Raw genomic sequence first — 72,089 nt, 5'->3', positions numbered from 1 at the left:
GGTAAAATGAGAATAGGATACTTGGCTACCTTTTGTTTGAGTTCCTCAAAACTCTTATTTGCTGCACTATTCCATTCAAACTTCGTTTTACCTCCTCCTTTGATGGTGTCTAAAATTGGTGTACAAATGTTGCTGAAGTTCCTTATGAACTTCATGTAGAATGTGGCCAAGCCATGGAAACTTCGAACTTCTCCAACTTCCCTTGGTGTTGGCCAATTAATGATGGCCTCCACTTTAGATGGATCCATTTTCAAATCTCCCTTGGATATCACAAATCCAAGATACACCAACTCTTGTTTCAAAAAGTCATGCTTCTCCAAATTTATCTTCAACTTTTGTTCCTATAGCCTTTGTAAAACCATCTTCAAATGTTACAAATACTCTTCCTTATTCTTGCTATACACCAAAATGTCATCAAGGTAGACAACAACAAACTTCCCAATGAAGTCCTACAAAACTTCATTCATTAGTCGCATAAATGTACTAGGAGCATTAGATAAACCAAATGGCATAACTAGCCATTCATACAACCCTTCATTAGTTTTAAAGGCCATCTTCCATTCATCCCCCTCTCGTATCCTTATTTGATGATACACGCTTTTGAGATTTATTTTAGAAAAATATGAAGCTCCCCAAAACAATCCAACAAATCTTCTATTCTAGGAATAATAAATCTATACCTTATAGTTATCCTATTAATGGCCCTAGAATCAGTGCACAACCGCCACCTACCATCCTTCTTTGGAGCAAGAACCGAGGGTACGGCACATGGGCTAAGAATTTTCCTTATCAAATCCTTGTCAAGCAACTCTTCTATTTGCCTAGCAATCTTTTCATTCTGCTTCGGTGTCATCTTATATGCTGCCTTGTTGGGTAGCACTGCTCTAGGAATAAGATCAATTTGGTGACTTATGTCTCTTATTGGTGGCAGAGACTCAGGCATTACCTCAGCAATGATGTCCTTGTACTAGTTCAACAACTCTTCAACTTCTTTTGGGCTTGTTGTTCTACATTCCTTCTTCCTATCTTCCTTAGACTTCAACACCAATGTAAAGCCTATTCCATCTTCTTCAAGAGTATTAATGAACTCTTTCTCACCCACCATCAACACACTTGGTCCAACTTGACCAACCCCTCTCTCTTCTCCTTCAGAATTCAATTTGTATGTTACTCCATCCTTTTGGAAGCTATAAGAATTTTTCTCACCATCATAGTGTGCCTTTTTGTCGAATTGCCAAGGTCTTCCCAGCAAGAGGTGGCAAGCATCCATGGGCAAGATATCACACAATATTTTATCCTTATATCCCCCTATACTGAACTCTACCCAAGCTTACTCATTCACAACTTCTTATTGCCTTTTGTTCAACCAATTGACCTTGTATGGAGAAGAATGTGGAAGTCTCTCTAACTTCAATTTGTTTACAGCCTCAAGTGAGATGATATTATCTATGGAACTTGAATCAATTATCACCTTGCACAATTTGCCTTTCACCTTGCATTGAACTCGAAAAAGAGCCCTCCTTTGAGTGTTATCTTCTTTCACCGGTTCCTTAAGAAGTGTCCTCCTTAACATGAGACTTTCTCCCTAAGCCTCTGTCATCAACTGAACTTCTGGTGAGTTCATACTCACATTATTTTCCTGCACATAAGTGACTCTCCTTTCACCATTTTGAGCCCTTTGTGGGCACTTATATTTTGGGTGTCCCATCTGACCACAATTGTAGCACTTCATTCCCGAGAACCTAGATCCTCTGCCTAATCCACCTGACCTTCCTCCATTAGATCCCCTTCCACCGTAGCCTCCTCTGCTACTTGAGTCACTCGCTTGCTCCTTGGGGTTAGACTCTCCTTGGGACCTCTGGCCTTGTCCTCTATTGTTGAAGTTTCCTCTACTTCTGTCATTCCTTCCACTTCTCCCTCTTTGTTGCTGATCACCCTTCCTCTTCAGCTTCTCTTCAAGAGCAAGTTGAAAACACTTCCCCAATGTATATAGGGTCAAGAGGTTGATCTCCTCCTGTATGCTCATTCTTAGACGATTTAAATACATGGCCACTCTTTCTAGTTCCTCCTCTTGTTTCTTTGCCCTAAGAGTTAACCTATGGAACTCCTGTATATAGGCATTTACATCCATCTCTCGCTACTTTAGGCTTTGCAACTTTTTGAACAACTGCACCTCATGATCTGCAAGCAAAAATTGTGCCTTGATTTTTGCCTTCATTACTTCCCACAAAGAAATTAGACTTTTATTATTTTGTATCCTTTCTCCTTGAATATAATTCCACCATGAGAGAGCAAATCCTCTCAGTTTTCCTTTTGCAATCCTTACCCTATCATTATTTGAAACTTCATTCAACTCGAAGTGATTAGTGATTGCTTCAATCCATTCAATCACTTCCTCACTATTGAGACTACCTCCATATGTAGGTAGCCTGTCAACAACATCTCCTCTCATTGACTTTAAAGCATCAACGAATGCCTTTTGATCTGTAAGCAACTCTGTTGGTGGATCCTGGTGCTGTTCTCCTTCTTCATCTCCACTGGCATCTTCTTCCATCTCATTCTCCTTATCCTTGTCACTGGACCCCTTCTTGAACTCCTTCAACTTCTCTTCTAGAAGTTCCTCCATCATCTTTTTGATGGCATCTGGAGTCATATTTTTCAAAGGCATGGTGTGAGCCTCAGTGTCAGCCTATGATTCTTCTGCAGACATGCACTTCACAACAAGACCTTGTCTCGCTTTGATACCAATATGATGAAGAGATAATAAGAATAAATTCTATAATAGCTTCCCTATGAGATGGAGAGAAGAAACTAAAGAAGACTACAGGAAAAACAACAAATACGAACAACACCTTACAGGTTACATCTATTCATTCACGGTAAGCACGTAGGGATGTTGCCTTACCAAACACATGTTTCTTCAAATTGTAGCCCATTCTTGCAAATGACCATGGAGAAAGTATTGTACATTCCTCCTACCTACTCTCCACCACACTTAGGCCACTTCACATGGTGTTCATGCAAGCAAGAGGCATTTCTGCCCAAATTAACTCCCAGATATTCTTGTGTGAGTCTGGCTTCCTGCAGCAATAACTTCTACACAAAAAGTAAATTTGCAGTGGGAACAAAATATAAACTAAAGTAATAGGAAACCACCACAATGTTATTTATTTCATCTATTTAGGGTAGAGTATAAATAATTTCACAATATCTCGGCCTTCTTCCCACAAAAAAGAAAAAATCCTCTCTATAGCTATCAATTTTAGAGAGAATAAACAATGATAAACAATTAAAAATTAAAAATTGTTTTTGGCAACCACCCGTAAAGAATTTATTTAATCCTTTACTAAAGTGATAACAAACATTAAAATATGTCCTAAAATGACAAAACATTAAAACATGCCCTAAAATAACAAAATATTAAAATATCCCCATATACAATATAGAAACATCATTCTTGTGCACCTGTAGCTGCTCTTGCAGCACTTTCCCACTGCCAAAACTTTAAGATTGAGAATCAGCACGCTCGACAAATACCCTAGTGATGCTAAAGGGCTACTTCATGGCTATATTCTTTTCTAAGCAAGAAAAGAACCATGCCTTCTAAAGAGAACCTAGTTCATGGGAAAAATCAAGATTCTTAATGAAAGTTATTATCCCCAAACTTTCTTATCGAGAATTTCCCCATTATGGTTCAATTTTGGTTTAGTTTTCTCTTCCTTCTCAATGAATACTAGCAGGGATCTTTGCTCTAAAAGATTAGAGGAACAGGTGGGAATACATCACAACCTCAAATTTCACGGAACATGAACCATGCCTTCTAAAGAGAACCTAGTTCATGGGAAAAATCAAGATTCTTAATGAAAGTTATTATCCCCAAACTTTCTTATCGAGAATTTCCCCATTATGGTTCAATTTTGGTTTAGTTTTCTCTTCCTTCTCAATGAATACTAGCAGGGATCTTTGCTATAAAAGATTAGAGGAACAGGTGGGAATACATCACAACCTCAAATTTCACGGAACATGTAGACTTCAATTAAGCAAGGGTTTGTGTTAGCAAAGCCTTTACTTGACAGTCTTGCTTTCTTTCAAGGAATAGAATGGAAGCAACTCAAGGACTATGAGAACATTACCTTCCGGTGCCTAATTTATCATGAACATGGCCATCTTTATAGGGTTTGTCCTTGTGACGCTTGGATTTGACAATCTAATTAATGACAAAGGGTTTCCTTTGCTGTTGTGTTCTTTTGAAGTTTTTGTTTTTAGTCATCGTGTGTGGTTTCATTTATGTAAGTTTGGCCCTGAATAATATTCTGCATTTTGAAGTTTTTGTCAACAGTCTTTGTGTGGTTTCATTTGCATAAGTTCGACTCTGAACTTCTGAATAATCTTCATCGGTATGGTGAAGATCATTAGGTTTAGCATCGGTGACACCCATCGCCAAGGGACAAAAGCATAGGTATGTCTTGTGTAGTGATAGATTGTATTCTTCTAGTATCTTTCGGAGCGGATTAAGGCTACAGAGAGTCATGTTAGCACTCAAGGTTTTGGAGTCAGTCTCAGGTTTTGGTTCAGCATTCAGATAAGGGTTTGTTTAGGCATTCACCATTAGCGTCAATGGCTTAGTTTTAGAGGCATACAAGAGCGACAGAGGCTGTGTGTTTTCTTCATTAAGCATTTACTTCCATCAACGCATTGACTGTTCAAGGATTTTAATTTTTGAGTGCATGAGATGAACACGTCTCCAATCTATGGTCTGCTTGGATCTGGATGGGATCTTTAGTCAAATGATACACTCGATTTGTAGGTAGGTGGAGTTAGATTCCACTCTTGCATCTCTGCACCAATCAGATTGTCGGATCTAATGAATAGGTATACTCCAGAAACATAAGTAGTATGGCCATCTTTGTAGAAGGAGGAAGACGCAGGACTTGGAGATTGCATATGGGAAGGATCAATCAATTTTGAAATTATGAAAGTGCCTTAAATTTAATATGTTTTGTTCTTGGGAGGTCATCCCACATGAACCCTTCTGTATGTAGTGCGGTCACGTGGTCTAGCAGGGAGGGAGTTGTACCAAGTACAGAGGAATTTCTGAGCTAAAGACGGTCAACAGAAAACTGTCGCATACTACATCTTCTGACAAAGGAAGCTTTGGCCTTATCTCTGATGTGATCTCCTAATCTCCAATGTGACATCTTCTATAATGCAATAAAAACCTTCCACATCTAATTTGTGGTTCGCTCCGGCATCTCTGAATGCCAAATATGTTTACTCAATGGTTAGATTATGCTCATCTGGTTCTCGAACCATGGCACTCCGTCACGAAAATCGTCAACCTTAGGATTCATTATATAATCTTACAATTGAAGGCATTCATAGTCCACGTACAAATAGGCCACCAAAGACTATAAAAGATGGTTTTTTTTTGGATGGAGGGTCCAAATTTGTGAGGCAGCCCAGCGAGGCACGAGGCCTGCAAGCTACCAACCAGCAAAGGCCAGTGCTTGAAGATTTAAGAATCCGATACGGGCCCATATGTGCCTGAAACCTCTTCGGCTTAGAGCCAAGGACTAAGGACGTTGTCAAAATCACCTAGGGCACGATCCCGGCCTCATCCCTTATGGTGTCGGAGCCTTGCACTTAGCAAGACTTGATCCTTGGTGGGCTCTTTGTGAGCAATTCATCTTCACTAGTAAATAGACATGTAAATTCTTAAAATTTTGATTTCTTTGTTTGGATGCACCAAAGCGAAATTGGAATAGGAAATAAAATAGGAATACGGATTCCAATTTTAGTCAAAAAATGAGCTTTTTTCCACCTAAATAGGTGGAATTGGAATACATATTCCTATTCCAGTTTTATTTATTTTAGAAAACATAAATTCTTGGGTCTGTGAATTCCCATCAAATTTTGGCTGAACCGCACAAGAATAGGAATATGCACCCCCATTTTCTATTCCAAAATAACTATTCCCAAATAACTATCCCTATTCCTATATTTTTATTCCCATGACCAAATGGTACTTATGTCTTTCCCTTCTTTTCCTCATTTTTTCCTATTTCTTTTTTCCTTCTATTCCTTTTCCCTCTTCTCTTCTTTGTTCTTCTTCTTCTCTTAATCTTTTTCATCTGTCTTATTTGTTTCTCCTCCTTGTTCTTCAACTTCTTCTTGTCCTATATTCGAAATATAATTTAGAATCCTTTTTCTTCTCTACCTTTCCTTTTTTCTTCTCCTTAAAACTTTTTTTCTCCTCCATCATAATCTTATTCTTTGATTACAAAGTTAATTAACATTATTCTTTCAAATTTAATTGCAACTATTTTTATTAGTTAATCTCAAATTACTTTAAACCTAAGTTTTCAATAATCAATCTAAATCAATTGATACAAAATTATAAATATTTCATTTATAAACTCAATTATTGATTTAAAATTATAATCATTTCATTTATTAACTCAACTTAATCAAATTATTTTTCCTATATTTAAAAAATTCAAAACATAAATGATAACGTAAACTAAATAGGAAAATAAACCCAATGAAACACACAAAGTATAAATATAAGGCAAGCTTAAATATTTACTCTTTCGGAGAGTAGCAAGGAACCTAGCCTATTCAGGACGAAATCACTCGCAAATAGAGAAACTAACAAATATCAATCTCCTTTAAAAGATCTGACTCATTTAGTAATTAAAAAAATATCTGCCTCAAATTTCGCTGAGAACATTACAATGATATTAGACCAAAGCACTTCAATGTTTTGTATGCAAAGTACTACGAAACATTTTCATTGTTATAACAGGGAAATTAAACGTTATAATACTGATATTGGGAAAATGAATTTTCTCTCCACTCACCTAAATTGTTTTTGAAAATAAAACATTCTCATTCATATTGTAGTCTTAGAGTTAACAATATTGCCTAATAAGAATTAAAGAATTGGTCCCCTCTCTATTCCTACAACATTAAAATTGAGATTTATAGACATTGAATTATTCAAATACCACTTATGTTTGATGTTGGGGTGTGCTGCAAGGGAAGAAATTGCTTTATCTTGTATATTTAAAATTAATACGACATTTCAGTTTAATTTGTAGTTTAGGATAAGTTTAATAATTCATTTTTAAAAAAATTCAAAAGATATATTTAAATAATTTAAAAATAACAAGTGGTATGTGGTGAGTGTAGTATTGTGATAATAGTATTTTTTTGTGTAGTTGGTAAATCAATAATGTACACTAATTTATGTCTTTGTTTAAAGATACTATCATTCACATTTTGAAAATTCAGATAGCAAAATTTTGTTTGATCGTCAATTTTAATAGATAAGCGAATAACTTCAAATGAACTATAAATCAAATTATAGCACTCTAACATGACATCAAAAAACTGTTGAATTAGTAAGAAAATTGAAGTTCCATTATAGAGTAAGTGTGAGAGAGGGGTAGGGGATAGATAGAGATGAGTGTGTGTGTGTGTGTGTGTGTGTGTGTGAGAGAGAGAGAGAGAGAGAGAGAGCGAGCAAAGAAGGGGTGTTGCTAGTGTGAGAGCATCTTTTGCAGGATTTGTGACAATTTGATAATTTAATTTGCTTGTGAATTCTATTAGTCTAGTGGTTAAAGTTGGCATTGATAAGTCAGTCTTTTGGTGCAACAACCAAACTTGTAACAAGTTGTAGTTTGAATCTCTTTCGTAAGGGGGAGAGACATAAGATAAAGAAAAGTAGTATAAATTAGAATAAGTATTTTAATTCTTTTTAAATATAAATAATAAATTTTTGTTATAATAACATATATTGAAATCTTATCTAATACAAAAACTAGTTTAAGTTTATGTTTTGTATTATTATTATTATATAATGTAATTATTACACTTTAAAAAGATACATATTTAAAACAAATTAATAAAAGATTATCTAATAATATTTAAAATTAATTCTATATTTAATCTGTAATTCAAACTTATTATTAATAACAAATATATAAATTTAATTTTATTGTAATGGTGCAATGGCTTTTGAGCAATGCTATGGAAGGAAGTTTTTCTAGCATAAGGGCGAGCAACTATAGCGGTTCCTTCGTGCATCAATGTCCCTTCAACAACGGAACATAACAATTCACAAATTGGTCTCAAAATCATTTGTAGGTAGGCTCTCAAAGAGCTTAATTGTTTGGCCACAGAGCATGGATGCCTCCCCAACACCCCCTAACACAAAACATTGAGCAAGGTTTTCATGTACAACCTCCAAGGAACCAATGGGGCTATGTAAACATGCACATACACAAAACTTTCAACTTCAAACTAGTTGAACAAAAGTTTTGGAGACCAAAGCCTGTGTATGGCAGGACACCAATGTGAACAAGCTCCATGGATTGACATTGCTTAATTTCAAACCTAAGGGAAAGGCATTATTCCTGAAATGGAGTGGCCCATGGCTAGCTCTAAAGAAGATTAGGGATTGGGTAGCCTCACAATGAGGGAAATGTTGAATCATTAAAACCCTTCCAAATGATTTTTATTTGATCATTTGTGAGAACAACCTTGATAAGTTGGAGAATGGGCCTTACATGATGAATGACAAAGACTTATGCATCAAAGACTAGTCTCTCAACTTTAATCCAAGATTGACTACATGAATGTTGTCCCACTTTGGGTAAGACTGTAATCTACCTCATGAATATTGGAACAAAGACACTCTCAAAGTTATTGGCAATATGTTTGCGACCTTTATCTAGATGGAGCATGCTATAGAATTTTTTATTTTTTTTTCATGTATGCAAGAATTTTTATACTATGGTTGGTTGCTCACCCTCTCCTAGATAGGTGGAGAAGGTACTCTAGTCATGCAAGCACTATAAAGGTGACATCAAACCTCTTGAAGAATGCCCTCTAACCTTTTAAGGAAAAGGAAAAGGAAAAGGCTTACAAAATGAGTATTTGTAAAATCTTATCCTTGTAGAAAAGGGTCAATCTTGGAAAGAAGACCCATAAACTTTTATGCAAATGTCAGTAAAATATTCATAAACGAGCCCTGAAGAGTTAGCCACATATTGTCTGGATGATTTACATAACTTAAGTTGTTGGACAAACTTTCAATTTTTTGAAAATATGACTGTTGATTTTAGGGTTGGGGTAAAGCACACTAAAGCTAGCAGTTCACCTCAACTGACAATGATAGAATCACCTTTGGTGACAAAGGCTAATGTTGCAGATCTCCCCATCTTTGATTTTCAACATACATGGATGTCAGTGGATTCTTTTTGTTGTTCAAAATCCTTAGATTCTCCATAAAGGTTGCCTTAGATTTTTTTCTAATAAGGTGGAGAGGCTTTCAGACTCTTAGTACAATGACTATGATATGCCAACAAATGATCAAACATTAGATTGGATCCAGATTTTCACCAGGCTTTAAGCCATACACTCTAAGGAGTTTTGACTTTGGTGTAACACATGATTGTGAGGAGAAAAGGGATGAGTTTTTCAAAGACATACCAGTGTCTTCAAAACACAACCTTGCTAAGTCCTTTGTGGAAACTTTGGAGAAGGATGCAAGTGATAGTGAAGACGAAGACTACATCATAGATGAAGATTGGGAGGGCAATGCGACCTTGGTTTTGAGGCTTATTCAAGCATTTTGGGAAGGAGCATCAATCACACATCCTTAAAGAAAACCAAATGTGAAAGAGGGGAAAAGAAGGAAAAGGGGGAAGAAAACTATCACAACAAAGGTGGAAGATGCAGGATATAGCTTGGGTCAAAAGATGTATTGATCAAACTAGACCAAAAATTATTCTCTTGCAAGAATTAAAATAGAATGGACAAGATTTTGATGTTTTCAGTAAGCAATTTTGTCAGTGGCCATGGTCACTTATTGAAGCTCAGGGGAGCCTCAGGAAGGTTGACCCTGCTTTGGAATCTTAAAGTTATAGGCATTACTGTGATGGCTTCTTGAGGCAAGAGAATCATAGGGTTGTTAGCAATCCTACATGTTGGAGGGATTTTAGCTTAGAGTTGTGGACTCGATCGCCAAAGGAGTGGTGCTCAGTCGTTACTAGGTATAGTATTGGACAAAGAGCTTGGTCAACAAAGGGAGCTCAGTCAATGAAAGGGGGCTCGGTCATTGTAGGCTTTCTTGAAATCTACATTGTATTTGTTTGGCGTATGCTATGTTGCTCAGCAATGCTCGTGGGAACTCGATGATGCTTGTAATTTTTTTGATGCTTGGTAGTGTGGCTTACAGGATGGAGTTCTCATGGATTTGTTTGGATGATTTAATGCATTAGTTGCATGAGGATTGGGATTGTGATCATGTGGATCGATTGTTGGAGTTTGTGTGGACCTATTTGGTCTTGATTAATTGTTCTTGATGTATTTAATAATTTTTGTAAGCCTTTTAAGACATTTGGTATTTAATATATGTTGGAGGTTGAGTTATGGCTCAACATGTATTTAATGTAAGGGTTTATTTTAATTTGTAATGAGCTAGGTCAACTTGTGGCTTAGTTGGGTATAAGTAGGTGGTCTTGTGGAGTCTTAAGGAATAATGATTTAGCTTGGAGAAGAGGATACGGTAGACAAGCGAACTTTGAGAAGGGCTAGCAACTGAGGCTTGGGAAACAAGGAGATTGCTTGGTGGGCTTGTGAGCACAAGTTTAGATCTACCATGAAGGTTTCTACTAGAGTGTGGATCTGTACTAGCTAGTGTTTGGATTGGATCTTAAGGGATCTTGCACAACTGTTATTGTAATTTGCTATTGTATTTGGCCATAATCGAGAAGGCCTTACAACCCGACACATTGCATGTAAAAAATTATTTATGAACAAAGAGTTGCAATTGATATCAGATTATGTATCTTGTGTTGTGTATCAAGGTTTGTTTATCATGCAGATTCAATACAATTCCCCAGTAGAATTGCCATTTTGTTGGCTCCTGAATTAACAGCTTTTGAATAACCCAATGATAGGAGAAAATACATCTAGGGGCAACTAATTCCCATGTTCAACATGTCTATTCAGACACCAGGGCCAACTATAAGGCTGTACTCCTTCAGGCTCTACAAAACCTAGGTGGGTGAACCTCATATTCATTCATATGGTACCAGTTTCAAAGCATACAACTAAATTTGGATAAAGTAGATAAAACCCTTATTTCTCCTATACTTATGATGCAATGACAAAGGCATGTAGTAGAAAATTGCAAAACCTATGAAATCCATAAGCTGAGTGAGGGCATCCTTTTCAGCTCTTGAACAAAAGGGGAAAATATATTGATAATGTGTTGAATATCAACAAAACCAAAGTATGAACAACAAACATATAGATTTTGTAGCTGATCAGTGCCTTATCTATTGGGCAATTACACAAATCGCAAACATACATCCTTGGAAATCATTGGCACATCTCATATATCAAGACTTCTAGATCTATCCATTCACCTTGTGAATCAGACATTTACATCATTTCTAAATCTCATACTCGACCTATCCTTTCATGAAATCTGCAACCCTGTGATGATAAACTAAGCATTTACATGACTCCTTGAATCATAAACAAAGCATACCAAAACATACAACCTAAAATATATTGCAACTAGACTTGTGCTCTTTGTTCACAAGCTACAGAAGACTACAAACAATATGAACTAGAGACAAGAAATTAGATTGAAGATAAACTTGTTTGCTGCATTTTTATTCATTTCCTTGAAACAAATACAATAGGATGCATGAAAATAACTTAGAAACAACTGAATAGAGTAGAACTATTTGTAAAACTTCATTAATTGTTGTTCAAATATAGAGAGCAATGTTGGGCATGAATGGTGGGATCACAGATAGAGCTCTGCTCAAGAGTCTGGAAATAGCCAACCATCAACAACCTTTACAATGAGAGAAAAAGAGAAAGATATAGAGAAGGAAGAAGAATCTGGAAGTGGCACATGTCCAATTGAATCTTCATCTCATGTTGCTGCAAAGCCTCTCTCTTTTCTCTACAACCAAAATTTGAATCTAATTCTCATCATTCAGCTTCAACTAACTCAAAATATCTCTTCAAATGACGAGAAATCCTTACCTTGATTAAAAAAATTAAATATGCATCTAAAATACTAATAATCCTCCACTAAACTAATTTGGAGGTGGACAGACATCACCAACTGCATCTCCACTAACTTTGGCGCACACCTAGTTTACCATTTCACCAAAAATGAAGTCAGAACTGCCATAGCAGAATGTACTTGAAAAATAACACCTAGGAAAAAAACCTTGAATAGCTCAAATACACTGCTTCCTGTGCAAAAACAAACTACAATTCTAGAAAGTTCATTCTAAGAGCTTGTCGTCAGTATATGATAGTCCTATATCCGCTTATCACAAATGCCCAAAAGATCCATTTGAAGATCAGGTTCTTAACAAGTTCTTAGGTCTGTATTTTATTTGCAAATATTTATCTTTTCCTACAGACAAAACTATATCATATAATCTCAAAAGATTTAAAACTTTTTGCACGTTCAAACCCTGAAAAGAATAAAAAAATATTATTGCTGAACTTTGGTTTTTCCCTCCAAATTTTCACCCAGTTCAATCCAACTTTGACTAGGCTTTGCCACATGCCGCCATTTGATTCATTAATCTCTACTCTATCATTTCTACCTGGGCACCATGTGGTACCCTTTGATTGGTCTTCTTCCACCTCACTGCTTCGTCACAAGGCTCCTCTACATGTCATCCTCTTACTGGTTGGATCCACCACCTCACTGCCCCTTGCCACATGTCACATTCTCGTACGTTCAGGGCCTTAACCATTAACCTTACCTTAACTGCAACGACCAAGCGATTAACTCAATTTTGTGTCATTGCACTTTATCTACTTAACCCTAGGTTAACCACTACGATAATGTGAAATAAGCTTTTTCATAGCTTTGAGGTGGTTTTCTCTAACTTGGCATTTTATGTTGCAACTGTGCGATGCAACTAACTCTTTCATTTTTGCATTGTTGTCGTAGTGAGGCCTAACTACACTCTAACCACTGCAACCTCATGATCCAAGCCAACCTCAAAATCCATGCAACATCGCACACGTTGATTTGTCCACCTAGTCGCCTTGTTACTGCTAATGTCATCATTCTCGCCTACATTTCTAGTCAAAATTTCGTTGACTTCCCTCCAGCTGGTCATTCGTCCATGGATGGCTCCTCACACTTGAGCCTTGCCTCAAAAGAAGCACATCTTAAAGACACTTGCATACATTGTACTCATGTATTTAAATATCAAAAAATGCCTCCCCCCAACAAATGTGGGATATTATGTTTGCACTCTTCTTGTGTAAAAAGCTCATTTGAAAAATGAAAATCCTTGCACTTTGAGGAGAGCTTATAGTGAAGACGAGTCTCTCTGACTTATGCCTATTGATGAGATTTGGTAAGCCATGTCTCTCAAGTCAGCTTGATCAATCATCATCTAAAAAAGGAAAAACATCCCAAAGTGGTGGTCGATGGATTCCATTCTAGCATAACTAGCAAGACTAGCTAGTACATGGTGGAAGACTGAGCATTTGAAACAACTTCAATTGCTACTATGCGATTCCAGACTTTGAATGTTTTGCCTCTTTGCGTGGACTCATTCATACACAAGATTAAAGAATATAGTTGTTTCACACACCTACGGAGTACCATAACTGTGAAAGGCATAACTATATGAGGCTCCGGTAATCATGATGTTGAGTGTAATGCTGGGTGCATGCAAAACCAATGCTTATGCCTTTTTCTCTTTGACAAGTAACACACATTGTTACCATCGATATTGTAAACTATTAGCTTAAGCCAAAATACCGTCCCTCAAATTCCATCTCCTCTCCTCAAGCATTTGTGTGATGCTCACCATGGATCTTGGGTTTATATTGATTGCTTCTTCATCATAAAATGGTCAAAAGAATTGAAAATAATGAGCTCTATTATTGCAGAGGAGAGGTAATTGTATACTAAGTTCTCCATCCACCCTGTACAATCGCAACTTCCTCTGCATAATCTTCCAAAACTAACTGACAAAAATACAAGGAATTGTATATATTTTACTATAAACAATCATAAGTTGGAATAAGACTCTTCTGGTGAGCATTTTCCACCCTTAAGTACTCCCCATTTTCTTTTGCTTCACATAATCTGACATTAGATTTCTCTTTGAACGCTTGCATAAAGAACACTTGACCTTTCCTTACTTCAAAGACTTCCTCTATGCCACACGCAAGTATTCACTAGTTTTAAGCAATGCAATTGCTTTTCTCTAAGTGCAACTCCGTGGGAATGAATACAAAGAGAGGAAAAAACCTCAACTTCCACCCTTAACAAGTCAATGCACTTCAACATAAACAAAGAAGTCAAGTTGCCTTCTTCCATAGATGGGAAAATGAGTCATAAGACAAGAAGTTTAGTCTCCAGTCACAATATGATCTAGGCTCTTTGTGCAACATCATGTCCTTCTTCTATTAGCTCCTTTTCTTTAATATTATTCTAGAATTTCATTCAAATTTGTGATGGGGTAGATCACCATTGCTTAGACGATTCTATCCACTTGATATTCAACCTACTAGCATTGTAAGATACGTGTCGATGTTGTTAACAACTACACTTCATTCACTTCAATATGTCAAGGCATTCACTTTAGCTTCACGGCTTTAATGTTTTGACCCATCTAGTATAGTGATGTAAATGCAATCTACTTAATCATGTTCATATCTTTCTCTTGCAAAACTTAATATGCCTGATGGAATTAGTCAGGTCCCCAAGTGGGTTCGGCGAAAAAATATTTCAAACTCAAATGCATGACCCTTTAAAATGATCCACTGAACACCTGGTACTGATTTGGTTAAAACTCAATCACTATTGCATCATTAAAAACTCACTTTACCACATTCTGCAAACTGTGATTTTCTACTCGAAAGCCTATGAGACAAGCTTTAAAAAATGACTGAAACAAACAACTGGGCCTTGAGATTTGACATACCTACTCTTTGTTCCACATTCTTGTACCTTACTAGATTTCATGTCATGATGACATATGGGTCAAAAGATATTGATTGTCAAAGTTGCTCTCTCTGAACTACCAGCAAACAAACATGTTAGAAAGCAACAAAGTGTGTTTGGTTTTGGCTTCAAAAATAAGTCAAATGGACACTTGGAGGTATAGAAATTGGGACATTAGTTCATTGTCATGAGGACAGTATAAATCTATGATTTGGGCTCATGACAAATAATTGGGCATATTTTGAAAAATGTGCTAAGTTAGGTACGTGGATCTGCAGAATTGGGAACATTGGCAGAAAAGTGATTTTCTCAAAAAGAATGGACCTGGGAAAGTGTGCAAACAGATTCGTTAAGACTTGAAAATTGGCACACTTAAATTAGCTTTAGAGTACAACATAGCGGTACAATCCATTTGGTTTCATCTATCACGGATTTAACATTCTAATATCTCAAACTGGGCTACCAATCAATCTGCACCTTTTGACACCAGTAAAACTTTAGAAATTGCATTTGGAATCACATTTGAAAACTAGTTAAACAGATTCATCATAAGTTCAAATTTGAAACATAACAAGTGTCTGACCTATAGAATACAATGATGAAATATTTTTTTCATTTGGGTCAACTGGGTCAAAGTTATAAATGGTCAAACAGGGCTTCAGAATATTGAACAATATGCATTAGCATGACAACAATAAACAACCAACTTTGAGGGATTCAAAACCTAGTCAAAACATACCAAAATGACTTGAAAATTGAAACATAGGTTCTCTGATATGCATACTAAACACTTTCAAAGCGACAAGTCATGAAACTTAACCAGGTGAAAGATATTCAAATGTAAACTAGGCCTCCTGTCATAGTTTGACACTTAAGGAAAAATGCAGATTTGAACAATGTTCGAAATGATGCTTCACGAAATGACTTGGAATGGAAATTTAACATTATAGGCCGCATGGACATACTACATGCAAGGTCTTAGAAACATAAAACATCTCATAGGCCTCAAAATGATAGTTTGGTATGTAGACACCTAAATTTGATTACATCACTTAAGTAATCCTGTTTAGTCATCTCCTAGGCATCATTAATTAAGTATTTAATATTTAATTAATCTATTGTCATCCCTTAATTAATTCAATTAATCAATTATAGCCCAATTGATAAAATCAAATGACAAATCCAAAGTTTAATTATCAATTAAATCCCTATTCAGCTATTAAATTAAATAAATGCATAAGACTATTTATTTTAATCCCAAAAATACCCTTTGATCTAATAATTAATTTCAAATCAATTCCCAACCCCTAACTATACCCAAATCCCCAACATTAGCTAAATCCAACCCATTGACCCATGCTAACCTTGCTTAACCAACTAATTAACCTACCTCATAAGTCCTAGCCCACTTGCATCCCTCTAACATGCCACTTGCACCCTAATTCCCTCCTAAGCTAAGCCTAATCCCTTCCCTAAGCATGTTCACAACTTTAACCAAGGGTTAAGAAAGTCCTAGACCGAACCAAAGTCAAAGTTCTATCCTATCCCTCTTACATTCCTATCCAAGAGCCTTAAAGGCTTTTACATGACTTGAAGGCTCCTTTTAAATGCCTTTTACACCCAATTTCCACACTCATCTTCCCTCATCCTTCCTTATCCTCCCTCATAACTCCCTCTGACCACCTATCTCGACCCTCTTCCCTATCCAATCCCCTTGTGACACTTGTCACAAGGCTAGAGCTTTGAAGAAGCACAATCCATGTGCTCTCTTCTCCTTACATCCTAGCCCTCCTTAACCAATTCCTCTTCCTTGCATCCTGACCCTCCATCTCACTACCCCTTGGCCTATAAATAAAACCCTTTCCTTTCACAATTCATAATCATCTACCAATGCAAACTTATAATGCCCCACTAACCATTACGATGTAGCCATTTTTACACCATTGCCATATTAAAACCCACCTACACATCCATTGTTGAATCCTCCACTCATCTCCATGCTTGATAACATCCTACCATTTGAAGCTTGAGCACAACCGAGCACACATCCCCTATCTATCTGGACACATCTACGTCATCACTGGTCATACCCAAGGAGCTTACCATTTTTGGTTTACCTTCTTTCATGGTGTCCACCTCATCTTATCATAAGTGTTGCTTTTATTTATTTTTGTGAATGTTAAATTTGTTATTAATGTTCGTAGCATACTAAGTTTTTAGCATTATATTTTGGCACGCATGGTGGGACATAACCCACAACCACAAGGTGAAACGTTATATATATATATATATGTGTGTGTGTGTGTGTGTGTGTGTGTGTGTGTGTGTGTGTGTGTGTGTGTGTGTGTGTGTGTGTGTGTGTGTGTGTGTGTGTGTATGTATATAACATTTTTGTTGTGTAAGTTTTCCTTCATGGTGTCCACCTTGTCTTATCATAAGTGTTTCTTTTATTTAGTTTTGTGAATGTTAAAATGGTTATTAATGTTTGTATCATACTAGGTTTTTAGCATTACAAGATACACATGCACAAAAAGCTCTTATAGGGGCTCAATTTAACTCAAAATTTTAGAATGATACTCAAAATGGGGATGCAATTTTGAGTCCCATCAATGGCTTTGTCTAGGGATGCATGTCCCTTGTGGCATGGCAAGGATTAAGCTCTCTAGAGGAATAAGAGCACTCCAAAAAATCTCTCAAACAACTTATTGAAATTAAGAAAAACTACTCCTGCATGGCAAGGATTAAGCTCTCTAGAGGAATAAGAGCACTCCAAAAAATATCTCAAACAACTTATTGAAATTAAGAAAAACTACTCCTAAATTGAACAAATGATGGCCTCAGGGCCATTGAACTTCAACAAAACTTCTTACCTCTGTCAAACACTTGATTTTCATTTACATTTACATTTGCTTAAGGCAAGATGTAAGTGTCATTCTCAATTGTTTCACCAATCAAATTAAGATTCTCCATTAGTTCACTTAGCAAAACCAAATAACTCTCTTCACTTTCATAGCACATATACCAATCATAATTAACTTCTACATCATGCTCACTATGAGAAAGTGAATCAACATGCTAACATAAACTAGAATCAAACTAAAAATCTTCATCCACGTATGACTGATGCATGCTTTCAACCAAAAACACAAAGATTTCATATTCTACTTCAATCAAAGAGTTGCATGTGTGAAGAGCATTGATGCAGGAGCATCATAGGCTTTCTTGCAATCCTGCATATTAGAGTCGAGTGCCAGTGGTTTCCAATTTTCCTACTGTTGCCGAGCTATTCAGTGGAGGTCAAGTCACTGTAGCTCTTAGTGGGTGTCAAGTTACTATAGCTCCTAGTGGATGTTGAGTTACTATAGCTCCTAGTGTGTGTCGAGTTATTGTAGCTCTTAATGGATGTCGAGTTACTGTAGCTTTTAATGGATGTCGAGTTATTGTAGCTCTTAGTGGATGTCAAGTTACTATAGCTCTTAGTGGATGTCGAGTTACTATAGCTAGTGGATGTCAAGTTACTATAGCTAGTGGATGCTGAGTGGTCCTGTATGTGCCAAGTGCCAGTATTGGTTTTGGTTCTAGTTGTGTCAAGTTGTCTGTGAGTTGACTTTTGGCATTTAATTTATGTATGGGTATCTAAATTTGTTGTGGTCAACTTGTGGCTCAACATATATTTAATGTGAGGGATTTAATTTAGTTTGTAATGTACTGGGTCGACTTGTGGCTTAGTTGGGTTAAATAAAGGGTTTTGTGGAGTCTTTAGCATAGCTGGATAATTCATTCATTGAGAGGAGTGAAGGGGATTGTGTAGATACAAATTTGAAGAGCTAGGGTTGTAGCTTGAGAACCAAAGGATTTTCTTGGTGGACCTGAGGGCACAAGTGTTGATTTTCGTTGGTGTTCTTATCCAATTGTGGATCTGGACTAGCTGGAATCAAGTTTGTAAGTGGATCTTGTTGGATCTTGTAGAACTGATTTTGTAATTTCTATTTGTATTTGGCCTTAACCTAGAAGGCCTTACAGCTGGGCATATTGCATGTAATCAGTTATATCTATGAATAAAGAGTTGTGATTTGGTATCAGATCTTGTCTTGGTGTTGCTTTGTTATATTGTTTCTATTGTGTGGTTGTTTGTTTGGGGCTACAACATCTCCTTTGGGGATTCTCCTGCCTTGCATTGTGTTAGGTGGTATCAAAGCTAAGGTTGTTCCTAAGTGTGTAGATAGATCGCCAAAGTTGAGGCAATTTTACATCAGGGTCTTGGTTTTGCAAAGAAGGTTGATCTTGTGGTTGATCGATCTTCTAGATTGGTGGATCTGTTGCTTAGGGTTTGCTAAAATTTTGGAAGATGCCTCCAAGAAGATTGGAGCCTAGGGAAATTGATGATCTTAGTGATGTTGTAGAAGAAAGGATCTTATAGAAGATAAGAGCAGAGTTCAGATATGAGATTGCATTGATGAAAAGTGACATGATTGCTAAAATTGCAAGTTCTTTAGGTGACATGCCTAGGCATGTGGGTATCAAAGGTAGTTATGAGGAAGCTACTGAAGACTTTGAATTTATAGATCTAGTGGTGAGGATAGAATTAATCGTGTGGAGAGACCTATTGGAACTAGGGCTATTTAGTTTGCTCGACTTGGATCTCAGTAAAAGTTGATGCATAAGATGGAGGTTTCTAATTTCTTAGGTACTTGACTCCTGAAGACTTGATTGATTGTATTAATGAATTGGAAGACTACTTTGAGCTTGAGAATTTTGAGGATCTAATTAGAGTGAGGTTGGCACAAACTAAGTTGAAAGGATGTGCCACTCTTTGGTGGAAAGAATTGCAAAGAGATAGAGAAGAGGAAGGTGAAATGAAGATCTCTAGATGGAGATTGATGGTGACTAAGTTGAAGGCTAAGTTCATTCCTATTGATTATGAACTTGAGTCATTTGAAAGGTTGTAGAATCTAAAACAAAAAAATATGACTCTGACAGATTATACCGAGGAGTTCTACAAGTTTACTATAGGTCTGGTCATAGAGAATTGTCAAAGGAAAAGGTAGCTCGGTATATTAATGGTTTGAGATTCAATATTCAGGATGAGGTTGGTATGTTGAATATTTCTTCCATTGAGGATCCTTATCACTATGCTTTGAAGCTAGAGGATAAGTTGAAAAGGATAAGTCAAGGTAATGCTAGAGGAAAGGAGAAGCAAGATAGCTTGGCACAAGCTAAACTTAGTGTAGAAAGTGAACCAAAAATTGTTGATCAGAAAAAGAGGACATGTGGAGGTGGATTCAGAGGTAATTATTTTAGATGTGGTAAAGAAGGGCATAGATCTTTTGAATGTTTGATTGGTAGGACAATTTCTATTATGAATGATGTTGTAGTTCAAGACAATCATCTTGAGCAAGGAGAAAGTTTGTTGGCTTGGCAAGTACTAGTTGGTGAGAGGACATTGGAATCTTGTCAGAGGACTAGTTTTTTCAGGACTTGTTGTAAGTCAGGTGGCAAAGTCTGCAAGGTGATTGTGGATGGTGTAGTATTGATAACCTCGTTGCTGAGGAGATGGTTCAAAAGCTTGGTTTGGAGAGAGTAAGACATCCTTATCCTTATAGGATTGGCTGGTTGCAAGGTGAACATGGTCTGGAAGTGAGGGTGCAATGCCTTGTTGATTTCTAGATTGGGTAGTATAGGGATCAAGTGTTGTGTGATATTGTGGAGATGAATTGTGATGTGTTGCTTGGTAGACCTTGGCAGTATGATTGCAGGGCTATGCATGATTGTGTCAAGAATGTGTTTATTGTTGAGAAAGGTGGTAGGAAGTTTTCCCTGATTCCTTTGCAAAATGAAGAGCTCCGTAGGAGGAACTTTAGCATTGGCAGCTGAGTTGAGTTGGTAGATTCTGAGAAGGTTGGAGATGAGTGTGGAAAGCAGACCTGTAGCACACCTAAGATGGATGTGAAGAAGCCGAAGAAGAACAAGGGAAAGAGTGTACAAGTTGAAGATTTGGAGGATATGTATGTGAAGAACTAGTTTGGGATTTATGCGTTGAATCTCAAAAGATGTTCTTCCATTTACTAGAACATCTTTTCAAACCTAGGGTGTTTGATGCAAGAGTATCCTAGGTTTTCTTGCAATCCTGCATATTGGAGCCGAGTGCCAGTGGTTTCCAATTTTCCTGTTGTTGTTGAGTAGTTCAATGGAGGTTGAGTTACTATAGCTCTTAGTGGGTGTTGAGTTACTGTAGCTCCTAGTTAATGTCACGTTAATGTAGCTCCTAGCAGATGTCAAGTTACTATAGCTCCTAGTTGGTGCCGAGTTATTGTAGCTCTTAGTGGATGCCAAGTTACTGTAGCTCTCAGTGGATGCCGAGTTATTGTAGCTATTAGTGGATGTCAAGTTACTATAGCTAGTGGATGTCAAGTGGTCCTATATGTGCTGACTGCCAGTATTGGTTTTGGTTCTATTTGTGTCGAGTTGTTTGTGAGTTGACTTTTGGCATTTAATTTATGTATGGGTAGTTAATTTGTGTTGTGGTTGACTTGTGGCTCAACATATATTTAATGTGAGGGATTTAATTTAATTTTTAATGCACTAGGCCGACTTGTGGCTTAGTTGGGTATAAATAAAGGGTTTTGTGGAGTCTTTAGCATAATTGGAGAATTCATTCATTCAGAGGAGTGAAGGGGATTATGTAGATGCAAATTTGAAGAGCTAGGATTAGGACTTGAGAACTAGAGGATTTTCTCGGTGGACCTAAGGGTACAAGTGTTGGTTTTTCTTGGTGTTCTTATCCAGTTGTGGATCTAGACTAGCCGGAATCAAGTTTGTAAGTAGATCTTGTTGGATCTTGCAAAACTAATTTTGTAATTGTTGTTTGTATTTGGCCCTAACCTAGAAGGCCTTATAGTCGGGTATATTGCGTGTAATCAGTTATATCTATGAATAAAGAGTTGTGATTTGGTATCAGATCTTGTCTTAGTGTTGCTTTGTTGTATTGTTTCCACTGTGTGGTTGTTTGCTGGGGGCTAGGACATCTCCTTTGGGGATTCTCTTGCCTTGCACTGCATTCAACATGCAACTCACCTTGTGTACCTAGGTGTGAAGAGCACATAATATTTGATTTCTTCTCACTTGCAATTCTAATATTCATCCAATTAGATTTATCACATGTTGAAACTCCTTCACACTCAAATAATTGATTAGTCACCAAGTTTGAAAAACTCTCATGAAAGTACTGACATATAATATTTTGATCATAATATTCATCAAACAACTCATTAGAGTGAACTTTGAACTCATCATTACAAGATTCATCAACACATAAGGAAAACTCATAATCAAATTTACAACTTCCAGTTGTTTTGTCTTTGTCATATGAACAAATAAAACCAACTTCAGTATCATCAACATGAGAAGAATTTGAAATAGTATGAAATTTCTCCCTAATGGTATTCTCCACATAAGACAAGTCATCATGTGTATTGACACTTAAAACGTTATTGCATACACCTCGAAAACTTGACAAAGAATCCGCCACAAGGTTCCTCCACATGTCATCCTCTTACTGGCTAGATCCACCACCTCACTGCCCCTTGCCACATGCCACATTCTTGTACGTTCAGGGCCTTAACCCTTAACCTTACCTTAACCACGATGACTAGGTGATTAACTTAATTTTGCACCATTGTACTTGAACTTCTTAATCTCGAGTTAATCGCTGCGACCGTTCGAAATAAGTTTTTTTGCAGCTTCTTGGCAATTTTCTTTAACTTGGCATTTTATGATGTGATAGTATGATGCGGTTAACTCTATCATTAAGTTTTCATCACAATTAGGCCTAATCGTGCTCTAATTGTTGTGGACCACGTGATTCAAGCTTGCCTCAAAATTTGTGCCACATGGCACACACTAATTCGTCCACCTGGTCTCCTTGTCACTATTGACATCATCATTCTTGCTTGCATTTCTGATTAAAATTTTGTTGACTTCCCTCATGCACTTGAGCCTTGCCTCAAAAGAGGCATGTTTTAAAGAAACTTACATACATTGCACTCATGTATTTAAATATCAAAAAATGCCTTTTCCCAACAAATGTGGTATATTATGTTTGCACTCTTCCTACGTAAAATGCCCATCTGAAAAATGAAAACCCTTACACTCTAAGGAGAGCTTACAGTGAAGACAAGTCTCTCTAACTTATTCCTATTGATGAGATTTGGTAAGCCATGCCTCCCAAGTCAGCTTGATCAATCATCATCTTAAAAAGAAAAAACATCCCAAAGTGGTGGTCAATGGATTTTGTTCTAGCATAACTGGTAAGACTAGCCAATACATGGTGTAAGATTGAGCATTTGAAACAACTTCAACTGCTCCTCTGTGATTCTGGACATTGAATGTTTTTCCTCTTTACGTGAACTCATTCATATACAAGATTAAAAAATATAGTTGTTTCAAACACCTATGGAGTACCATAACTGTGAAAGGCATAACCATAAGAGGCTTAGGTAATCATGACATTGAGTGTAATGTTGGGTGCATGCAAAACTGATGCTTATACCTTTTTCTCTTTGATAGCTAACAAACATCCTTACCATTGACACTGCAAACTGCCGGCTTAAGCCAAAATACTGCCTCTCATATTCCAACTCCTTCTGTAAAGCATTTGCTTGATACTTAACATGGATCTTGGGTTTATATTGGTCACTTCTTTGTCACAAAATGGTTAGATGAATTGAAAAGAATGAGCTCTGTTATTGTAGAGGAGAGGTAATTGTATACTAATTGCTCCATCCACCCCGTACAACCGCAACTTCCTTTGCATAATCTTCCAAAACCGACTAACAAAAATACAAGGAATTGTATAGATTTTACTATAAACAATCATAAGTCAGAATAAGATTCTTCTTGTGAGCATTTTCCATCCTTAAGTACTCCTCATTTGCTTTTGCTTCACATAATCAGACATTAGTTTTCCCTTTGAATGCTAGCATAGATAACACTTGACCTTTCCTTACTTCAAAGACTTCCTCCATGCCACATGCATGTCTTCACTAGTTTTAAGCAATGCAACTCTGTGGAATGAATATGAAGAGAGGGAAAAACATCAACTTCCACACTTAACAAGTCGACACACTTCAACATAAACAAAGAAGTCAAGTTGCCTTTTTCCACAGATGGGAAAATGAGCCATAAGACAAGAAGTTTAGTCTCCAATTGCAATATGACCTAGGCTCTCTATACAACATCATGTACTTCTTCTATTAGCTCATTTTCTTTAATATTATTCTAGAATTTCATTTAAATTTGTGATGGGATAGATCACCATTGCTTAGACGATTCTATCCACTTGATATTCAACTTACCAACATTGTGAGATACTTGTCGATGTTGTGGTTAACAAATACACTTCATTCACTTTGATATGTCAAAGCATTCACTTTAGCTTCATGGCTTTCATATTTTGACCCATCTAGTATGGTGATGTAGCTACAATCTACTTAATCATATTCATGTCTTGTTCTTGTGAAACTTAATTTGCCTAATGGAATTAGCCAGGCCCCTAAGTGAGTTCAACTAAAAACCATTTCAAACTCAAATGCCTAAATGTTTAAAATGATCCACTGAACACCTAGTACTGATTTGGTTCAAAATCATTTATTGTTGCATCATTAAAAACTCACTTTACCACATTTTGCAAACTACGATTTTCTACCCGGAAGCCTCTAAGACTAGCATTAAAAATTGATTGGAACAAACAACTAGGCCTTGAGATTTGACATATCTACTCTATGTTCCACATTCTTGTACACTGTCAGATTTTATGTCATGATGACATATGGGTCAAATGATATTGACCATCGAAGTTTCCCTCTTTGAACTACCTGCAAACAAATATGTAAGAAAACAACAGTGTGTTTGGTTTTGGCTTTGAAAACAAGTCCAACAGACACTTGGGGGCATAGAAACTAGGGCATTAGTTTACTGTCACAATGAGAGTATAAATCTATGATTTAGGCTCATGGCGAATAACTAGGCACACTTGGAAAATGTGCAAACTTAGGTACTTGGATCTGCAGAATTGGGAACATTGGCAGAAAAGTGATTTTCTCAAATGGAATGGACTTGGGAGAGTGTGCAAACAGATTCATCAATACTTGAAAATTGACACACTTAAAGTATCTTTAGAGTAAAATATAGTGGTATAATCCATTTGGTTTCATCTATCATGGATTCAAATTTATGATATCCCGAACTGGGCTACCGATGAATTTGCACCTTTTGACACTAGTAAAACTTTAGAGCATTTGGAATCACATTTGAAAACTAGCCAAATGGATTTGTCATAAGCTAAAATCTGAAACATAATAAGTGTTTGATCTCTATAATGCAATGCAAAAAGAATTTTTTCATTTGGGTCAATTGGGTCAATATTATAACTAGTCAAACAAGGCTTCCCAAAATTCTGAACAATATGCATCAACATGACAACACTAAACAACCAACTTTGAGGGATTATAAACCTAGTCAAAACATATCGAAATGACTTGAAACTGAAACATAGGTTCTTTGGTATGCATACTAAACACTCCCAAAGTGGCGAGTCATGAAAATTAACCAAGCACAAGATATTCAAATGCAAACTAGGCCTATTGTCGATGTTTGACACTTAAGCAAAAATGCAGATCTGAACAATGTTCAAAATGACGCTTCATGAAATGACTCGAAATGATAATTTATCATATAGGATGCATGTAGATACTGTATGCAAGGTGTTAGAAACATAAAACACCTTATAGGCCTCAAAATGACAATTGGGTACACATGCACAAAAAGCTCTTATAAGGGCTCAATTTTACTCAAAACAAGTCCCATCAATTCCAAATGAGAATAGGAATAGCAATTCCAATAAAATGTATTTTTTAGAATGGACAAATGCTCGTTTTGTGGCCAAAACGGGAATACCCATTCCTATTCCCATTTCCAATTTGGCGCACCAAACAAAGAATTAAAAACAAATTCTAATTTTCAATTCTTATTCCCATTGAATTCTAGCAACCAAACAAGCCCTAAGTTTACACATAAATTTAAATAATAACAAATTTAGAATTAAATTAAATTACTTTTTTAACTAAATCTAATTCTTTACATAAGTAAATTTCTTTAAACAAAAAATTAATTAACATCATTAAAATAATAATATTATAATTATAACTAAATAAAATAATTATAAATTATAACTTAATTAACTTTTTTTATTAGTTATAACTTAGTTAACTTAATTTAAAAACAATTAATAAAATAAACATTAATTAAACTATAATAAATATAATATTTAAAAATGTATTAAAAATCCTTTAAAAAAAGGAGAACATCCCTTACGGGGGTTGTGCGACTTGCCTTGGGTAGCCCTCGCAAAGGGAACCCCTTCCCCATTTTATTTTTATTTTTATTTTTTTATAAAGACATTTCAAGATATATAATTATTTTCAATAGTATTATTGATATAGTATAATAGAATGAATCTTTTTTTCCAACAACATAATTTTATTTTATTTTATAAATAAAATTCATTTATTAAATAAGGAACACACATATTTTTTCAGAGGAGATCGAGTAATTCTATGGTTTTAGTCAATATGATTTTCTAGCTAAACCCTAGTTGGTTTATAAACCACACATTTTACTAAAATTGATGGTTGAATCCTTCTTTTACCAAGAGGATTTTGAATGAATATAAAATTTATAGTTTTCTAATTTCCTTTATAGGGTTTTCCAAATCTATTGATTTATTCCAATCTAATTTTTTTACCAACAATATCAAACAAGTTTCTCTCTCAAGTTTGTAAAACGTAAGTATTGATTCAAATTAAAACAAAAATATTAACAATCTATTTAGAAGCACCTTGTCAGACATGAGGGAGACAATATTTTCAAATGAACTTCTATAATAGTTTTTTTTTCAAAACCTACCTCAAAAACTCAATAGTTGAGATATGAAACAATCTGGTTAATTCTTGTTATCCAAAATCCTCCCAAGCTTCCAAAATACTCTTTGAGTTTGATCCACCAATTTTGCTTTCCAAAACTTGTGTATACTAAAATAACCAAAATTCTCTAATAAAGAAAACCTAATCCTACCTAGGGTTTCTAATCTTTTCATTTTATATAAAGCAATTCAACTTAAATTGAATATTAAATAATTTATTAATTAATTGTTTCATGCACACTTAAAGTACTTTCTTAATGAAATATTGCTTAATTTTTTTCCCAGTTTATTTATTTGTACAAAGCACTTTTAATAACATAATTATTATTTGAATTAATAATAGAATTTATAGTTCACCAGTCATGTGAAACTCTAATTTACTATTATTAATTAAATAATTACAAACAAAACATCACTTTATCTTTAATAATTAATTACAATTTTCAACTTTTATATTTAGACCTTTGTTTAAGTATTTTCAATTAAATGTACATATTTAATTAATTTCTAATCAATTATATATTATTATATTTTAATGTTCTATTTTAATTCGACTATTATTTAATTATCCATGTATATCATATGATTAACCAAATCCATAATTAAGTCATTTACTCATTAAAACACATCACCAATCCACATAAATGTGCATAAGAAAGACATACCGATCCAAAGTCAAACAACATGTAGAAGGATAGACTCATGCTTTTGGATGGTAGTCAGTCAGGTACATGTCCTCCTTCCCAAGACAATAATTAGGCTTATGTTGGAATTCAAACCTAAATATTATCTCCCCTCTCTTACTATTGAATTATTGTAGTGGGGCATGCCCATCCTAACAATTCAAGGAAGTCAATGTTTGGTACCTGCAAACATGCATAAAAGTCAAGTATTTACAAATACATATCTAACTAAGTAGGTGATAGAGAGGAGTGGTAAATCATGTAGATCTCAATTTGTAGGTGACTAAGATTCCCTCCCTTAACCATATCAAGCACGCCAAACAAAAATGTAAAACAAACACCCACACCATACATGTGCACGTATGAGGTAAGCACAATCAGTAAATCACGAGAATAAATAACATTACATTTTAACACAAGAATCTTGTTATCGTGAAGATAATAGTAAACATCATCTAAAGATACATAATACGACATCATCATAAAAGTAACTCTAAGTACTGACCAAGAGAACATAAAGTTTCATCATTACAAATGCAACCATAATCATCAAATAAAAACATGTAATGTATCAACGATGAAATCAATCCTAATATATAATCCAAACATAAGGTAATAGGTCAAGTATAGAATCAAACATCTTTAAACAACTAACACATACATAAAAACTTGCCTCAAAGAGTTTGGCAATTAAAAATGAAAAGTAAACTATGGATGTGTATTGCATCAACTCCCCTGGAAAGAAGCTTACCCTTGGAAGTCGACTACTACAACTAGGGTATCTAAAAGTCAAGATACATTATCTGCCATTTCATACAAAAAGGGTCATACAAGAAACCAATACAAACAAGTTGGCTAAATATACACCTCTAGTCACTAAGAGAAATGTGATTCTTGTTTAAGCATAAACTAAAAACCATATTCATCCAACATTCATCTCTTTAAGAGCTCCTTACCTAGATCTAGATTCATATTCCGTAAACATCCCAAAATTTATTTCTACTTTGAATAATAAGTTAAATATTTCATGCAACCCTAGTTGATGCAACACCCACACAAATCAATGATATCTCAAAATCCATCAAAAGCATAAGGACATAATGCATAGTCATAAAAAGAGAGTCTAAAACAAAAGTTCTATGAATCTAAGTTTTAATGCAAAAAAATTATTGTCTCCAATTTTGTTGTCTTAGTTTTATTTGGTTAAGTCTTCTTGCTTATTCTTGTTGCATGTTTGACTAATTTTTATCTAACTAGCACACAATATTCCAAGAGTTTCCAGTGTAGAAACTTGAGTTTTGATACCACATGTAACACCCTACTAGGGAACCCAAGAGAAGTTAACCTATTATGTAACAATGTTTACCAAACATTTTTTTCTTAAAAGTTTATACAACATCAAGATAGAAACGTGGAAGCAATAAAAACACATACACATAAGAAATGCAATAATAATTTCCATTTCTCAAGGGTTCCTTATGTTGAATCACGTATGAATAACTATTATTAATTAGGTTTAACCATAAGTATGATGTCCACATCCATAAATGAATAAAAATATATATAAACTCATAGTGAATACATAAGCACAAATAATACGATGAAGTGCATCCAAATAAACAACATCCACTGCACATGTCGGAAGGTATGTAACAATAAACCAAATACAACACATCATCTCATACGATCTCAAGATACCAATAAATGATCCATAGGTACAACATCTAAATAGAAAGTCTCCAAGATATAAGAAGAATTGTACAACTACAATAATGGAATATCCAATATTGGTGCAAATTTATGGGGAACCCCAATAGTAAGAGAATCACTACCTCCCGACCCCATGGTAATCTAATCAAACCCACTCCCACCATGTTGGGGAGATAATGTATGATCCATACATGGATATCAAATCATAGAAACAATTCTTAGGAAAATGATCTTGAAAGCTCTCTCGACCTCAAGGGTAACACAAACTACTAATAAAGAAAAGAACAAATATCAAAATATCAATTGACCAAAAACAAAAACCACATACCAAATCCACAACTAGATACAAATCTCCACAATAAATACCAACACCAATGAAGAACAAGCACTAAAAGAATGTCAACTTCTAAATCAAATACCAATCATCAAAAGAATAACAATCCATGAATCAATGACAACCATCAATAAGTACCAACCACCAATAATAAATAACACCCAACAATAAGTAAAACCAACTAGAGCCAAACACAAAAACTAAAAAGAGACTTAGGCTACATTTTCAAGAATTTCACCACATGGTCAAACTACTCGAGTTAACATGGATTAGTCTCTCACTAGACCACGAGCCCTCAAGCACTAAGTTATCTTGGACTAGTAACTATGGACCTTAGACCCTCAATGTGACCCATGCATAATCATAATACATTGTCATGAAGACAAGGAACACTAGTCATACCTCTCACTAGGCATCATCCCATTCCCATCCTTACCTTATACAAGCACTCAAGGAATAAGAGACTCACAAAATGCCTTTTGAATCAAAATTCCTGAATAACCCTCGAGCATTTCCTCCAAGATATTATTCGTGCAAGAAATGTCAGAGGCTCGACCAGAAAAGGGTAAAGTTGTTTCATCCCCTTTCCTTCTAGTTTAGTAAAATCTCCTTTCTTAATTAGTAAGATGCATACTCCTATTGTGAGGAATTTATTTGATGCCAAAGCTCTAAAATCAGCCTTAGAGGTCCTGGCCACACTCTCTTGGCTAGAACAAACAATAGAGAATATGAGGAAGCGAGTAGAGGATAGTGCTCCCCCAAGGACTTGGTGACTCAAGTAGTCAGGCACCCTCCTTTAAGTCTAAGAGAGATAAGTAGCCTGGCATGTCGGAAATCCTTGGACAAAATCATAAATATAAGGCATGTAATTATGGAGATAACTCAAGCTAGGTCCACATATTGACTAAGAGAGCTCAAACTAGCCAATATTGACATTAACAAGATTGACATAGGCCCCCCTCAGCATGATAGAACCATCAAAATGTGGATGTTCACCAAAAAAAAAGTGGCAGAGGAATTAGAATGCCTAAAAATAGATTAAGTAAGATTGGTAGCTACAATTATCTAGCTCTCAAATTATATCAGAGAATTCTTATTCCACTCTTTGGTTAGTCAGGAAGTTCTTCTTTGAGTATCTTTGATACTTCAACAAATGGAAATAAACAACTGGTCTCTTAGTTGCAAGAAGATAGACACTTAGTCCCGATTTGTAGGGACTGGGTGTATAACTTAAAGGTAAGAGGAATGGCTCTAATTGGCTAACTGGTAAATTGCTATAAGGAATTATCTAAACTAAATGACATCATCTAAGTCAATATTGATCTAGTTGAAGAGGAAGAAGATCAAAATTGGAAAATCATATAGCTCATTAAGGAAGTAATGAAAATGAGGCCAAAAAGCAATCAAACTAAAGATCCCAAAGTCCACTAATGAAACTCTACCAAATTGGTTCTTCTCACTATACTTGAAGAGGGAAAGTGCTACCAAAAACCAAAAACCTTGAAGAATTTAAGGAAGTTGACAGACAAGGATAAGAAGGAGCTCTAATAATTGGAGAAATAATTCATTGTTGTACATTGTTCCTTGCATAAAGGGAGTTGAAAGGATGTAATGGACATAAAAAAAAATGAAGAGCTTGTATCAATAGTATATTGACATGCTGACCAGTCCAACAGTGTACTAAGCTTCTGAGCTGTAACAACTTGCCATTTTGGATGCCATGTTAGCAATCCCCAGCATTGAGATACAAAATTTTCTTGATAAGATTCATGACATGCAAGAGAGCTACATCCATTGGATGGTGAGGAGTGACAATGTATCATTACCTGATAATGAAGATATCTCACAAGTTTTGACAACTACGGGGGAGTACAAGAAGAGTCAAAGTCAAAACAAGGGAGGTGAAAAGTCAACATAAAAGCCAAATGATTAAGATTCTCCTTCTATTTTTGAAATGAATGTAATCATTGCTTGACAAGTGTTAACAACATTTGATTTTTTGCCTGGAATCTCGAAAGGTGTAATGACCAAGAGAACCCATTGTAATGAACCATATAAACTCTTTTTGAAGATAATGAAAAGGATCGACAATTTTGGGTTTCAATCTTTCCCTTGTTATTGAGACAACTGTGTGAGACTCAAAGATTAATTTAGAATTTTTGTTTATTATATGGAATGTTGGAATTGATCAGTAGAAGAATTCACATTTCTGGATAGTTGCAAAATAATTTCATGTCATGTAAACAAGGCTTTATGTATCTGAAATTATTAGGTCAATCTTAGAATTGAATCTTTGCGACTACTTGGATTTCCTTCTCTATTTGTTATTTCATTAAAATCAATGAGTGTGGATTTGTAGTTGTGGTTATAACTATATTTTTTGTAATGTTTTAAAGTTGATCGAAGATACTAAAACACAAATTTGCAAATTTTTTTCGAAGACTTAATCATAGATAACGAGTTTTCTATAGTGACAAAAATTCTTTGGAAGCCTCTTATACTCTCAAGTAAAGAACATATCCACTCTAGATTTGGATATTAAATCACTGTGAATTTAGAGAGTAGATTATTGCTATCATGTTAAGCATAATCTCCTCAACTATTGATTAATTGGTTGAAGTAGAGAGTTATAATACTGATAATAATTAAGTCCCAAGTTAACCAACAAGTTATGCCAATCAACCATTTATAGTGTTTGATAATCTTTATAAAATATTAAATAATTGCCTAATTATTAAATTACTTTCTAAATTTGTTTGATATCTATTTTTTTTAAATTTGAAATTTAATAAACTAAAATAAAAATTATTTTATTTAGTTATTTATTAAACTAATAACTTAGGCAATTATCCCTTATTATTAATTCTACTTTAATTTTAGATTTCTTATTTAAATTTCTAGCACTTTTGTTATTTATGCTTATTTAGTTAAATTAAAACAAAATAATAATAATGTTTCTTTTAGTTATACAGAATCAAATAAACTCACCATTTTTCATATAGTTCACCTATTAATCTTGTGCACTAAGGGTTACGATTATGTTTTGGGATTTAGGATTAAGATTATAATTACAAATATGGTTAGGGTTAAGGTTGACACTATTGTTATTATTATCATTAGGATTAGGATCAATGTTTACAATTAAGGTTATGGTTGTAGTTAGGGTTTTGGTTATGGTAGATATTTAGAGTTCAATTAGGATAAGAGTTTGAATTTGTGTCATGCTTAGGTCAAGGATTGAGTTTAGCATTTGTTTTATGATCTTATTTAGGATTATGATTTAATAATTAGGTTAGGGTCAGGGTTGTTTTTTTGATTGGTATTAGGGTCAAGGTTGTTATTAGGGTTTAGGGTTGCAATTATAGTTAGGGTAAGGGTTTGCATAATAGTTAGGGTTACAATTTTGAATATGATTATCTTGAAGGTTAGATTTCGGAATATGGTTAGTTTTATGGTTAATGTTAAGAGTTTTGTTAAAGTTAGGGTAATAATTTAGATTAATGTCATGATTAGGGTTAGAATTGTACTTAGAGATTAGATTATAAATTTATTCATGATTAGGATTATAGTTATAATTATAGTTTAGTGACTGCAATAAGGTTTAAGACTAAGATTTATAATATATAGTCTATCAAATGACTACAATAATTACATAAATATATTAACCAAATTTTCTCCCAAGCTCATCTTCAATATTTTTTGGCTCACACATTGCACCCAATTAATTGATCTCAATTGGTCCCACTCCAATTTTCTTCAATAAAATTAATTAAGAAAACGAGGCGGCTTCCAAGATAACGTCTTCGAGCAGAACTCCCCAAAGATCCATCGGACAAAGCTTCTACAATTAAAAAAGAATTCCCTCTCCCGCTAAAATGGAGAATTTCACTCACCTCCTCCATGGTGTTCACTGTAATGGTTGGAATTCACAGCAAAATTTTGACAGGAATTTTCAGCCACTTTTGGGCAAATTCTCCTAATCCTTCGGATAGAAAAATCTCAGATACGGAAAAGCTGGGCCAAATTCGATTCTACCGCTAACAATCTTCAATTATTCTACTTCTCCGGGTCTCTGGCACCATCAAATAAATCCTCTACGACTTTTGTCATCTTGTGAATTTTCACCAGACAGTAGCGGCAATGTTGAACGCTTTTACTGCATTGACAAATATTTGTCTTGGAAGTGCTTGGTAACTCAGTAAGTCGGCTAATAAACCTCATAGAAAAAACCTTAAAAAAAATTCAGGCCAAACTCTACACGTTTTAATTATGTTTTTCGCCGAGGCTAATCTGAAGGCTTTACATACAGGCTTACCATCCCAGTATGAGCTGATCTGCTTTTGCCCTTCAACAATCGTTGATGTTTCAATACAGTTTAGAAGTTTCTCACTAGTGCCTGAAGCCGTTTGATAGATCTTCCTCGTAGACCTATCAACGAAGAACTCAACTGCCATGGAACCCATTTCCTCCTCTTTCTGTGAGCAACCCCTCCTTGGTAGTAACATAGTTAAGGACGGATCAACGGACCTCAAAGGAAGGCCTGTCAGCAGGCTTCTCACTGGAGGATGGGTGGCATCCCTTCTCATCATTGGTGTTGAAATTGCAGAGAGATTGGCCTACTATGGCATTTCGGCCAACTTGATCACCTACCTCACAAGTGTCATGCAAGAGAGCACTGCTACTGCTGCAAAAAATATCAATGTCTGGTCAGGTGTTGCATCCATGCTTCCCCTCCTTGGAGCATTTGTTGCAGATTCCTATCTGGGTCGGTACTGGACAATATTTGTGTCTTCTCTTGTGTATCTGCTGGTATGTGTGTTTTTGGGTACCCAAATCTTTTTTTTCTTTTTTCTTTTAATAATATATTGGATTAAGAAAAGAGTAGGCAAATTACATGAAACTGTTGTAGTATCAGTAACAGACAAACAGCTTAGCTACATCTTAGTTTAAAAACAGCTGAAATAAATCCTAAGCAGCACACAGGAGGAAAAAATTAGACATTTAACGAGCGTTGAGCTTTCTCACACAATCCCACTAGCATCTAAATGGCAAGCTTGGAAGTTTCTTTTATGACTCCAATTATGATGATATAACATATTGTTGTTCATAATTTGCATCGTAGACATTAAAACCATTTGTGAAAGACTCCAAATGGGTTCACTTGTTTGATGAGATTTGGACGACTGCCTCAGCTTCTAAATCCAAATGCAAGAACTGGAATACGTTCTCATAATTGCCCAGCTGAGGATGATTATCCCTTTCCTATGTGGGATCCATCTTTTTGGTGAATCAGCAGCCTCATTTGTTTACCGTATGGGGTAAATAGATTAATGCATACAGACAATAAACAAGAACATGTAACAGTAGTACTCCTTTTATTATTCGCATAAATGCTGAAGATATTACATAGTGTTTTTTTGATGATTACAATGATCTCGGATGGTGTACATATACTTCCTGAAGGGGTCCGTTGACTACATAACAATTACTGAAGGGGTCCGTCAGCTATATAACAATTACCAATTACATGCTAATCTACCCATCTGCTGTTTTATAATTTTACCGGCAACATCATCCCCCCAAAAAGAAAAGTCATCCCCGGACGACAATGTAACAGAACTCAAAATTGCACAACTAATTACATCAATACATAGATACTAGGCAGGGGGATGGGTCCTTGGCGTGGTAGGTGTCCGTGCTCTCAGTTCACTCAACTCAGCCCATAGCTTGTAAACCTGCTCCTTTCAAACGTTCAATTCGGCTTCCGCATCCATCTGAAGCTCCAGAGCTGACTACATCATCCCAGCGATCTTTCCTCATTCCTTTTCTTTCTCATCTACTAGCTTCTCTTTCTCTGTTGCCAAATGTTATAACTGACTCTGTTTTTCTATCAAGGCTGCCCTCTTGGATTCCCAGGCCGCCCTTTTCGCGGCTAACTTGGCAATTGACTCCTTCCGAGCACTTTCAACTGCTGCCTGATCCGCTTGGCTCCTCCGAAGGGTGTAATATGTCTCCGTGTATATCTTCTCAATCTCTTGAGTCAATGTCTCTATCCGGCTCCCCAAGCCCGGACTCCCCGTATCGGCCCAATTCCGATGCATTTCTACAGTTTCCATGCTTGGGCAACCTTTATCCTCAAAGCAAACTGTAAAGGCAGCCGGGCATCCTGATCTCATAAAAAATACCACTCGCTCTAACTCCTTCATCACTGAGTCTAAAGTCTGCGCCTCTACAGATGCCACCACTTGTCGAGCCCGAGTTGCTAGAGCGGCTATATCAGCAAAGAATGTTTCCACTGCTTCTAATGCCACTGGGTATTCTTGCTGTACTCCCACAACTTTTTCTACTACTTCCGCCATATGCTCAACAACGCTGTGTGACGGTCCCACATCCTGTACTGGCTCTGCTACCTGTGCTTGCTGAGTGTTCTCCTTCGGAATTTCATCTTGCTTAGGTGTCTGTATATAGGCCATTCGAGGTGCTAGAGTACGTCCACCACGTACTTAAGTAGGTACTCAGCCTCTGAGTTCTACTCTCCCTATCTCGCTCAGGTGATGCTAAGAGTGCTGAATCCACTATAACTACTGCATCTGAACCCACTACATCCATGCGTACACTAGGCGTATTCTGGCTTTCTGCTATCTCTGGTACTGGTAGTTCGGGTACCGCCATGGTAGTCTCCTCTCTCTCCTCCGGTACACTCTCTGCTATAGGTGCCATAGTGTCTGCTATCAAGTGCTTCAACAGGAGCTGGCATACTCTCTCGGCTGATGGGTTCTGCCACTCGTGCAAACCCCACGACAAACCCAACTGTTGGTCCGACGGTCAGACTGGGGGAGGTCTTACCCCATGCTGCCAGAGTGCAGCTATTGTAACCGCCTGCTGTGGTGCTACCATAATCACTATTGGCTGTCGTGTCTCTCCAAACTTTGGTATATGTGCCATGTGCACACCTGCGGGGACTAGGCAGGGAGTGGCGAACGGTGTAGGGTGCGGAAATAACAAGGGGGTGGCTGTGACAATCCCAACCTCTTCATCATCATCTTCCCATTCCTCCTCTCTCGTGCTATTCTCCTTGGAAGATGTCTCTTGCCGTCCGCTGTCTGTATCACCTCTTGTATCTAGCCTGGGTCTCTTCTGCCTTGCAGTGCCCTTTTGCCCACTGGCTAAGTGTTTCCACCGCATGATAGGAGGTTCCTTGGGGGCTAATGGTCCAGGTCTCACCTCCAACTTGTCGTCTAGAATCATTTGCGCTGTAGCATCGAGAAAGAGGCCTATGGCATAATGCAGCATATAAAATGTCTTATGTTGGAGTGTCATAAATTCATGCATGCATTTAGCCAGCACAGATGCCCAATCATACACTTTCCCATTCATTATGCCATTCATCATGGATACCTGTGGAAAGGACATATCAGATGCCTACTTGATTTAGTAGGTTTGCTCTTGACTAAATCCATTAAGCATCGCTACGGTCCCTCTTGGATGTCTATTTTCTTCAATCGCCTACCTTTTGATGTTTCAGCCAATACTTCCTGTTTTACTTCAGTCATGTCTCCGCATACCAACTTGATCAAAAACATTTTTACCTCCTTGGTAATCTTCTTGGGCTATACCTTTTTCCTTGCGGCCCTGGTATGCTGAACACACGCGTGAAATCTGTTGCTTTGAATGAAACTACCAAGTCTTTTCCCAGGTATGGAAATGTGCTTTTCCAAGAGGCCCTGCCATAATTCTCAATCATGGTGCGCAGGGCATCCTTGTAGTCCCGGATGCAAAAAACAGGCATTCGAATCACCCATTCCACTTGTGCCCTTCTAATGTTGGCTTTTATTGGATGACTGTCAGGATTTTCCTACCACCACTTCTTACAATCCATACCGCTTAGTCCCTCGAATGCTATATTTTGTGGTGTGATTTCAGTAGTTGTAGGTGCTTGTGCCTTACACTTCTACTTGTTGCTGCTACTAGTTCCTTCACTTTGGTTACCTACGCTAGACATGTTCATGCCCTTCCTAGCTATAGATTCTTTTGATTCTCTTTTCCACTTTCTCTTGCCTGCAGACTCCATTTATTCCTCTGCTGGATTAGGTCAGTTATTTCTTTGAACACAAATTTTTCTTCTTCTCTGGAGCCCGTACGGATCCGTACGACCCTTCCTCAAGCTTTATGGATGTATAGCTAAACAATCCCTCACTTGCACAGTTGAATGATATAGACTTTAGACTTTTGTTGTAATTTCTTCTGGTTACTTCATCTGACTGGTCGTACGACTTTTCCTTTTGTACTCTTTCTCCAGGAAATAGCTGTACGATACTCGTATGCTTCTAGCTTACTTTGGTCGTACGGCGTACAATATTGAATCTCTTCTTCTGCTTCTCGTACGGTTGTACAGTATTTGTGCTTGAACTGGTTATGCTTTGCTTGCTCTTCCTGAGCGTACAATCTGGTTATATCTGGCTTGCACGTGCAATCTTTAATTCTTTTTCCTTGTTTCCTTACCAGCATACGGTGCTTTATGATTACCTTAGATTTCCGTACAGCGTACAGTCTTCTTCATCTTCTATAGATTAATTCCCCAGAGACAAGTCGTATGGTGCCCAACATACCAAATGCAAGTGTCGTATGATGATCTCGCCGTACGGTGTCTACTAGGATAACTCACACTGCCGTACGGTGGATAATAAGAGGTCCATATGGTATTTTGTTGCTAATCCTTGACTGTGTTTTCTGTACGGACATGAGGGCTCTTAAAAAGGTCGTACGACAATTAGTGGCTTGCTAAAGCTGCCGTATGGTGGCTTCAATGACTTATTTTCTTTTTTCTTTTTCAATTTTTTTAGAATTTTACTGCTCCTTGATATTTGTCGACGACGAGATAGTTTGCGCATGACATATTTCTAACTTGGAATTGTTCACCATTTCTAGAATTTCCTATCCATCTAGTGTCCATAACTCTATTGCTCTGTTATCACCTACTTCTCGGATCTGGTGTGGCTCGACCCATTTGACTTTAAACTTGCCTGGTTTGATTTTATTCTATCTGTCATACTTCAACACCAGCTATCTTGGTTGGAACTTGTTCAGTTTCAGGTGTTTATCATGCCATGCTTTGTGTCTGTTTTGTGTCACCTCCGTGGCCCATTGTGCCAATAGCCACTTCTCCTCGAGTTTGTTCAGATTATGCAACCTTTCCCTCAGGCTTTCCATGTTGCCTAACTTATTCTCCAACACAATCCTCAGACTTGATATCATAAATTTTGTTGGTACAACTGCCTCCTGTCCAAACATCAATTGGAATGGTGCGTGTCCTGTTGTCACCTTGTATACGGTGCAGTATGCCCAGAGGGCAGAGGGCAGTTTCTCCTCTTAGTCTTCACCTTCGACTGCACATGACTTGTAGATGATTGCTGCCAAGATCTTGTTTGTAGCCTCAGCCTGTCCGTTTGCTCTTGGGTAGTACGGGCTCGATAGGAAGTGATATATCCTAAATTCCATCGTTAACAGTTTAATGACGTGATTGACAAAATGCCCTCCATGATCACTCGTTATCTGAAGTGGAATCCCATACCGAGTGATTATTTGTTCATATATGAATTTCGTTGTACTAATCGCTGAGTTATCTGGTAGAGCCCGTGCTTCTACCCACTTCGTTAAGTATTCCATAGCTATGACTATATATAGGCATCGGTGCATTCAATTTACTTTTAGAGGTCCCATGAAATCCAATCCCCATCGTTTGAATAATTTCTGTGCATGTGAGGGGTTAAGCGGCATAAAGTCTCTCTTTAGTGGCTTTCCAGCCCTTTGGCAAGTGTTACACCCGATGACCCATTTGCGTGCGTCGTTGTACACTGTTGGCCACCACAGTCCTGACAGCAATATTTTCCGCACTCTGGTATCAGGTCCCATATGTCCTCCTGTTGGACCCTCATATGGTTCTTTCAACACCCTCGGTATTTCCTCCTTTAACACACATTGTCGCAAGATGTGATCAGGCCTCATTTTGTACAGTAATCCATTAATCAATTGAAATGTACGACTCCTTATTACTAATTTCCGCCTTTCATTTTGTGGCATCTCCTTCGGTGGCTGTCTCGTGGAAAGAACTGTGCATCAGGAAAATCATCATTCACTCCATCTGCTGGTTCACCTGTTTTAATTTGCAATAGGTGGTCCGCGTTGACATGATTCTTCCCGGGCTGTACAATGATCTTGAAGGTGAATTCTTGCAACCAAAGTAGCCACCGGCTGATTCTGCCTTGGATGATAGGTTTATTCACTAGGTACAACAAAGCCTGATGGTCTATATAAAACATGAATGGTGTCGCCAACAAGTAATGTCAGAACTTCTGCACTATGTAGACCATTCCTAAGGCTTCCCGTTCTGTTGTATTGTAGTTTTGTTTTGCTTTTGATAGTAGTCGGTTGGCAAAATATATCAGGTGATCTAACCCGTGGTTACGTGTCTGCGCTAAAGTTGCTCCGATTGCATAATTGGATGTGTCCACCTGAACATGAAATTCCTTGTTCCAATCTGGGTAAGCCTATATAGGTTTTGTGGCCAATTGCACCTTCAACCCTTCAAATGACTCATCTTTTTCTTTCTCCCATTTGAAGGGTTCCCCTTTGCATGTCAATTTGTCCAGTAGGTATGATACTTTGATGAAGTTTTTGATGAATCTTCTATAATATCCTGTGTGTCTCAGAAATGGCTTTACCTTTGTTACATTTGTAGATGGCTGCATTTCCATTATCACTCTGACTTTGTTTGGATCTGTTTTCAATCCCTCCTTACAGACTATATGTTCCAGTAATTTCCCTGCGGAACCATGAATCTGCATTTCTTTAGATTTAAAGCGAGTCGCGCCCTTCGACATCTTTCCATGCATTCGCCCAACGCCGCTAGATGTGTGTCTTCGGTGTTGAATACAGACCAGTCATCCAAGAATGCTTTGAAATTTTCGACAGACATTTGGTTGAATGTGTAGTATGATTCTTTGGAACGTAGCTGACGCATTGCACAGGCCGAATGGCATTCGGTTGTATGCGTATACCCCGCCTTCTACCACAAATGTCATTTTAAGTTTGTCCTCTTCTGCTATGCAAATTTGATTATATCCTGAGAACCCATCCATAAATGAATAAATCTCGTGTCTAGCTACTTCCTCCAATATACTGTTTGTGAAGGGTATTGGGAAGGGGTCCTTAATTGTTACTGCATTGAGACATCTAAAGTCGACACATATTCTGATTTGGGTGGTATCCTTCTTCAAGGATATGACTATAGGTGACACCCATTCACTTGTTTGAACCTTAAAAATAATTCCGGCCTCTAGCATTTAGTTAATTTTTTTTGTAACCCATGCCGTGTAATTTTTATTCATCCTGTAAGGTCACTTCTGTGCAGGCATTGCACCTTCGACCAACGCAATGCGGTGAACACACAGCTCTGGCGGAACTCCTTTCAAATCCTTATATGTCCAAGCGAATACATTTTTGTATTCCAAAAATATTTTGAATGCCGTTGCTTTTAGTACCGGATTCCAATTATCCCCCACTAATATGTTTTTTGATTCGGCCTCATTTCCCAAATTCATGGTCTGTATTGTAGCTTCGTCATATTTTATTGACTTTCCCTCACCGACTACATGTGCAAGTGTTTCATCCAGCGGTGCGTCCCCTTCTTTTATTTCGCTGAATTCTTTTGGAAATCCGTCTCCGTTGTGCCCTTCCTCTATCATTAGTATGTTACAATTCTGGAATAGCTCATAATCTTCCATTTGCCAATGAAATATTCCTTTCACCGAATCCAAATCATCGTCTGTCGATCCACCTTCCAACCATAGGACTCCCTTCTGATCTGGTTCCATTCGCTGTTTTCCTTCATCCTCTTTGTTGGAATTAGATGATAGGGCTTCTTCGCCCACCATTTGTTTGTGTAAATCAATAAAGAATTTTTGTCCTTTACTTTCCAGTGAGTGTATTCTTCTTCCAGTCATGCTTAACCTTTGCTTGTACGAGCCATCGTCGGCCCATAATGGTGTCATATCCTCTCCTCTTCAGCTGGATGACGACGAAATCCAGTAGGAACGACTGTGTTCCAATAGTCACTGGTTGTGCCATTAGGACGCTGAGAGGTTTAATGCCGTGTGGGTTCGCCGTTAGTAATTGGAACATAGGTGGCCACAACATCGGCTGTCCCAACTTCTTCCAGGTATCTTCTGGTAGGAAGTTTACCCTTGATCCTCCGTCCACAATTGTGTCTGAAAGGATCGTTTCTAATATGCCCATCTGTACAACCACCAGATGTCGTTCAGATGTGAGGGCTAGCAGCATTGGGTCTGTTGTACTTGCTCTGCTTTCCTTTTCCCTTCCATGTTCTCTCGGTGGTTTAGCAATTGGAGCGATGTTTGTGAGTGTCGATCGAAGTTGAGGCATTGTGAGCAACAAATTGTTTATTTTGACTGGTACTTCAGTTTGTAATATCTGTCGTATGATATTCTGTTCTGCGTAGTTCCTTGTTGAGGTACCGGTAGTGTCCTTCAATTGTGATTTCTCTGCTTGCGTTGCTTTCTCAATTTCTGCTTGCGCTTCTTCCAATCTCTTCTTTTCTTCCGTTGGGTTGGGGTACAGTTTTGCTTGTTTTCGTGTGATTGCCAAGACTTCTTCGTCTGCGCCAATGCTGATTAGATTCACTCTTGATTTCGGGCACTTGACATCTTCATGATCTCCCGGACCGCACCATCGGCATAACAACTTTGGTGTATTCACTGATGTACAGTTTCGTGCAAAGTGGCCCCACAAATTGCATGCTCGGCATTGAACCATCGGGCAGTCGTTCGCATTGTATTGAATTCAGCTGCGACCCCCATTATTATTGTTGGTATTGTTGTTTTGCCCTCTTCTATTATTTCTGTACCCACCCGAAGTGGCACCGTCATTGTTGGTGTTTCCGCTCCCTCCTGATGTGAAAGCCTCCTATATCAGGAGCACTTGTTGATGTCCTCTTGTTTTCATATTGAAGGGGCATTCTTTTGTGGAATTTCCCATAATCTGACAGATCTCATGGAACTGGTTCTTCAGATAGGATCCCTTCATGTGACCTTCTGTTTTGCATTCTGTGCACCATAACTCATTTCCCTTCGTCTCTTTTTGCATATTCTTAAATTCTTTTATCATTCTAATCATATCCTTTTAGAGAGCTCGGACCTTTTTGTTGCCTTTTTCATCACCACTACTATCTTCTTCCAAAGACACGTCATCTGAGTCAAATGAGCTACTTTTCTTTTTCTTCTTCGTAATCTGTTCACTCTTTAAGTCCATCGCCCGATTGTATGCTTTGGTGTATGAGGATGGCGGCACAATCTTCATTTTCTTCCTTAACTCCGAGCGTAGTCCTTCAATGAACCATCGCTTTTTCAGCCCATCTGTCGGCTTACTTTTCATTTTATTTATTAATTCTTTTAGTTTTCTGGCATATACACTAATTGTTTCATTTTTCCCTTGCTTTGTAGTGTAGATTTTTGCTACGATCTAATTGTCGTCTCGTAGCAATTGAAATTTGGTGATAAACTCCTTTTTAATTCCCACCCATGTAGTTAATTTTTGGGGATCGACATCGGCAAACCAATCAACTGCCACACTCCTTAGGGTTGTTGGAAATTGTTGGACCCATTCCTCTGTGTCGGTTACGCCATTCACCGTCCAAATTGTTTCGCATGTCTTACAGTGTCTGATTGGATCGGCCGTTCCATTACTATCAAACTTTGACAATTTTTCCTTTGGTCCAACCATTACTGTTTGAGTTAGAGGTATTTGTTGTGTACTTGCGTTGCTTTGCACACTTGCACTGTTTTGCACACCCGCACTGTTTCGGATAGTCGTCTTATTTCCAACAGCCGCGTTACTTAGTGAAAAAGGGTTCTCCTCAAGTGAAGTTGTTCCTTCCGGAAGTGTATAGCGGACGAAGAGTTCACTCCACGCTTGTGCTCCTTCGGCACTCCGAGCCATGCGAGTTAATTCCCTTTCGTCTGGATTCTCTTCCCTCGGCATATACAAGTTCAGAAATTCCTCCCTTGTTTCTTCCACCAATTTCAATTGCTGACGAGTCTCTTCCAACAATTCTTCAGTGCTTCAGTGTCTGTCGGCAATCTATTGAAACCTCCGTCTATGCTCGGCTTGTTGTGCCAAAATTAAAATTTCTTGTGCGGTGCGTATTTCATCTTTTTCCTTTAGCTTATTCTTATTTTTGTTAAGCTGATTCGGCATTAGTCTTCATTTTGGTGAATCAACAACCTCATTGTTTGAAAGCCAACGTTATAGTCCAGGAGATTATATGGAATTTCAGAGTTTGAAATACAAAAACCATACCGTGGCCTTCAATCTGATTATTTCCATCAGCAAACCCTTAGCTGTATTTGTTTGCTCCTACCTGGTACCATTAGCTGCTCTGACCTTAGTGTAGATCAAATCTTGTGTCCTATCAGACAGAGAGGGTTTGCAGCCAAAACCCAGAACAAGCTGATACCTGCAAGTTTTAAATAAAAGACAAGAGTGAAGAAGTGTTCCACACACAAAGACAATTGATGTTACAGAATAATTTAAAACTCAGCAAGCACAGACAGATAACATGAACACGAAATGCCACACACATGAGTCACAAACACAAAGGCAATTGACTGATTCTATTAGATTTCAAATCTTGTTTACTTACATCCTTGAGGAGAAATAATGATACTACCTTTAATTCTGATCTCTCTCCATACTTTGGCTTCTATGCTACTCCCCTAGTACTCAGCGTCCTCTGCAATGTGGAGTCACTACCCAAGTATTCCCCTTTTCTTCCTCAAAAACTGGCTTACAAGATACACATTGGATATTTAAGATGGAGTATTAATCCGAGTGCCAAAACCAAATTGAAATTCAAAATTGGGCGCATAAATCTGGAAGCTTTGAAGACTCAAAATTCGCAATAAATGCGTTAGCTTCCGCTGACAACTTTTACGCACTTAACCCAAAATTTGTCGATAGACATAATGTGGGAACTAAGATGACGTTTACCGACAAAGTCAAAATTACATCTGACAGCTGACAACTTTTATGTGCTTGGTTAACCCGAAATTTATCGATAGACATAACTTGGGGACTAAGATGACCTTTACCAACAAAGTCAAAATTACATCTGACAGATAACACGTCAATGCGGATGCTCCTACATCATACACCATGTGCACAGAAATGTTTCATGGGCATAACGCTCATGAACATTCCTGCAAAGATGGGACCTTAATCCTGAACTTCTCCAATTTTGAAACACTAACCCAAGAAGTCTCATCAGTTACACAGTTCTTCAACCAACTAGATACTCCCAATATTCCTTTCCCCATGTCTTCCTTTCCATGTGTGAACCAATAATCTGCTCAATGCCTTCAATTCTTTTCTCAGGCAATTGATGCACCCATTTTGATGCATCTGGCAGTGAATCTTGTTCTTTATTTGACTCCCCTTCATAGTACTTGTACAAATCTGCTACATTGAATATTGGTGTAATGTGTACCCCAATTGGGAGTTCAATCTCATAAGCATTGGATGAAAACTTTTGTGCAACCTTGCATGGGCCAGTCTTCTTGCTTTTTAGTTTGTTGTAGGCCCCTTGTGGAAACCTTTTTCCATGCAAATGTGCCATGACCAGCACTCCAACTTCAAATTCCTGCAGTCTCCTATTTTTGTCAGCATCTTCCTTGTATTTCATGGTACTCTTTTCTAAAGACTGTTTTACTTCCTTGTGCAATTCATGGAGGTACTCTGCAAAGTCTCTATAGTACTCATTCCAGTCGAATCAGCACTATTCCTCAACTCATCAACTGCCCTTGGGCTGTACCCATAGACAACTTAGAAAGTTCTCTTCCCTATACTTCAGTTTCAGAATTATTATAAGCAAATTTTGCTCGTGCTAAGATCAGATCCCCTTGAGTTGGTTTATCTCCAATGAAACATCTCAAGAGATTACCTGAGCTTTGGTTCACGACTTCCTTTTAATCATCAGTTTGAGGATGGTATGTTGAACTAAATCTCAACTGGGTTCCCATCTTCCACAAGGTACGCCAAAATGTCCAACAAATTTTGTTTCCCAATCTGAAATAATACTTTTTGGGAAACCATGCAACCAAACTATCTCCTTGAAGAGCAATGAATCTATATGGGAATCATCACTACCCTTTTGACATGGTATAAAATGAGCCATTTTTGAAAATCTATCTGCCAACAAAGATAAAGTCATTACCTCTCTGTGTCCGAGGTAGTCCCAAAACAAAATCCATGCTAATGCATCCCCATGGCTTTTCTGGTATCAGTAGTGGCTGGTATAATCTGGTATTTTGCTTTGCTCCTTTCGCATATTTACATATCTGACAGTTTTGCACCATTCTTTTCACATTTGCACTCATCCTCGACCAAAAGTAACATTCACTCAGCTATGCTAATGTCTTGTCCACTCCAAAATGTCCACCCAAACCTCCACTATGTTTCTCCTTCATCAATTTCTCCCTCATCAGACCTCGAGGGATGCATAGGCTCTTTCCCTTGAACAGTAAATTTTCTTGTGTTAAATACTCCAACTATGGAGCTCTATCAACCACAACCGGCTTCTTGCATGCTGCGCAAACTTCCTTAAATTCTGCATCTTCTTCATATAACTCTCCCATACGATCAAAACCGAGAACACTTACTCTCAACTCATTACAAATGCATTCTACTTAATGTATCTGCAACTGTATTTGATTTTCCACTTTTATGTTTCAAACAAATGTTTTTTTTAGTTGATGAAACTCAACCCATTTCACATGCCTCTGACTCAGCTGACCTTGGCTATTGATGAATTGCAATGCACAGTGATCAGTGTACAACATAAACTCCTTTGGTAGCAAGAAATACTCCACTTCTTTAGTGCTTGCACAATTACGTAGAACTCTTGATCATACAGAGAGTATTTTCTCTTTGTCTCATTGAGCTTCTTGCTGAAGTAAGCCATGGCTCTTCCTTCTTGACTTAGGACTCCCCTACCACTGTCCTGTTTGCATCACAATCAACCTGAAACACCTTTTTAAAATCAGGTTGTGCTCTGTCACCTTCTCCTTCAAGATGTTGAACTCTTGTCAGCTATTGCCATCCAAACAAATTTTCTTTCATCTCCTCTCATTATTTCTGTTACTGGGGCACATATCCCATTGAAATTTTGAATAAACTTCCTATAGAAGCTTGCCGAACTGTGAAAACTCCTTGCTTCAAATTTACTGCTTGGGGAAGGCTAGTCAGCTGTTGCTTTCACTTTTTCTAGGTCCATTTTCAGATCACTGTTGGAAATAACAAAGCCCAAATACACCAATTCTCCTTTCATAAAACTACACTTCTTTAAATTCACCATCAATTTATCTTCTTTCAGCCTTTGAAGGACAGCTCTAACATGCTTTAAGTGTTCTTCTTTAGTCCTACTTGTTGGATAATTGCCTAGAAATTAGATAAACAACTATGATGAATAACCAGAATAGATACAAGAGACACACAAAATTACCCTGGGAACCCAGAAAACCCTTCCAAACTGAAGGGAAAAACCCAACCACAAAGAAAAAATCATTTTACTGATAACAAGAATTCGAGTGTGTACAATGCCTTTCGCTTGATGTGATATATATAACACATAGAGAGACTCTTCATATTACAACCGAAGGTCTCTTCAATTTCCCAAAACATGACTTTTTATTTTCAATTATATGTAACTCTTCGTATTTCCATGTCTCAGTGCATGTTGTATGACATGTCTTTATATTTAATATTACAATTTATCATAAATGTCCTTTTCAATTGAAGGTGACCATAACGATAATAACGTCCATATTTCTAGAGATGAAGATCTATATCGCAGCTACAATCTCCAACATTATTAAATATCAAAATATCATCTAGATATACAATCACAAATGTACCGTGATACAATTTCAAAATTTCATTCATCAATCTCATGAAAATGCTTGGAGCGTTTGTCAATCCGAACAACATCACCAACCATTTGTATAGTCCATCCTTGGTCTTGAATGTGGTCTTCCATTTGTCACCTTCTCTTATCCTTATTTGATGATAACCACTCTTCAAATGGATTTTAGTGAAGTATCTAGCTCCACTTAAGCAGTCCATAAGATCATCCATTGGCAGCAATGGAATTAGTACATGATGGTTTTCTTGTTTATTGCTCTTGAATTGGTGCACATTTGCCAACCTCCATCTTTCTTTGGTGCTAACATTGCTGGAACCCCGCACGGACTCAAACTTTCTCTAATCAGCCCCTTGTCAAGCAATGTTTGCACTTGTTTCTTCATTTCCTCATTATCCCTTGGTGAGATTCAATACGGTGCCTTGTTTGGCAAATTGCACTAGGAATCAAATCCATACAATGGCTGATGGTTCTTATTGATGGTAACCTATTAGGCAACTCTTTCATCAAAATTTCAGCATACTACTTCAATATCTCCTGGATTTCCTTTGGTATCTCATCTTCATCCTTGGCTGTTCCAATGACGGCTGATTTAGCATAAATAGATAAACAAGTTTCCTCCTTGTAGTTCCTTAAAAATTGCTTTCTAGAGACCAAACATACTCTTGTTTTATCGTCCCCTTCACCTTCACTATCCTTCATGGGATTTAAGAGGTACCCTCTTCCATCTTTCTTGATTGTGTATGTGTTCAACTGACTGTCATGAACAGCTTGTTGATCAAATTGCCAGAGTCTTCCCAAAAGAATATGGCGCATGTCCATTGGTATTACGTTACACACGACTTCATCTTTATAATCTCCGATCTGAAAACTCACCAAACACTGCTCATTCTCCAACAACTTATGCTCCTTTTGCAACCACGAGACTCTATATGGGCTTGGGTGCTTAGTTATTTTCAAATTCAGCTTGCTCTTCATTTCTTCAGACACAATAGTGGTGGTGCTACTGCTGTTCACAATGACTCTGCAACATTTACCATTTACCTTGCATCTTGCTTGGAACAATTTTTGACTTTGGTTTTGTTCCAGCTTCTTCTTTTCAGGGTTCAGCAAAACTCTTCACATCATCAGTGATTCTCCATCTTCAAGGTCTTCTCCATGCTTCGGTGAATTCTTCTTTTCATTTTCAGCTTGTATTACATGCACTCTAGCCTCCTTTCCTCCATCATATTGGATTTGTGGGCACTCAAATGCTCGATGCCCTGTTTCCCCACATTGGTAACAAAGTACTGCTGGAACTCCTTCCTCCATCTCTTCCAAAGGATCCCCTTCCATGGGAATAGCCCTTTTTTCCTGTAGGGAAATCTCCTCTTCCCCTTCCTTCTTGCATATTTGCACTTGGAGTGTTTGTTGCATCTTGTTTGCTGGTGGAGCCTCTACCACTGCTTGATTGTCCTCTTCCATGTGAAAGTCGGCCTCTTCCCCGAGAATTACTTTGTTGCTTCCTATTGAGCTTCTCCTCCGCCTTAAAGGAAAACTGATATGCCTCTTCCACGTTGTGCACATTAATCATGTACTGATCTCATCTTGGATGCTTATGCGTAATCCATTCAACTACTGGGCAACTTGCTTGACATCCTCTTCAACATGACCAACTCTTATGTTTAATTAGTAAAACTCTCTGGTGTACTCTTCCACATTGCTCTCCCTTTGCTTCAAATTTTGCATCTTCTTGAATAGACTGATTTGATAGTTTTGTGGCAAAAATTTGGACTTAAGCTTTGTTACCATTCAATCCCATGACTGAATCTCATCTTCCCCTCCGTTGCGTATCTGTTTGCACATGATCCTACCATAGGGATGCATGGCCCTTCGACTTGGTGCGGGCATTCTTAACCAGCTGCTCCTCTTCAATGTTCTCAAACTCAAAATAATTATCCATCTCAATCCATCAAGTCTTTAGCACTCAATACCCCTTTGTAAGTTGGAGGATCAAGTGAGGCGTAGTGCTTGCTTTAGTGAGAGTTCTGATGAATCTGTTCTCTCTAGGATCTAGTCTAGGTTGTTGTAACTCTTCACTTCTTTCAGTAGCTTGTTCTTCCTCATTGTGGCTGATGTCCTCTATGCGAACACTTCTTCTTTGAGCTGCTTCCATGACATCCATTTGTGCCATAAGACCTCCAACTGCCTCTGCAAGTTTAGGCTCCTCGCCTCTGGTTCTTCTTCTTCTTCAATCCCTTCCTCTTTGGGCCATGTTGCTTGTGGGTCTTCTTCTTAGCACAATGAACTGCAACTCTGATACCGCTTAGTGCAGCTCAAATCCGATGTGTCTTATCAGATTAAGAGAGGGTTTGCAGCCAAAACCCAGAACAAGCTGATACCTGCAAGTTACAAGAGAGAAGAAGTGCTCCACACACAAAGAAAATTGATGTTACAAAATAATGAACTCAGGAAGCGCAGATGGATAACGCGAACACAAAGTGACACACACGTAAAACACAATCTCAAAGGCAAATTACTGATTCTATTAGATTTCAAATCTTGTGTACATACATTCTTGAAGGGAAATAAGGATACTATCCTTAATTTTGTTCTCTCTCTATTCTTTGGCTCCTATGCTACACCCTTGGTACTGTACTTCCTCTATGATGTAGAGTCTATTACGAAGTAATTGGTAAAATACTTGCTTGTTATTAACAGAGACCGAAAGGTCATTATATATAAAAGAATAAAATGATGTTTCCTTAGAAAATGATTGTAAAGAATAGAAACATTCTATTCTAACAGAGAAAGCTAAAAAAGCGAAAGCAAACTAAAACAAACTAGATATTTACAATAGGTTACCATTAACTAATAATAGACGACTATCTATTATTGTAATACCCTCCCTTAATGGTAAATCTATCTAGAACACCAAGCTGTCCTCTGAATTTGACAAACTTATCAAGACCAAGAGACTTGGTGGGAATGTCTATAGTCTGATCTGTGGTAGAAACATACTGCAAATCTATAGTCCTTTTTTCAACCAGTTGCCGTATGTATGACAGTGAACATCCACATGCTTGGTTCGTTCATGGAAGATTGGATTTCGGGCTAACTTGATAACGCCTTCGTTATCAACAAACAGAGTAGTCAGTCTTGTTGGTGACATCTGCATATCCCCAAGCATCCAACGAAGCCAAACAACTTCACATCCTACTTTAACAATCCCTCTGTATTTGACCTCTGTAGAGGAGAGAGAAACTGCCTGTTGCTTCTTACTGGTCCATGTGACTGCACCGGATCCCAAATTGAACACATATCTAGATGTTGACTTTTTATCATTAATAGAGCCTGCCCAATTTGAATTTGTGAACCCACTGAGTTTAGGATTGGAACTTCGAGAGTATAGAAGTCCATACTCTAAAGTGCCCTTCACATAACGAAGCACATGCTTTGCTGCCATCCAATGATCAGCCTTAGGAGCTGTCATAAAGTGTGAAATATAGCTGACTGCGAAGCTGATATCAGGCCTAGTAGCAAAGAGGTAGATGAGGCTGCCTACTAGTTGCTTGTATGTAGTATCATCAATGAAAGGAGAATCAGACTTGGCAGATAACTTGAGACCTTTCTCCATAGGTTTAGATGTAGGCTTGCAATCCTGCATACAAAATTTGTCTAACAGGGCCCTGGCATATTTGGTTTGAGAGATGAATATACCAGAAGATTGTTGCCAAACTTCAACACCTAGGCAATAATGCATGAGCCCAAGGTCAGTCGTATCTGTAATGTCCCCACTAATAGGGTTAGTTAGGGACAAGTAATACTTGAAAAAATAAATGTTAGAATCACAATAATAATAAAACTAACTATATTATTCTACCCTCTAAGTTAACCCCAATCTTAAGGACGTCTCCAGATTGGGCTTCATAGCTCATAGCTACTTCGTCGTTATCCCGGGAGCGCACCCCTTAAGATTCTTCTTGGACGGGCATCCTCTATCCAAGGCCAACGACATATGCATATGTTTGACAATATCAGAATATTCTAGCAACATGGAGAATTCTCGGCCATGGTGGTCGGTTCAAGGTGTTAATACCTTGCTATCCCCATGCTTTGAGTCTTATAATTCTCCTAATAGATTAATGTATTATTATTCGATTATCGGCCAAGGCGGACAATGGAGATCTTAATATCTCCATGCTCCATGCTTCGATATCGAATCTCGGCCATGGCGGACAATGTAGATATTAATATCTCACATGCTCCATGCTTCGAGTTCACATGATATCCATGGTGTTAACCCATGAGCTAACACAATACTATCCATAAGTATTGTTCATAAATAAATTCATAAACATAATTAAACAAATATAATTCATAAACATACCTTTCTTACCTTGTTCTTTTGCAAGAGTCACACCCTTTCATAATACAAATCCTTTGAAAAGTCACAACAGTTCATAGTTATAATCTTTTTGAAAAGTCACAACCCTTCATAACTAAAATTCTTTGGAAAAGTCCCAATACTTTATAATTAAAATATTTTTGAAGAGTCACAACTATTAATTATGACCCTTTCAAAGGTTCGCATCCTTTCAATATTATTGATACCTTTTCAGAAAGTCACTTCCTTATTTTCTTCATATTACTTTCCTCTTCCATTTTCTCCATTTTGAACTCCTCGCTTCTTCTCTTCCTTTTCTCCCCTCTAAAATAAACTCTCCTCCCTTTTATATCTTAATTTTAAGTAGTCATGTCTATTTGTTAAATATCTCTTGCTCCATCTTCCTCCATCTTGCGACCAATGGCAAGTAACTAATCACGAATTTCTTGAATCCGATTCAAGTATGCCTAGAGCGAGGTGCGCTCATCCATGACAATAGAAAACAGAATGTTCTTTGGAAAAAAAGCTTTGCTTTTGTTGGAAGTCTCATGAAAACCTTTGAGATGTGTCCAGATGTTGGCAGCTGTCTTGCCGGATGGAATCTGAGAAAGATGATCATTAGCCATGGATAATTTGAGAAGCATCATTGCCTTTCGATTATTCAGATCCCATATATCTTGATTAGAACCAAGAGCAGTCAAATGCTTCATGTATAGGTTGATTGGTGTTCAAATATTCAAAAATGGCAATGATCCGCTTCTTCTAAGTGCCATAATTCCGACTATTGAATTTGGAGTTTTGCTTGAGTAGAATGTTTGTGAGAGATGCCATGGCATGTTTTTCAATGAAATATTGTGAAAATTGATGAATGCATGTTCTTCGAGGCAAAAAAACGGAAGACCTAGAAAATTTGGAGAGTGTCCTAGAAAAGAGCTTGAAAAACCCAGAAGGAATATGCTGTTGTTTTCTGGATCCGCTGGCTCAAAGATCAAGGCACAGAAAATGAGGCACCCAGAAAAATCAGACGACAACCCAATTGAGCTCTCAAAAAACCCACCAAGAATCTATGATAAAAAAAAAATTCCAAGCCCAAAAATTAGGGTTTCGGGCAAAACCCTATCCTGCTGCAAAACAAGCTCCAAATAATGGCAGATTTGGGCAAAAAAGTTGCAGAAACAGACCAAGAACCAGGCAGATTTAGTACTATAGCTGCTGGGTGGAGGTTATGGCAAGATCAAGAAGAGAAAATGAATCTTTTGCAAACATTTGCTGCTCCAAATGTGAAGGAAAAAACTCTCGACGCGAGCTGAGTAATATTGCAAGTTGCAAACGTGATTTGCAGAGGAAATCGCGAGCAAACTTGGTGCACAGAAAAGATGAGATAGCAGTGAAAAATTGTGGTTTGTAGCAGCTCCGAGTTTCTCAGCCTGCAAAAATGGGAGTAGTAAAAAATAGGAGTTTGTGAAAATTGTGATTTTTGGAGGGCCGACTGCTCTGAAAAAACAAAAAATCAAATGGGATGCAAGCTTGTTTGCATTCACGAACTAGAGATCATGCAAAAATTGAAACAAATTTGAAGATTTGATTTTTGATGATTCTCCAAAATTCGAATAGAAACCCTAGCCGGGTTTTTTTTGAAACAAGAAAATCTGAAATTATTTCAAAAAAATTTAACAAATTATTTCAAAAAGAAATTATAATATTTTTGAAAAAATTTGAAGTATTGGCTCTGATACCATTTTATGAAGTAATTGGTAAAATACTTGCTTATTATGAACAGAGACCGAATGGTCATTATATACAAAAGAATAAAATGATGTTTCCTTAGAAAACAATCGTAAAGAATAGAAACATTCTATTCTAACAGAGAAAGCTAGAAAAGCGAAAGCAAACTAAAGTTAACTAGATATTTACAACAGATTACCATTAACTAATAATAGATGACTATCTATTATCGTGATAGAGTCAGCATCCAAGCATTCCGCTTGTCTTCCTCTCTTTCTTCCTCAAAAACTGACTTACAAGATACACATTAGATATCTAAGATGGAGTACTGATCTGGGTGCCAAAACTAAATTGAAATTCAAAATTGGGCATCTAAATCTGAAAGCTTCGGAGTTTCAAAATTTGCAATAAATGCTTCAGCTGCCACTGACAACTCTTATACACTCGGTTAACCTGACATTTATTGATAGACATAACTTGGGGACTAACATGATGTTTACCAATTAAGTCAAAATTACATCCAATAGATAACACGACATCAGACCTCATAATGGAGGAAACAGAGTTCCTGTCTTTTCTTCTACAGCCTTTACAGTCTGTTTAGTTCTATAATCAGCACAGCTATTAAAATCACCTCCCCAGCTAATAGAAGACTCTCTTTTCAACACAAAGACACCTCTCAATGCCATCCGACAACCTCATATATGCTGATCAATATTAAAAACTTCAAAAAGGGGTCGACAGAAGCAATAACAACAACACCACTAAAAGCTAAAACATTATTATCATCCGAAATTGTAACATCATAGTCAGCTGCCTATGTTTTAGCCAATTGGAGCTGTTCTTAACTTATTTATACCCAAATCCCTTGTTTGCCCCACACATTCGTAAGCTTTGCATTTTGTTTGTACACACTTCGAAATTCAGCATTCTTTCCGATCACATATTACCCCTTGGCGATTCTGGCCAATATATTTCATTCTATTGAATCTTATGATTGAGGATTGGAAATAAGTCATTGGCTCTTCCTTGCTGTACCTATCATCTCACTTAGTTTGAAGTGAGCTGTTTATAAGGTTTCAGAAAACTTCATGCTATGATTGTTATCATGTAGGAAATCTGTGGTATATATAGAATTATCAGCCGCTTCTTTTCCTTTTTTATTCAGTTATGTTTAAAAGAAAATCCAATGTTTCAGTGTCTCTACAGCATTGCCAGTTTATGTTTCAGTGTCTCTATATGGTTGCCAGTTTATGTTTCAGTGTCTTTATAGTGTTACCCAGATCCTGAACAAATAACTACGTGTTTGGGTACCTTTCTCTGTGTCTCTACAAATACAAACAATCACACACCACCACTGGGATTAATCCATCCTGTATAGGTGTTGGAAAAAATTGCTGGACAAATATTGTAATATTGAACATTGTTGTACAGAGAATATTGAAGTATAATTATAATATTATTGTTTTAGGGCTTTACAATGTACTGTTCACTTGAAGGCATTACATTACAAACTGAATATTTTGTAAATCTATCACTAAATGACTTTATTAGATTTGTAAACCATTAACTTTCCAATAATAGATCATCTTACAGGTTTGAACTGGTGTGTTGCTTATAAGATCCAATAAACTACAACCATTACAGAAAACTTGAGCAATAATGAGAATTATCGACTCAGAAATTGTTCTTGCCGATGCTTAAAAAAGAAAAAAATTGTTCACAATAAGATCTGCTGTTTCAGAGGATTGTTAAAATGCATTTTGTTTGTACTCATTTGTAAATTTTGCTGTTCTTTTCTCCTACATAGTATATCCATTGAACTTTGGAGTTTTTGTCAGAATAATTCCTTCTAATGAACCGTGGAAGTCTTTTCAATATTTTCCAATTGAGTGAACATTGGGATTCTACAATATAAAGTTGGCTATCATACACTTGAATTCTTCCCCGTCAAAACAATCATTTAAGTGTGAATTGAGTTGTTAGTGAAGTTTAATAAAATGATTATCATAAATTGTGACCATCTAGAAATCTTAAGAAAATTTAGAATTTTCATCTATGATTTTTTAATTGACATCTACGAAGAAAAATGGGATGTTTAAGTGTCTTAACACCAGAGCAATGTCTACTGAAGTGCGTACATAGCCTTTTGCATGTAAACAAATTGGCATATTGACACCATTAAGGATTATTTTTTATTATATAAATATCTCATATGGTGTGAATTGTGTTGTTTATGACATTCAATAAACAGCAACAGTGCTCATGACCATGATGAAACTTTTGGTAATACTGAGTGTTAGCAATTCTGTATTTCTTTGGTCTATACTTCAGAAAGAAAAGTGAATTTTGCTGTCTTCACAAGTTGCCAGTGTATGTGTCTGGAAAAATAGCAAGCAAATCAAGTACCTTGCTGTAAACCCTAATTTGGTATTTTTGTTTAGAACCTGTATCTGCAAGTGGAAATAATATTAATTTGGGCTAGCTTTTAGTTTGGCTTGCAATTACTCTAATTTGTTTACATTGTAGCAAGGCTGTTGCCATTCTGCAGGCGAACATCTGAATAAATGGCAAGAAAAATGAGTAATTTATTGAGTGTTTAGTTTGGTTTTATCTCAAGCAGATTTTTATTTATTTATTTCAGTCCATTTTTTGTTTCAGTCAACAAAAAATCGTAGTATAGTAGAAACAGTAAGCATTACTAACTAGGTTGTTGTCTGGCTGCAGGGCTTGATCTGTTTAACAATTTCAGCTTCTCTAACAATATTTAGCCCGCCCACATGCGTTGACACATCATATTTCTGTCCCAAACCATCATCTTTCCAGCTGGGCTTTTTCTTCTTTTCTCTATACCTGGTGGCATTGGGTCAAGGAGGTCACAAACCTTGCTTACAAGCATTTGGTGCAGACCAATTTGATCAAGAAGACCCAACCGAAAGAAGGCATAAGAGCTCATTCTTCAATTGGTGGTATTTTGGTCTAACCAGTGGGTTAATTTTATTTATAAATATTATCATGTACATTCAAGAAAATGTTGGATGGGGTCTGGGGTTTGGCATCCCAACTATGACGATGGCAATAGCACTCTCTGTCTTCTTGTGTGGCACAAAAATGTACCGACACAAGCTTCCTTCTACCAGCCCATTTTCTCAAATCATCCAAGTTTTTGTTGCCACAATTCGTAAGTGGAATCTCCCTATTCCTTCTCAAGAAGAACAGAGAGAAAATGTTATTGAAGAACCTTATGCAAGTGAAACAACAAGAAAGCTTCTGCCAACAAATCAATTTAGGTAATCCATTTGACATGTTTATATGCATCTAATTATACTGCTTCCCATGAGTTGAAAGATTGCATGAATTGTCATATTTATTTTGAGTATAAAGGTTTTAAAATGTTGCTGTTTAAAATGTGCTTGCAAACTTGGAGAAAATGTTCATATAGTCACTGTTGTTTTGCAGATTTCTTGAGAAAGCAACAGTTGCAGCTCCGTCAGATCTTGAGTCCAAGACAGATATTAACTGGAGGTTATGCTCAATCACACAAGTTGAAGAAGTTAAACTTGTTCTGAGGTTGCTTCCTATTTGGATGGCCTGTTTGATGTATGGAGTGGTTTTTGCACAATCTCCAACATTTTTCACAAAACAGGGCAGCACGATGGATAGAAAGATCATTGGAGACTTTGAAGTCCCTGCAGCAACTTTGCAAAGCTTTATCAGCTTGTCCATTATTGTGCTGGTGCCTGTTTATGACCGAATATTTGTTCCAATTGCCAGAAGCATAACTGGAAATGACCGTGGTATAACACTGTTGCAAAGGATAGGTGTTGGTATGTTTTCTTCTGTTCTTTCCATGGTTGTTGCAGCCCTGACAGAAATGAAAAGGCTCGAAGCAGCGAAGGACTATGGTTTGATAGACAAACCCCATGCAACAATTCCTCTTAGCATTTTTTGGTTGCTTCCACAATACATCCTGTTTGGTGTTTCAGATGTGTTTACAATGATAGGTTTGCAAGAGTATTTTTATGATCAGATGCCTGACACAATGAGAAGCTTGGGAATTGCTATGTATTTGAGTGTCTTTGGAGTGGGCAGTTTCTTGAGTGGTATTATTATTTCAATTGTTGAGGAACTCAGTAGCAAAGCCGGAGGACAAAACTGGTTTGTAGACAATCTAAACAAAGCTCACTTAGACTACTTCTATTGGCTTTTGGCTGCACTGAGTGCACTATTCTTGTGCATCTATGCCTCATTTGCGAGTTGCTTTATTTACAAAAGGGAAGAAAGTATTGCTTGTAAAGATGAGGAGATATCCTGATCTACAAAGATCTTTTCAACTTAGTTAGACATGTCATGTATGTTGGTTGTTTTTATGTAACAAAAATCTAAGAATATTGTAGAATGTGCACCTGAACTATTTCTATGGAACATCAAGAACACAGAATACATCTTATACCATTGAAATTGGAGAGAGGAATTGTTTGCTATAAACGATATCTGTATGAGAGTTCACAACTTCATTTTATGAACTGTCTGCATTTTGCAAGACAAGCAAAAAAGTTAGTGTCTAGAAATGGCTGTAACAAAAGACTCAATAAATGAGTTGACAAGAATTAACCAATAAATATGGGCTTGCATATGTAGACTCAAACTCAAAAAATACAACAAATTGGCCCCAAAACCATGATATTGTCCGCTTATTCAATATTGGGTAATATGTTTTCATTTTATTGACATTTCCTCAAATATTTAATTAATTATATTTTTCCAATGTGAGACCCATATTAAATTATAGTTCCAATATTGTATATAACACAAAGTGCCCCAAGGATGTTGACTTGAAGTGATGCACATATTTCTTGACCCCCACAGGTGTGAAAATCCCCTAATTCATAACACTCAATATTGCATACGTTTTCCATTTGCTACAAATAAGTATGTTTGATAATTTATTGTAATGAGATTTCACCAGTCATATGTATCTTTAGTTTTGATATTTTTTGGCCAGTGTCATGAAAGAAAATATTGTGCGAGGGAAATCACTAGGACAAATGGTCAAACTAGGAAGTTTGTATCTAAAATCTCTCATTTATTAGAAGGAAAGATGATCCGCTAAGTGCGAGGAGGGTCACACAGTAAGATGATGCAAGGATTCATTTTCTACGAAGTTGAACTATGGCTATGTAAATGAAAGAAGAAAATATGTAAGTCAAGAATGGGAATGAGGAGCATATATATAAACAATAGATTGTCAAACCGATTTTACTAGATGTGGAAATCTGGAACAACCAAAAATCCAGTAGTCGAAATTTCAGATTGGAATGGAAAGTATAAAGTGAATGGACTTTGCCGAGATCCTTGTAGGTGCTTAATAACAATTTTTTTTGATAAAAATTAATGCCAACTATAACTCTCAATTAGATTTTCTTGTAGCTTTTTTGGTTGTTGCACCACCTATAACCTACACACATAAATTATGGAAAATGTAGGGGAAAAAAAGAGTTTGCCTCATTTAAACCCTTATAGAGGAATTAACCTTAAAATTTGGTTGAAATTTTAAAAAGGGGAGTGTTTTGTTAATAGTATAGGATTCATAATATGTTTATACCTTCACAAATGGCTAATGTCTCATGAAGATACTTGGACGTGTTGTCTTGACCTTATATCTAGGATAGGAACAAAATGAATGCCTTCACTAATTTTTATATCTAGACATTACTCCTTGTCTTCCATGATTGGTTCTTGAATAAATATCAATGTGGATATATTGCCTTGATTTTTCCTTGAATTGATAACTTGGGAGCTTTAATGCTTGTAGTCGAGTTCTTTGGAGAGCTCTTTTAAAATGGAGAAGGTGTCTTTGCTTTTATACCTCACGAGACCATTTTGGGGTTCTAAACTCAAATGTAGATGATGAATATTGGAACATCCTACTAAACTCAAAAGACCTTTCTCTATTTCAAATTTGGGCCCAATTTACAAGGTATGTAGAAGCCCAGTTAACTCACCCTGTTCCCCTAAGGGTGCCCTATGCTAACTAACCAGGGCTTAGATTTAAATAAAAATGTCAATTGAGATTTGCAAATGACCAAAATGCATAGAAAATCAAGGTGTGATATTTGAAAAAATATACAAGTCCACCCATTATGAAATGTACGCAAGATATGACAATGAATGAAATAATTAAAGGGGGCACACCTAAAATTAAGATCCCTAATAGAAATTGAGAGGACTCATATTTCAACAACTAAGTCATTTCCTTCATGTCTTAAAATCACCCCATTTTATTATTATTAATCTTTTAATAATTAAAGAGGTTCATAATGTCCTCACTCATGCTCTTTTCACCTTGCCACCTAATGATATCATCATTTCTAACACCATAATTAGCAAGATGGTCTTCAACCATATTAGTTTCTTGATAATCATGAGTTAAATAAAAGCCATCAAAGCTTTAGACGATGCATTTAATTTTTTCAATAATATGATGTATAGTCCATGAAGCCTTAATGTCTTCCCTTTTCCAATTTATTATATTATTTGAATCTCCTTCTAGCCAAAGATTACCACAACCAAGATCTTTAGCCAACATCACAGTGTGCAAGTGATGCAAGAGTATCCTGAGTGTAAGGGCAATCTTGCATCACCCAAAAAAATTCCCATTTCTATCTTTTCAAAAGGTCTACTTTAGTGCAGAGTTACTATTTGTGAAAACTTATTATTTTTAGTAAGTTAGTAACACAAACTCAGAATGTTATGATTTCATAGGTGGAGGTTCATCTTAGTTATATCATCCTGCCAATGGAGCTTCATTGACATACCATATGCATTGTATAAGTTATTGAAGTTTTTGGGGTACGAAACCTTTGAGCTCAATTTTGAAGGTCTAAACGACTTTATAATGAGGTTGAACCTTAGCTGACTGGAGCTTGCGTGAGTCAGGAATTGTAGATCAGGAGTTGTCATTTTTTAAAAAAGCAGTTATAATAGTCAACCAAAGCTAATTTGCAAACATTATGGCATCCAAAATTTGGACTACCTAAAATTATATTTTGTAATTTTTTTGAGCCAACTCTATGTAATAAATATGAAAACAATAGTTATTTCAGGGTCTGTCGGCCTCAAGGGTTAGGGCTAAGGTTAGGGCTAAATGTCTAGAATCTTTATGGGTAGTGAAAATAGCCTATATAAGGAATACCAATAGTGTTGTCTAGGGTGGTTCTCGGTGGTAGTTTGTGGCTCTATCTTGAAGAATATTGTAAACAAAGTGCCCATGTGGCTCCATATTGTATTTCAAAAAAAATGTAATTCCATACTTTTGGAGATGATAAGAAGCCCATTTTTTGTTCTTGCAAAAATTATGTTGTTTCCCTATTTCTATTATGCATTTGTGGTATTAAAGAGAGCACCCTTCATCAAGTGGTATCAAAACCAGGTTCTTGAGTGTGTAAACATATCATTGACTATGAGGCAGTTTGTACCAAGACCGTAGTTTCAGTTGAGTGTGTAGATAGATTGCCAATTGTGAAGCAATTTGCACTAGGCTCATGGTTTAGGGATTTAGTGATAAGCACAAAAATGCCTCCATGAAGGGAATGCGTTGTGCCACCCAAGGCTAGAACCCTCTAGAGATAAATGCAAGCATTGCATGAACAAATTCATAGGGGTATGAATTTTGTCATAAGAGATGAAAGTGAGGATGAAAGAGAAGAGGGAGGAAATTTTGTTCCAAAAGGAGAAGATGAAGTTCTAAACCAAGAGAAAGAAAGGCTTTTTAGGGCCATTTCCGAGCTTGGGAAGTGACCTAAAATTGTGGTTCCCACATTTTTTTTGAAATCTTAACCTAGAGAAATTACCAGATCAATGAATTAGAAGAATATTTTGAGCATGAATATATTAAGGATCCTGATAGGGTCAAGCTTTTGAAAGCCAGACTGAAGGGTCATGTGAAGATCTGGTGGCAAGAGATCCAATTGGAGTGAAATAGAAAAGGAAAGGAGAAAATCACAAGACAAGATCAGATGGTAGATAAGCTAAAGTGACAATTCATTCTAGTTGATTATGAGGTTGATCTACTAAAGAAAATGCAAGGGTTGAAGCGAGCAAAAAAATCTATTTAGGAGTGTACAAAAGAGTTCTATAAGTCCTCATTAGATCAGGCCATGTAGAAACTGAAAAGGAAAAAATTACTCATTTCCTTATGGGTTGAAGCCAAGTATTCAGGAGGAATTGATTCTGCTATAAATGAACAATTATTCAAGAGACATGGTAGTTTTTTCTAATGGTAGAAGAGAATTTTAACAAGAAGTTTGAGATAAGGAGAAGTGCAAGAGGTAATGGTGGAAGATCTAGTGGATGGTCTTATGGAGGCCAAAATGGAGATAAGAAGAACAAGGATGAGGCCAACAATAGAAGTCAAAATAAGAGGGGAAACAACTTCAATCATTTCCATAATCAAAATAATAGAGATCAAAGAGGATGAGGAAGATACCAAGGATTAGGAAGAGGAGGCTTCTGTGGAACATGCTTTCATTATGGGGAAGAGTGTTACAGAGCATTTGGATGTCCTCAACACCAAGGAAGGACAAATAAGAGAACTGAAGGTTAGGCCATAGTTGTACATGTGGATGAATGTGATGAGGGCACGCTCTGATACCACTTGATGAAGTTACTGCTCTGATACCACTAATGACAAAGAATGCAACAAGATCTCTCAAGATCCAATCCAAACTCAAGCTAGCCCAGATCCACACTCTGGTAGAAACCTCTGAGATCTCAACTTGTGCTCGCAAGCCACCAAGCAACCTCCTTGTTTCTAAACTGCAGTCACTAGCTCTTCTCCAACTTTATCCAAGATCCAAGTGTAAACTGCCTCACATTCAACGCTCTATCTACACACTCACAAGTCCACCACAATCCTGCTGTAAACTGCCTCACATTCGGCGCTCTGTCCACAGACTTAGGAAAACTCACTCTTCACTTCCTCTTTCTCTTTCACACCTTGAAGCCTTCCAAGCTTTCCAAGCTTCACCTTCCACAACTTTCACCTTTCCAAGCTTTCCTTCCAAAGGTTCTACTTCCCAAGCTCCTCCTTCTCGAGCTTCCACTTCTCAAGCTACTCCTTGAGCTTGATTTAGAAATGCTCATATGCCTTGCTTAAATAGGCACTTACCACCCAATGCATAACTTATCCACAACCTTCTAGAATTCCTCCACAACCTTCTACATTATCCACAACTTTCTACAATATTCATAACTTTCTAGAATTTTACCCACACACCTCGATAAATGGAATGACAACCATTTTTATTTTTTATTTTTTTTCTATTATGCCACCTATGCACCTCGAAAATAGAAATCCCCTTTTCCTTTCTTTTCTCCTTTAATTTTCGTCACTTTCTCTCTCCTCCAGATTTTTTTTTTTTTTTCCAATTTTTTTTTTTTTATTTCAATAATTTTTCATGCAAGATGCTCCTGCATCAGACTCCCTCGGTAGATAGAAAAGTGTGTCCCACACTTTGATGCCAAAAAGAAAGATCTACAACCATCTTCATCTTCACCAAAGGTTTCCACCTCAACAGGGACAAGAAAATCAGCATGCAAATCTTCCACATCTACATTACTCTATCAAACACCAGAATCTCAAACATCCAATCAACATGCTCACTCCCAAGAACAAACTGAACATAATTCTTCATCAACAAACCCTCATTCACATCAGCAACTAGTGAATCCATACTAGCAATAACAAGCTCTGCATCAGCATCAACATGTAGATCTCCATCAACACAAGCCAAACTCTCAACACCAACAACCTCATTGCTCACAACAAGATGCTCTGCAATACATAACTCACCTCCAACAACTGGATCGTTCACGACCAAGTGTTCTGCAACATACAAGTCACCACCAACATCAACTAGATCATCCATGACCGAGTGCTCCACAATCTCCATGTCAGTCTCAACCATTTGATCATGAAAACTAACCTCTGTGCCAACATCAACAACGTTAAGAATATCTTCAGCAACAACCTGTAGTTGCTCTATAGGTTCTGCATCAGGCTGCACAAACTGATTAGCAAAACCACCCTCTTCCACCTTGACCTTCTTAGCTTGATCAGCCAATCTAGCATCCAACCGAGAAATCATCTTAGAAAAATTCCTCTCCACTATATCATGGATTTTGGAAATCATCTTAGGGTCCAATCCTCTTGGAGCCATCTCCCAAGATCTTCGTAAACCCTCTGCAACAAATCCTTCCTATGCTCTTTGTGACAACCAAATTGTTTGCAAGTCAGATCGCAACCTGCCACCTCACACGAACAATTAGGAACCACATCACAAGTCTAGGACAACGGATTTGCAATCCACCAGCTCTCTACGATCATGCCACAACAAGTTCAATCTTCCATCTCGCCATCCATCAATCTTTATGTCCTCCCAAGTTCTTGGTTCAAACTGCCTTAGCTTCGGCGATCTGTTTACACACTCAGGAACTCCCACTCTAATAAACTTCACCCAACCAAAGTCCTAGTACAAACTGCCTCACACTTCGGCAATCTGCTTGTACACTCAAGAACTCCTGCTTTGATAAAATCCACCCAACCAAGGTCCTGGTACAAACTGCCTCACACTTCGGCGATCTACTTGTACACTCAAGAACTCCCACTTTGATACCACTTGATAAAGATACACTCTGATACCACTGACGAAGGTACGCTCTGATACCACTGACAAAGGGCCACACCACCGTTACCAACTCATGACAAAGAATGCAACAAGATCTCTCAAGATCCAATCCAAACCCAAGCTAGCCCAGATCCACACTCTGGTAGAAACCTCTGAGATTTCAACTTGTGCTCGCAAGCCACCAAGCAACCTCCTTGTTTCTAAACTGCAGTCACTAGCTCTTCTCCAACTTTATCTAAGATCCAAGTGTAAACTGCCTCACATTCGGCGCTCTGTCTACACACTCACAAGTCCACCACAATCCTGCTGTAAACTGCCTCACATTCGGCGCTCTATCCACAAACTCAGGAAAACTCACTCTTCACTTCCTCTTTCTCTTTCACACCTTGAAGCCTTCCAAACTTTCCAAGCTTCACCTTCCACAACTTTCACCTTTCCAAGCTTTCCTTCCAAAGCTTCTACTTCCCAAGCTCCTCCTTCTCGAGCTTCCACTTCTCAAGCTACTCCTTGAGCTTGATTTAGAAATGCTCATATGCCTTGCTTAAATAGGCACTTACCACCCAATGCATAACTTATCCACAACCTTCTATAATTCCTCCACAACCTTCTACATTATCCACAACTTTCTACAATATTCATAACTTTCTAGAATTCTACCCACACACCTCGATAAATGGAATGACAACCATTTTTATTTTTTATTTTTTTTCTATTATGCCACCTATGCACCTCGAAAATAGAAATCCCCTTTTCCTTTCTTTTCTCCTTTTTCCTTTTTTATTTTTTTATTATTTCTCCTTTAATTTTCGTCACTTTCTCTCTCCTCCAGATTTTTTTTTTTTCAATTTTTTAAATTTTTTTTTTATTTCAATAATTTTCCATGCAAGATGCTCCTGCATCAGAATGTAATGTCCCCTTTCCAGATCCATCATGATTGATGTTATTAAATCAATTTGATAAAGGATGCTCCCCTTAATATTATAAACACACAACAAAAACAAAGAAATAACAACAATTTACTAGGACAAAATATGGGCTTCTTATTATAATTGCAAATGGAGAATCGAAACACTTTGAAATAGAATATGAAAACTCACATGGGTGCCTTCCTTACAATAATTTGCAATAGAGAGCTGCAAACTATCACCCAGAGCTATCATAGACAATGTGCAAGCATTCCTTATATAGGTATTTTTACACCATCTGGGAAGTTTCTAGACATCAAACCCTTACCCTTGAGTCTGATTAACTCTAAAATTATATATAGAGTCAATCCATTACACCTCTGACAGTTATTTTTGAAAGCTTTTGTCAGCCTAACTTTGGAAGTTCATAACTTTCAAACCGTTTCTTGGATTGACTATTATAACCACTTTTCAAAATTCTTAGCCTCTAATCTTTAGAGCCCAACTTGCACAAGCTCCAGTCGACTCCATTTCAAAGCCCATTCAGGGCCTCTAAGGTCTTCAACGATGAGCATGAAGTTTTTATACCAAAATTGCACAACAAAAATCTGCAATAAACCCATGAATACTCATGATATGGCATTGAGCCTCAACTGGTAGGCTGATATATCCAAGATGAACATCTACCTATGAAATTAGGATATTTCAAGCTCGTATGATTGACTTACTAAGTAGCAAGCCTTTAAAAACAACAACTCTACACTAAGACAACCCTTACTCAAGAACAAAAAGGACATATTTTTCAGTGATGCGAGATTGCTCTTACACCCAGGATGCTCTTGCATCACAATTGTAATGTTTATAATAAGTATTTCCAGTTATCAAATGATGTTTAATATTCAAATTTATGATCGAAAGATGTAAGTGTTATCCAAGTTGTCTAGATGCCATCTATGGACTCCCTCAAAGTTTATAGGCCCAAGCCCTTTTCATGAATGAGATGTTGACCCCTACCCTCTATTGGGATCAAATCTACTAGATTGGATTTATATTAGCACCTCCTTGGTAACATTTTAACTTTCTAATCACAAATCGAATAGTGATAATATTAGAGATAATCACATTTCAATGATTCATATTAATAATTTATTAGATTAAGTCTATCAATAATATAGAAGGCCCCTTTATGAATTCATTATATGCATTTATGATAATTTATCCTATTTAATTATTTATTATATAAGAATATTCTCAATGGCCCTTCATATTAATATTATTGTATTTCAATATGCTCCTAATTAAAGCATGGTTTATAAACCTATTTCTTATCCATGTAATATCCATGTTTAGGATACTATAATCTCCAATAATATAATATGTGTGGTTAAAATATTAGGGGTATGTGACCCATCCGTTGAAGAGCTAAACCAATACCCTTTACTATGTTGGCAACCATGTCACCTTTGTTGGCAGTGTTGTCTCAGTCGGGTGGTACTATCTTGTTGGGTGGTACTACTTCATACTACATGGAAGGACGTTTTATCATATTTGATACTTCATGCAAGTGTACCTTTCATTTCTATCATCTCCTCCATTGATTAGAGTCCACATAAGTATTCATTTCATTGGAGAGTTATTATCTCCTACCCTTATGTGGTATTACTTCTTGCTTTTCATATTATTTTTCTATTTGATATCCCCTTAGTCCTTTTTCAGCTGGGGTATTTATAGAATGCTGACTCACTCTACAAATCACATTTGAGTGTTGTCTACCATGTATAGGGTGATGGGTTCTTAGGTCTCTTAATAAGAAGTTAACACACTCACTAGTTGTTGAGTGTGCTTAATAATCATTCTTTTTTACTAAGTAGCAAGCCACAATAAACAACAACTCTACATTAAGACAACCCTTATTCAAGAAACATAAAGGAAATATTTTTGGGTGATGCAAAATAGCTCATAAACCCAAGATGCTCTTGCATCAGATTGATTAATTTATTTATCAAATAATTAATTATATATTTATTTAATTAATTATAATTAAGAATTTCAATTATGACTTAATACTAGATTCTATTAGTAGGGGACATTACAGATGCCAAAAGAGGAGAAGTCTTAGTTAATAGAAGATTCATGCTGACTGGTGTGAGTGAACTAGATCAAAGGTAGAGTTTGTTTCACACCAAGTGTAAGTATGAATAAAAGTGTTGTGATTTGATTATTGATGATGGAAGTATTAACAATTAATGTTAGAAGAGATGGTCATGAAGTTAAAGCTCAAGAGGTAAAAAAATTTGCACCCATACCAGATTGCCTAGGTGTAGGTGACCACAAGGTCATGGTCAATGAACAATGCCTAGTGAAGTTTAAGATTGGGGGCTACCACAACGAGGTACTATGTGATATCATACCTATAGATGCATGTCAAATATTGTTGGGTAGGTCATTGCAGTTTGACATGTGTGTTGTACATGATGGACGTATTAATACCTATTCCCTGACAAAGGATGGTGTGAGACATTAAGCAAACCCATTGAAAGACATAGATGAAAAGGTATGTAGTATTGCCAAAGTATGTTCTATTAATGGAAGGAAGTTTTTAGAAGGTATGAGGCATGAGAATGTGTATTTTAGTATAATTCCAAAAGAGGGTAAAGAACCTAAGTAGAAGATGTACCTATCGAAGTTGCAAATTTGTTGAATGAATTTGAGAATATTGTATTCAATAATGAACCTAATGGATTACCACCAGTAAGGAAGATTAGTCATCAGATGGACTTTATTCTAGAAGTCAATTTGTCAATTAAGGCACCACAAATAATGACACCAATAGAAAATGAAGAGTTGAACAAACAAGTACATGAGTTGTTCTTGACGGGGTTGATTCAAGAGAGTCTGAGTCCATGGGTTGTACCAACAATATTAGGACCAAAGAAGAATGGGTAATGGATAATGTGTACAAATTCTAGGGCTATTAATAAGACCACAATCAAGTACACTTTTATCTTGTTTTGGATTAATGATATTATGGATTGTTTGAGAGTGCTGGAAATATGAGGTAGGCAAAGTTATTGAGAGTGGGGGGAGGGTTGTGAATCAAGAACCAATAAAACTTCAACTTGTTTCACTAATTAATCCCTCATAAAATATTCTGATCTGATCGCATGCATGAAAGAATGAAAGTAGTAAAACATTCATAACACTTTGACACAAGATACGGTGACCCAGAAACCTTCCAAATAGAAAGTAAAATTGGAGTGGGGATGATACCCACAAGCTTTAGTACTGTAGTACAAAATCGGCCGGTTAAGGCTTACAATTGATCATTTCTAATGATTTGCCTTGTTAGGAGCAATAAGGACTACTAGGTCCACCTTATGAAAGGATTTAAAAAACATACAATGAAGTATGCACTTGATAAAGAGATTTGTCAAAGACTATTAAGTCTACCCGGTTAAAGGATTTAATTGATACACCTGTTAGGATGAACTGGTGGTTGATCTCTGATCTGCAACTCTGATTTGCTGGTTGAGATTCCTGTAAAATGTAAAGATCAACTTGTTGTGATAGATAAATCTTTGTTGTCCCTTATACTACTTGTAGCCTTCTTAATTCACACTTTTTCTCTTTATAATCTCTTTATACTTACTTGTTTGGATATATTACATATATACCAATCCAAATCACAGTTCATCAAAGTCGTCTACAACATATATTTCCATCAAGATCACAAAGTCAGCCCAACTACTAGCACTCGGGTTCATAAGACAAACTTGATGATGTTTTGATACTCGACAACCATTGTCAACACTCAGCATTGTCATGGACTCGGTAGACGTAGAAGCTCGGTTCATACTGATCACTTCCACGTATCCTTAACTCAGTTAGCACTTGTAACTCAATGAACACTGTGAAACTCTACATATAAACTGAATCACTTGGTTGGCACTATATGGCTCTGTCAACACTAACACTACGAGCTTAGTATAGACTGGAGACCACGGTTGCCACTATGCAACTTGGTTAATACCTGTCAAGCTTGGTTAGCACTGTCACTGATCAACTTGGTAGATACTGCTCGACGTGAACTGAATGTGGATTCTGAAACTTGGTAGCAACTGTAGAACTCGATAGTAACTAGATTATAAAGTTAACACTGCAAATTGCCAGATAAGCTCGGTAGCATCTTAACCAATTGACTAAGTGTGAGTCACTAATAAACAAACTTTGACCTTAATGTCAACAATCTCCCCCTTTGGCATTAGTGACAAAAACACCTATCAATCCAAAACTGAATACTCAAAATTTTTAGGTCAAAACATTCTTTTTATCTGCATGTTGTGTCTTCAACTTGGTAACATCCTATGTTTTTGAGATTTTTCAAAATTGCTTTTGTAAAAGATGTTTTATGATTATCTAAACATGTATTTGTTTAATCCTATGCTGCTCCCCCATGTATGTATGTATGTATGTATGTATGTATGTATGTATGTATGTATGTATGTATATATATATATATATATATATATATATATATATATATATATATATATATATATTCATCTTATACTATACTTCTCCCCCTTATATGTATATATAATACTTCTCCCCCTTTTTGACATAAATTTTGAAGTGTGTATACTACATGGTAATGCCATAATGTGACAATAAGTCAGAATTTACCTTCAAAATCAATGCCATTGTCTTGTCCCAATTTTCCTGTAACACCTTGCTTTCATATAATGCAATCTACACTTCTGTTGATAACTCCATCATGTGATTAGCTATGGAGAAGTTATCATCATGGATGAGTGTCTTGGTATGTGAAATGTGTTTTTGCAATGCATCCCTATTTGGGAGAATCATGCCTTGGATGTTTGCAAGTGTGGCCCTTATCCTGGCTTCTTCCCTTAATAATTTTGCTTGCAAATTTGTTAGAGGGAAAACCTTGGTGGGAATGAAACCAACAAGATGATGTACTAATATAAATGTTCCTTATGAAAGGCTAGACCCTGTTAGGAGTCTAATTAATCACATTCAGTACATATGAGTCCTTGTTAGGAGACTTTGAGTCCCTGTTAGGAGATTCCAACCCTATTAGGAGTTGTGGAAGGCAGCTGAACCCACTGTCCAAATAGTTTTAGGATCAGGTCAACAAATCCATTGTCCAATTGACCTCGGTACTATTCCTTTCAGAACAATAGATGTGAAACAAGTTTCTACTTCTTCCTCTACCCAATACATCTGACTTATTCTCCTTTAGACCATACAATCAGATCTAGAACTCTACACTTAATAATAATAACCCTTAAGATCACTTACACGCATAGGTAAATCACTCTACTTCTATAGAGCTTTACTACTTAATAGTTCACAAGTCTTGTATCCTTTCTATGTCTTAAACACGAAAAACATCTTTCCTTTATACCATGCCCAATAATAAATTTTTGAATTAGCTTCCCAGTTAATTATAATATGTCAATTAAATGAGTACACATTTAATTAATATTGTTGACTCACAATTATAAACATAATTTTACTCATGTGACTTTCATACATGCGCACTCTCTGACATCATCACCAGCTAGTATGTTCTCTCTAGCTAACTGTGCAACTTCTCATTTCATTTGTGATGAACTACAATGATCACACAATAGGAATTGCTTTCCCAATACTCTATTTCCATATGGTTCTTCATAGATCAATAATATCTTCCACATACTATCAATTCAGGTACTACTCACTTAACCTTATAATAAAGACATACTATAGCATGTGCTGGAAACTGTGCATTAATAGATAAGTAATAAATTGTTCTTAATACAAAAATCACAATTTGCTGCTCTTTCAGTCTTTAAAAACTTACTACTATGTTATCATCAATGACAAACAGTCATGAATACATAATATCAATGTTCTACAATGCTCCCCCATAGTGATAGCATCAATATTCATGCTAATAATCTCCCCATTTGGCATTGATGGCAACATAGATGAAAAAAATCTAAGTTCCAAGAATACCAAATATACATCTTCTTCATCAATTAAATTTGTCTTCATTTTCCTCAAACAAACATCATATATCATATTCTCATTTCTTCCCCATTAAACCACATAGAATATTTTTCATGTCACTCTCTCTCCCATTGATATCAATGTCAAAGGTAATACACAAATGGTTCAATTGCTCAAAGATACAATAACTTACCATCACGACTACAAGCTAGTATGTTGCTTTACAACTTTTGTATATAAATCCGTAAATAGCTCAAGTGTCTAGAGACACTGTTGCATACCAATTACCAATTACCAAGAGTCCTTTTCTGACTCTGTTCATCATAGATACTTCCCCATTGAGGAAGCATCAACATTCAGTCCAGTCTAACAATGGTGCTTTGTTCCCTAGACTGATGCACTTTTGCATCTTGTATTCTGAAGTAGGCAGGGGTATAACCCCAAGCATACCTCTTAGGTACTCAAATGTGTCTTTTGGTAAGGCCTTTGTGAAAATTTCTACAATTTGTTCCTTAGTGTTAACATACTCTAGTCTGATTTCTTTCTCTGCAACTTTCTCTCTAAACACATGATACTTTATAGAGATGTGCTTAGTCTTAGAATGCAAAACAAGATTTTTAGACATGCTTACTATACTTGTGTTATCACAGTAAATGCTAACAAGTTCTTTGAATGTAA

The 72,089-nt window shown here is 36.9% G+C and overlaps 1 protein-coding gene across 2 annotated transcripts; it reads left to right on the top strand.

The window, feature by feature from the left end:
* The first annotated feature begins 33,514 nt into the window (after window positions 1-33,514).
* On the top strand, window positions 33,515-58,291 carry LOC149565017 (protein NRT1/ PTR FAMILY 5.10-like). 2 transcript variants are annotated; one of them, XM_089818548.1, is made up of 4 exons: window positions 33,588-33,921; window positions 34,033-34,532; window positions 56,531-57,093; window positions 57,263-58,291. In XM_089818548.1, exons 2-4 carry the CDS (start codon window positions 34,176-34,178, stop codon window positions 58,116-58,118), a joined length of 1,776 nt encoding a protein of 591 aa, XP_089674674.1. In that variant the 5' UTR covers window positions 33,588-33,921; window positions 34,033-34,175; the 3' UTR covers window positions 58,119-58,291. The 2 variants fall into 2 exon arrangements, with proteins under 2 accessions (XP_089674673.1, XP_089674674.1); XM_089818547.1 differs by having other exon boundaries at window positions 33,515-34,532.
* Window positions 58,292-72,089: the final 13,798 nt, after the last annotated feature.

The sequence above is a fragment of the Cupressus sempervirens genome, chromosome 3, assembly GCF_028749045.1.
Source record: "Cupressus sempervirens isolate cs-2001-9-10 chromosome 3, ASM2874904v1, whole genome shotgun sequence".
Taxonomy (NCBI): Eukaryota; Viridiplantae; Streptophyta; class Pinopsida; order Cupressales; family Cupressaceae; genus Cupressus; species Cupressus sempervirens.
The sequence above is the reverse complement of the archived record's forward strand: the minus strand, read 5'-3'. Positions and strand labels throughout refer to the sequence as shown.

Coding starts and splice junctions, on each gene's coding strand:
- LOC149565017 (XM_089818547.1), top strand. CDS start 34,176: ATGGAACCCATTTCCTCCTCTTTCTGTGAGCAACCCCTCCTTGGTAGT. Junction 34,533..56,530: donor CTTCTCTTGTGTATCTGCTG/GTATGTGTGTTT, acceptor GTCTGGCTGCAG/GGCTTGATCTGTTTAACAAT. Junction 57,094..57,262: donor CTGCCAACAAATCAATTTAG/GTAATCCATTTG, acceptor GTTGTTTTGCAG/ATTTCTTGAGAAAGCAACAG.